The 69,076-nt window shown below is 36.6% G+C and overlaps 8 protein-coding genes and 1 pseudogene across 17 annotated transcripts; 5 read left to right on the forward strand and 4 right to left on the reverse strand.

The window, feature by feature from the left end:
* The first annotated feature begins 438 nt into the window (after positions 1-438).
* On the forward strand, positions 439-1,248 carry LOC141838419 (RING-H2 finger protein ATL1-like). The gene has a single exon (XM_074725894.1). The coding sequence runs from the start codon at positions 439-441 to the stop codon at positions 1,246-1,248; it is 810 nt and encodes a 269-aa protein (XP_074581995.1).
* Positions 1,249-2,370: 1,122 nt separating this feature from the next.
* Positions 2,371-6,321, forward strand: LOC141838576 (uncharacterized). The gene is made up of 5 exons (XM_074726088.1): positions 2,371-2,493; positions 4,981-5,095; positions 5,194-5,283; positions 5,872-5,970; positions 6,053-6,321. The coding sequence occupies exons 1-5, from the start codon at positions 2,426-2,428 to the stop codon at positions 6,152-6,154; spliced, it is 474 nt and encodes a 157-aa protein (XP_074582189.1). The 5' UTR covers positions 2,371-2,425; the 3' UTR covers positions 6,155-6,321.
* A 676-nt stretch (positions 6,322-6,997) lies between these two features.
* On the forward strand, positions 6,998-11,452 carry LOC141838575 (uncharacterized). Its single transcript, XM_074726087.1, has 5 exons — positions 6,998-7,733; positions 7,829-8,014; positions 9,453-10,196; positions 10,272-10,410; positions 10,580-11,452. The coding sequence occupies exons 1-5, from the start codon at positions 7,248-7,250 to the stop codon at positions 11,011-11,013; spliced, it is 1,989 nt and encodes a 662-aa protein (XP_074582188.1). The 5' UTR covers positions 6,998-7,247; the 3' UTR covers positions 11,014-11,452.
* A 1,478-nt stretch (positions 11,453-12,930) lies between these two features.
* On the reverse strand, positions 12,931-16,260 carry LOC141838646 (superoxide dismutase [Cu-Zn], chloroplastic-like). Its single transcript, XM_074726183.1, has 8 exons — positions 15,971-16,260; positions 15,056-15,117; positions 14,939-14,978; positions 14,619-14,714; positions 14,491-14,522; positions 14,259-14,334; positions 14,110-14,163; positions 12,931-13,132 (listed from the first exon to the last, which is right to left on the reverse strand). Exons 1-8 carry the CDS (start codon positions 16,200-16,202, stop codon positions 13,083-13,085), a joined length of 642 nt encoding a protein of 213 aa, XP_074582284.1. The 5' UTR covers positions 16,203-16,260; the 3' UTR covers positions 12,931-13,082.
* Positions 16,261-18,155: 1,895 nt separating this feature from the next.
* On the forward strand, positions 18,156-21,705 carry LOC141839868 (protein SOSEKI 3-like; annotated as a pseudogene).
* Positions 21,706-23,514: 1,809 nt separating this feature from the next.
* LOC141841669 (uncharacterized) lies at positions 23,515-27,024 on the reverse strand. Of its 4 annotated transcripts, none has more exons than XM_074729849.1 (6): positions 26,884-27,024; positions 25,643-25,747; positions 25,211-25,455; positions 24,633-24,720; positions 23,883-23,949; positions 23,515-23,801 (listed from the first exon to the last, which is right to left on the reverse strand). In XM_074729849.1, the coding sequence occupies exons 2-6, from the start codon at positions 25,696-25,698 to the stop codon at positions 23,748-23,750; spliced, it is 510 nt and encodes a 169-aa protein (XP_074585950.1). In that variant the 5' UTR covers positions 25,699-25,747; positions 26,884-27,024; the 3' UTR covers positions 23,515-23,747. The 4 variants fall into 4 exon arrangements, with proteins under 4 accessions (XP_074585950.1, XP_074585953.1, XP_074585952.1 ...); XM_074729852.1 differs by having other exon boundaries at positions 25,211-25,460; XM_074729851.1 differs by having other exon boundaries at positions 25,211-25,469.
* A 501-nt stretch (positions 27,025-27,525) lies between these two features.
* On the reverse strand, positions 27,526-30,580 carry LOC141837506 (U-box domain-containing protein 70-like). The gene is made up of 8 exons (XM_074724889.1): positions 30,376-30,580; positions 29,947-30,068; positions 29,682-29,776; positions 29,416-29,489; positions 29,144-29,283; positions 28,910-29,032; positions 28,428-28,571; positions 27,526-28,324 (listed from the first exon to the last, which is right to left on the reverse strand). Exons 1-8 carry the CDS (start codon positions 30,578-30,580, stop codon positions 27,623-27,625), a joined length of 1,605 nt encoding a protein of 534 aa, XP_074580990.1. The 3' UTR covers positions 27,526-27,622.
* A 1,327-nt stretch (positions 30,581-31,907) lies between these two features.
* Positions 31,908-56,926, forward strand: LOC141838603 (lysine-specific demethylase JMJ17). 7 transcript variants are annotated; one of them, XM_074726121.1, is made up of 35 exons: positions 31,908-33,263; positions 36,217-36,274; positions 37,453-37,575; positions 37,849-37,906; positions 38,010-38,146; positions 38,903-39,061; positions 39,165-39,251; positions 39,373-39,573; positions 40,561-40,713; positions 40,796-40,987; positions 41,100-41,165; positions 41,482-41,577; positions 43,361-43,447; positions 43,575-43,691; positions 43,811-44,018; positions 44,103-44,167; positions 44,918-44,976; positions 45,085-45,216; positions 45,291-45,447; positions 45,530-45,865; positions 46,474-46,656; positions 46,748-46,809; positions 48,011-48,086; positions 48,481-48,630; positions 48,702-48,835; positions 49,637-49,757; positions 49,861-49,934; positions 50,779-50,923; positions 51,064-51,213; positions 52,336-52,431; positions 52,504-52,602; positions 52,682-52,890; positions 53,529-53,716; positions 54,887-54,999; positions 56,210-56,926. In XM_074726121.1, exons 1-34 carry the CDS (start codon positions 31,918-31,920, stop codon positions 54,943-54,945), a joined length of 5,583 nt encoding a protein of 1,860 aa, XP_074582222.1. In that variant the 5' UTR covers positions 31,908-31,917; the 3' UTR covers positions 54,946-54,999; positions 56,210-56,926. The 7 variants fall into 7 exon arrangements, with proteins under 7 accessions (XP_074582222.1, XP_074582223.1, XP_074582224.1 ...); XM_074726122.1 differs by having other exon boundaries at positions 56,213-56,926; XM_074726123.1 differs by having other exon boundaries at positions 56,250-56,926.
* Positions 56,927-62,530: 5,604 nt separating this feature from the next.
* On the reverse strand, positions 62,531-67,056 carry LOC141839218 (FT-interacting protein 7-like). The gene is made up of 2 exons (XM_074726911.1): positions 66,873-67,056; positions 62,531-65,760 (listed from the first exon to the last, which is right to left on the reverse strand). Exon 2 carries the CDS (start codon positions 65,725-65,727, stop codon positions 62,719-62,721), a length of 3,009 nt encoding a protein of 1,002 aa, XP_074583012.1. The 5' UTR covers positions 65,728-65,760; positions 66,873-67,056; the 3' UTR covers positions 62,531-62,718.
* Between the last annotated feature and the right edge of the window lie 2,020 nt (positions 67,057-69,076).

Genomic DNA, 69,076 nt, shown 5'->3' on the forward strand with positions numbered 1-69,076 from the left:
CACAAACATTCTTGACTTTCTTAGATCCGGATAAAACCAGCCATGACGTACGGGTTAATCCAGTCAGATCGTGATACTGCGAAGTTTTTTCCAGTTTTTGTTTTTTACTACGCAATAGATCTATAAATTACACCAAAAAAAAAAAGAAGGAATAGATCTACAGATCAAGAGCAGTCTGAAAGTGTGTAATCCAACCATCCAACTTTCTTTTTCTTTTAATTCAACACTCTTCATTTGAAGTCTGCACTCGAGGTGTAATCCTGCTTCATCCTCCCCACCTTTCACTTCTTCAAGAATCCGCTTGAACTCTGACACCGTCTCTCCCATCGATTTCAATTCGGAATTCTTCTTTGTTATCGATATTAATTTGCAAGTTATTTTTTTTCATACTAATCTATTAAGTTTTAGTTCTAGGTAGCTCAATTGGAGCACTTCCAAATGAGCTCTCAAATATTCCACACGTCCCCGGTGAAGTTTGCTCCGTCGGCGTCGCCATCGCCACCGCCGCTGCCCATCGCCAGCCTCCCCATCGTCGCCATATCCATCGCCGGAATCCTCGCCGCCTCCTTCCTCCTCCTCAGCTACTACGTCTTCGTGATGAAATGCTGCCTCAACACACACCACTCCTCCCGCCGCCGGCAGTCGCCCTCCCTCTCATCCGCCTCCGAGCAACGCGGGCTCGCCGAGTCCACTATTCGGGCAATTCCGACGTTTCGTTACCGACAGCTAAGCGTCGGTGCCGCAGAGTGCGCCGTCTGCCTCAGCGAGTTCCAAGAACAAGAGAGGATCAGGCTGCTGCCGAGCTGCCTCCATGTCTTCCACATAGACTGCATCGACACATGGCTTCAGTTCAACGCCAATTGCCCGCTCTGCAGGGCCAGCATCACTGCTCCTCCGGTTCCATTCAATCCTCTCGCCATGGCATTGGCTCCGCAATTCAGTCATCCTCGTGATGCATTTCTAGAAATAAGAGACGAAGAAAGAAAGATGGAGCTTTTCGGGAGCAGAGGAGACGAGTGCATCTATGCGAGGAAGAAGGAGGAGGAGAAGCTGTGTTTGCAACCCATGAGGAGGTCCTTCTCGGTGGATTCTTCAGGGGATATGCAACTCCACGTGGCACTGCAAAGGATCTTGCAGCAGAGCTCGCACGAGGGGAGCAGCAGCGGCGGCGGAAGATTCCGGCGATCTTTGTTGTCGTTTGGTTGGAACTCGCGCAATTCTGTTCTTCCTCTGCAAATGGAATTGTGATCATTGGCGCAGATTGCTCTGTTCTGTTTCCTCGTTGCAGGTTTACGTAGTTTTTGTGAATTAAATTCAGAAATTAGAATGCAGAATGATTTAATTAATGAGAAAATGATCGATCTACCGAAAAATTCAGATCATAGTTTCTACTTTTTCTTCTTTTTTTGGTGGAAGGAAAAAATGGATTTTGATTACAGTACTTGAGAAAAAAATAATGCATCAGTACAACTCTTGAAAGAGAAGAGACTTGGCGCATTAATAAAAAAAATTAATTAACCTATTGAGTCATCCTTAATGCAAGTGACCATGCTTACCTCTCGACCATTAGTTGAATTATAAACTAATACAAGAACATTTCTTCTTGTAATTCCTTTAATTTCCTGATTAATTTAACCAGCAGCAGTTTCTGAAAATGTTGAAACAGAGACGCAAATTTCGACACTCTCAATGCAAGTGGCAGCAAAATTTTTGCGGAAACTGAAAGGTTCATCTCCACAACATGCCGCAATGTCTCTGTCCCTGCTTATGGTCCTCCACCTCATGACTTTCTTGTCAATTCTCAAACATATCCATCTCTAACACTATTCTGCGATCAAAGCCTTGATAGTGATACGAGGAAGAAACAGAACAAGCTTCTAGGACACTTAAAGGCCATCGAAAGTAAGTTTTTCCTCATCCAGAAAGACAGCTCGCACAGTGTCCTTTTAAAGCCATGGAAGCCTTTCGACACTTTTCCTTGGTTAGCATCGAGAAGAGAGAGAAGAGAGAGAGTTGACGGGTCGGATTTGAGCTCCATGTGTGCAGATTATGAACCGAATCCGATTTGACGGTTGTATTAGAGTCATTCGGCCCATGTCAGCCAGCCCACTTGGGCTTTGACAACGACGCAGTCCATAAGTTCATGGTTAACGGGTCGGATTCCATTCGATATGGTGTGACCGGATCCATAACGCGTGCAGTGATATAACGACGCCGGCGTTGTGGCCGTTAGATCGAGGCACGGTGTGTGGCTCACTGAGTTGCGAATCTCGACCGTTGAACGCGTCCAGTGGCAATTCCGTGATTCGATGGCCTTCGATTCAATAAAGCGGAGGACGCAACGGGAGAGGGATTGATCTCCTCGTCGACCATCTGCTCTTCCTCCCCCAAGCCGGCGATCGATCTTCCAGCCGCTGACGCACCGATGGGGTTCGTTTCGTTCGCGGGGAGAGTCCTCTTCGCCTCTGTCTTTCTCTTATCCGTCTACCAGGAGTAAGCTTCTGCCTTCTCTCACTCTTTGGCCCTTTCTTTTGACTTCAGATCTGCTCGTTTTTGGTGCTTGTAGCTACTTCTGCTCTCAGAGATAGATATTGCACGTTTACTAGTGATAAATTTTCTTCTAGGGTCGGAGTTCCATAACCTCGCGGTCGATCTGTTTGTTGGATCTCTCTATAATTATTCTCGGAATCAAGTTTCCGATTTGATTAATGCCTGCCTTGTTGTTTGCTCTGATATGAAATTGATTTCTGTTAAGGAGATTCTGTTTGTGATTATGCCAGTCGGTGCCACATACTGGGCAGACGAAACTTTGCATTTTAAAGGTTATTGTTACATGAGATATGTTTCAGCGAAAAATCGAGTCGCCCATTGTGCGTGATATATTTGAATGCCTTACATAAAATTTATTTATTCTTGTAATTCTTTTGATTCTAGTTTGTGGTCCTAAATTTGGATGTTATTGTCATTGATCTTTGTACAGCGGAGGTAAATAGTCATTATCATTTTCCGTATCTGGGTCAGATTTAAATGATGACAGATAGGTTATTGTCATAGTACAATGTAATTGATGCGCTGAGTGAATCTTATATTATTATTTTTTAAAAAATGGTCTTGTATAAGAAATGTTGTATATGACCGTACAACCAATCTTGAGTCATTTTGTATCCTAAATAATAACAAATTTCTTAACATCCCGTTGCAATGGGCGGGGTGTGAATCTCTCATAGGTGAATCTCTCATTTTGTGTCAGTTTTAGTAGATTTGTCACTTCTGATCTTCCATTGGAGAGGAACCACCTTTAGAGAGAGCTACCAAATCACCTTGCTTGTAACCTTGTAGATAGTTTACCTTTCTTCTTACTCCAAATTTGATCAAAAACTAAGATTATAGTCTATCTTGTTCTCTGATTCATTAAGATACAAGACCAATGTCTAAAAGGTTAACTAGTAAGAGTCAAATGAAGGTCGAGATCAATTTTGAATCCCAATCATAGTCAATTCTTGAGGATTCAATCCAAACCAAAGTCAAAACCAAATCCTGTGGTAAATATCTTGGGCATAAGAGTAAATTTTCTAGACCTAAAAAATCGAAACTAAAACTAATCCCTAGATGAGTTCTCTTAATTTGTTTGAATGCCTAAGGAGAATAAGACAGTGAAGCATCATCGCTTCAGCTATTCATGTCAGTCCAGCAACCATCTTGCTTCTTCAGATGGTTCAACTAGAGAAAATTTTCCAAAATTTCAAATCCCAAATTAAGAGGACACATGTCAACCTTCATCTAGAAAATCTACAGCCACCTCACTGTTATGCAGTGGTTGGATATTTAATGTATTATTTTAATGTCTGTAAATAACGTTGTACATCTTTAAGACCATTTAATGTTTTTGCACTTACTACGTTCGCTAGTTATATACATGCTCACCCGTCTGTCATGCTTTATAAAGAGAATAAACTGATATTAGTATGAAACTTGTGTTTGATCTACAAAGAGATTATGTTATACCTTGAAAAATAGTAGTGTGCTAACTTGATTGAGCTATGTAAGGGCAAAATTCATCTTATATTTTTTTATGAAGTTATATAACAAGATCTATGAATCTAATTATTTCTTTGGTGTTGCTTTTTCAGTACTTGATGGAATTAATATTTACTATCTATATACAATGTGAGATACATTGTTCTTTGCATACATCCACGTGGGTTTAAGTCAGATTTGCTAAGATGGATTGGGCATGTCAATAAAACTAGTGATCGATGAAATTCCATTATCAAATTTTTAATGCCCATGTATTGCCATCAAAGACCAACTTGTCCATTAGGCTCTAGTTTTCATCTTGGAAAAGTGTTGGACTTTAGTTTATAAGGGCAGCTCGGTGCACGAAGCTCCCGCCATGCGGGGTCCGGGGAAATGATCCATTGTACGCAGCCTTACCTTGCCTTTGGCAAGAGGCTGTTGGATTTTAGTTTATTTCATTATTTTATTCTTCAGTTTTCATAGATTCTGTGTTCTTTTTTTCATATTATTTGTTTAAAGATATGGTGGTGATTAAGCACACCGAAGGTTGCAAAACAAATCTCATCATGTTTATAGTTTGTAGGATTTCTTAGTTTTTGTACATGGAGCATAAAAAATGGCTTGTACTGATACTATTGATTTTACAAACATTGTCTACTGCTAAAATTTAAATGGTTGTGCATACTTAATTTATTGTGTCTCGATTCCTTATATAGTAGTCATTTATCTACATGTTGGTTTCATTTCTTAGAATTTCTTAGTTATTTGATTTGATTAATTTGAGTATTACACTTTGATTCTAGTTCAAAAATACATATCATAGTCTAATCGCTGCATTTCCATCTGGTAACTACTTGGTAGGTGATTAACTTTCTGATGAAACTTATTTACAAAGGATACTCTTCCTTTGTAGCAGTTTTTTTTTAATCCTTGAATTGGTAGGTATTGATATTTTGTTTTCAGGGTTATTGAATTTGGAGTTGATGGTGGGCCAGCAGCAAAGCTTCTTGCTCCAAAATATAATACTTTTGCGAATCATATCACCTCACATCTAGGAATAAAACTCCCGGAAGTTGATGTAAGAATTCTCTCCTTTACATGTTTGTATTCGGTATTTAGGGATCAAGTGATAGTTGATTAATATTCAGGAAATTGCACCTTTTCTCCTTGCTTCAGATGAAACATGTAGTTTCTGCTGCCATAGCTCTTAAAGGCCTTGGTGGTCTTCTATTCATCTTCAGCAGTTCCTTCGGAGCGTATCTTCTGGTTAGTAATGTTTCTCTTCGTTTGCCAGTATTATAGCCTTTGGTTCTTGTTTCCCATTGCCAGAACAAGGACCAGATTGATAGCAAGGATTTGAAGATAACTTTAGAATTTAGATACTGCATAATTCTATCAGCAACTCATTGAGGCTGTACTAGTTCAATGGTGGAATATTATTTATATAGTTTTTTTCCTTAAAAGACATGATTAATATAATTGAGCCCAAATAGATGAGATTAACACAATTTGTTGATGACGTGATGTAATCTAAAAAATATAGGTCTAATTTGATGCGATCTAAAATTGGGATTACAATATGATTAAACTTTGAAAGTTTTAAATTTTACAAGTTGTTTTAATTAAGATGTAGTGTTTAATTGTTCTATGAGAAAGACCTCAAACCCCAATTATAAGTTATCTTTCAAGTTAATAAAATTACTAATCTTCATGAGAGTCTTCTCCTTGTGGGAGTTTTAATTTCTCTATTAGATGTTTCTCTGTGCTGTATCAATTTAATTAGTATCATAGCTCTGTGTGAGGTTTTTAGATTTTGTTGCTGTGATAACCACCGACTCATTGTCTCTCTTGCAGCTGCTTTACTTGACTCTTGTGACTCCAATATTGTTCGACTTCTACAACTATGATATTCAAAAGCCAGAGTTCGTAGAACTTTTTACCAAGTTCACACAGGTTCAATCATATCATGTGTGTGTGTTTGTGTGTGAGGTTGTTCACATCTGCCAAATAATCGAGCTTCCATTTTTTGCTGCAGAATTTGGCTCTTGCCGGTGCATTACTCTTCTTCCTCGGCATGAAGAACTCGACTCCCAGGCGGCAGCCCAAGAAGAAGGTCCCTAAATCGAAGACCCTCTGACGGAATCTGGTTTTGGTGGAACCTAAAACAGAAGTGCACCAGGTGTGTGAACTTCACGTCCTTGTAAAACACTCTCCTAGATTTTTTTCAACAACAACATTTTGTATTCGTACCAGTTTCCCTTCTCCTTTTCTCTCGTTTAGTTTATCTCAAGTGTTGACCCTTTAGATGATATCGACCATTTAATTTACTCTCATGTATTGCTTTGTTCTTGCACTTCTCATTGACTCACAATCAAAATGTTGAAACATTAGCATGGAGCTTCCTTCTGGGCTTTTGATGATTTTGATATATTATAATTCCTCTATAAGTGCACTTTTCATTCAACTACTAATCGCAATCGTTTCTTCGTCGACAAGCATAATTTAAAAGAATTGTACCGGACTAATCGGTTCCGTTGAGTGCCCCTCTGTTAGAGATCCCTTCCGCAGATCGCATCGAAAATCTACGGTTCCTTATCCACTTTGATTGCGTTAAAGCAACTCACTTTTGCAAGTATGTCTTCTTTCTCAGGTCTCGTGTATCGACATATCCAAGTCATAACCAATGCTTTCTTTTCCCATTGTCAGGAGTTTGTCAAAGAAGGAAGAAATATTCCAGCTCCTTTATGCAAAATCCTTACTTTTCAAATCTTTCTCTCTCTCTCTCTCTCTTTTTTTTTTGGCATCTTCCGTCCAAGTAAATAGAGCGGCAGGAAAGTTACTGATTTTACCTCAATTGTTGTATACTTCCGTGGAAGGTACTCTCCCCCCAAGTAAACACGCCCTAGTGCCGTCGCATAAAAATTTAAATGCGAAAAAGTCTGCACTGCTCCGATCTGACCGATCATCAAATGGATCACGACTCCTAAAGCCAACTCTTACGTGGCATCTGAAAGAACCTTAGATGGTACGCGTACAATTTCGCGTAAGAAATTAAGTGACAACAGGTTTCGTAGCCTCACAGGAATCAAGGATCAAAGATAATTAATGAGAAATTTCTAGAAGCTGTGTCTCTAATCCTTTATTTCTTTCCTTTTTGATCGAGACGGAACCCTCGACTTTTTTTTTTTTCCTCATCCATTCCCCAAATCGATCCGGCTTCCTTCCGATTCATGAACGCTGACGTCGCGTCTTCCTCCGATCTCCCGCCGCAGCCTCCGCCGGCTGCCGCGTCCCGCCTCGCCCCTGGCTTCCGTTTCCACCCCACCGACGACGAGCTCGTCTCCTACTACCTCAAGCGCAAGGTTCGCGGGCTGCCGCTCCGCGTCGATGCCGTCGCGGAGGTCGACCTCTACAGGTGCGAGCCCTGGGAGCTCCCAGGGCTCTCTCGGATCCGCAGCCGCGACAAGGAGTGGTACTTCTTCAGTTCCCTTGGCCGCAAGTATTCCAACCAATCGAGGACCAACCGCGCCACCCCTCAAGGGTACTGGAAGACCACCGGCAAGGACCGACCCGTCTGCCGCGGCACTCGCGTGATCGGCATGAAGAAGACGCTTGTTTTCCACGGCGGCCGGGCGCCCCGAGGCACCAGGACCAACTGGGTTATGCACGAGTACCGTCTCGATGACGAGGAGTTGATCAAGACTGGAATTTCTCAGGTAAGCAATCGATCCCTTTTTTTCCTTTTTCCAGAATTGGAATCAAACTGTTTTGATTGAACCAAGTATTGAAACAAGAGTCATGGGTGGGGAAGGACGCTTATGTTATTTGCAGGATCTTTGAAAAGAGTGGCTCCGGGCCAATGAACGGGGCTCAATATGGAGCACCGTTTCTTGAAGAAGAATGGGAAGAGGAGGCAGACGGTGTCGTTTTGTTGCCAGATAATGGGGATTGTGTGGCCACAGAACAGGAATTTTTTGAGCTCAGCGATTTCATGCAGGTTCGAGTACTAGTTACTTCGTTTTCATTTGGATATTTATCTTTCGCTGTAGAATTATAACATAAATTGTAGTACTGTTAATCATGTAGTCTGGTACATGCGTTTGTTGATTAATTTCATCTTGTTCGATAACATATTTTTCTACATATATGTAAAGATTTTAATCGAGACAAATTCTCAATTTTTAGCCCCCTTCCCTCTAACTCTCTCTCTCTCTCTCTCTCTCTCTCTCTCTCTCTTTATGTTTTTAGATTATTTATGTTGCTGTTATGCAATCATTTTTTTAGATTATTTATCTAATGCATTGTCTGTTAGTTCAACAATCATGAGTTAACTTCTTGTCCTACATTCTATTGCTTTGTCTCATCTGTTGCAAGCTGATTCCAGCGAGAAACAGCATGCTGTTTTAGTTCCATGCTGTAACAGCATGCTGTTACATAATAGCTCCATGCTTCTAGGCCTGATTGGACAAAGATCACTGTTGGCTTCAGAATCTATCTAACATTCCTTTTTCAAATTGTTGATTTATATGAGTCTGTGGGATACTCCAAAAGCAGCACTTTTCTGAATTAAGTTATTAGTTTCAAGATTGACTCTCATAGATGCTTTGGCAATTCTCTGATGCTAAACATTTACTTATGTCTGCCTATATGCTTGTAACCACAAATTGGAAACTTTAAGAAGAAGCCTGTGTCGGTTTATTTCAAATTAAGCCCCACATTCAAGTATCTGTCAAGCTTTGCACTGTTATATCTTACAATGATAGAAGTATTAAGTTTTGAGTTCATTTTTTTTTCTTGTACATTTTATAAAGTGAAAAATCAGCTAGATGTCTTGAAATGTTGATATTCTGAAACCAAACACTACTAGGGACTGTTTATGGGAAAAAAACATTACTTTGACTTTCTTCCATTATATATTTGTTACAAATCCGTTGGGGTTAAAAGGGTGACGGCTGGAGAGACCAAAAATACAGTTATTTAAAGAGTTCTAAATGAGTTGGTGCCACTGCTGAAATGCCCTTAGATATATAAATAAATGGCTAGAAAAGTAATGTAGCACCGAAAATAGTTAGTACCGTCTTACTGGTGTGCAGACAATAACTCACTTTGTGGGATCAAGGGATGAGTTGCTTGTCTACACGTGTTGTTGCTTCAGCATTATTCATGTGGAAGTGCCTACATCAGCATAACATGGGGCCACATCTTTCTAATACCATTGCAATTGGTATGAATGATGCATGTAGCGGTTTGTTCTAATAATTTATTTGTGGATATGACTGGTTGCCATGTTGATTGTTATCCACAAAATTATTCTGACAAAAGTTCCCTCACAGGAGCTTGTCTAAAATAGTCTCAATGAGGTGTCAATCTCAATTTCCAAATGGGTTTGATAATGAATTGTTACTAAATAGCTTGCACTTTTCAATTGTTTTCAGAGTGAAGACTCAAAGAATCAACAGGAGAATGCTTCCAACTTTACAGCAGATTTAGACAGGAAGGAGTGTGGTAGCCTTGCAGAAGATGCAGCCAATTTCCCGGATGAAATAATTGAAGATGATAATTTTACCAACTTGGCTGATGAGCCTAGGCAGCAGAGTGTACCTGCTGTTGCTCATGAAATGGAGAAGCATCCTCCTGCTGATGATTGTATTCATAACCAAGATAATCAAAATATCAAGGAAGAATATGTGGAGTTGAGTGATCTTGCAGATACCATAAATGTCACAAATATTGCGTATCCGGAATATGATAATTATCCTATGAAGACTTGCCATGCACAGGACATGGATGCGATTCATGAGAATATCAATTTACGGAAAATGCTTGAAGTTGAGGAATACTTTGACTTTATCAGTGAAGATGCTGAGCAATCAGAACAACAACAAATCTTCCCAGAGGATAATATCTATGTTCAACCAAATAATTTGAATTCTGCAGATGATGGTTCCCCTTCCAGTCAAGACACAATGGCATTATGTAATGCACCTAGTGATAACCTTTTCCTGCATGAAAATACAGAAATCAATGGACTTGTCTACTCACCCACCTTGGGACCATCTGATTTTGAGATGGTTGACAATTTATTAGCATACTTTGAGGCAACCAACGATAATTTGCACTGTTGCAGTACTGGCTCACAGTGCATCAGTCCACCAGACACATTTGACTTTGTTGAAGAGGTAAGATCCTGTACATATCTGATATAGTTGTCTGAATAAGACTCAGACCATAATTTATTCTTTTTTACTCTACAGGTTGGTTGGTCAACTAGTAAGGCAACAACTATGGTGCCACATACAACTATTATTGATGGAGCCTCATCCTCGGGTTCTTCTGTTGCTCGTGTTGAGTCTGGGGATGAATATAAGGAAATCGTCATAAAGTCAAAACCAGGTACCATAGTGTTCTTTCTTAATGACAACACTTTTCAAACAAATATACTAACTGTACCTATACAATTGATTATCTACTTTGCCAATGGTTTGTCGGATCAGTTAAACTATCAATACGTTAAGTGAATATTAGGTTATTTGGTGTTTGATTGTTAAACTTTTTGATCCAGATGACCATGCGGAAGAACCTAGCAACAAAACTGCAAAGAAGCATCTCATGAGCGTGCTAGGTGCAATTTCTCCACCGGCACCATTTTCTGAGTTCCCTTCTCTGCCTGGAAAGCTGTCTGCTGCTCACTCTGCTAGCCCGGTCCATGTCACGGCAGGCATTATCCAAATCTATGGTTCAATCATGCCTGAAGATGCTGCCAACTGGCCCTTGCAGAAGGACGGGCGTGTGCATTTCATCCTTTCCTACAGCGCAGCTGACGATATGGTTTCAAAAACTGCAGGCCGTGATCTTACATCAAAATACCAGATTAATCCCATTTCAATGGCACTCCGAGGGGGTCTATACTGGATCTTCATTTCATGGCTAATTCTATTAATCGCCTATGGTGTGGGAATGAGATACATGGCAAGGAAGTTGGTTCTATACAACTGATTCATAGTTGACCGTAAGGGAATTGAAGAAACGCAAATGCCACCGATTCTTTAATCTGCAAATGCCACGGATAAACAATAGTAATTGTTTCATCGCTTGAAACGCCAATTCAAGAACTCAAGAGTAGCTGACGCACTACATATCGTTGTTGTGGCTGCTTGAGCGTTTGTTTTAGTTTGTCAAACCCTGATGTGTAGTTATAGCTTAAACTATCAGTGGTTTAAAACCCAAGTGGACCGGCAGTCCTATCGGTTGAATCCAAAAAACTAATTGTGATGAAAACTGATATGAAAAGAAGAAGAAACCAATAGTTGACGCTTTGCCTAGACTATGTATTATTTTTCTAGTCGGCATTTTGCTCAGGGGAAGCAATTATACGTTAATAATTTTACTGGTTAGCTCTTTAATTTGGTTATCAAAACATTGACCGTTGTAAGTGCCATGGTGGTGCCCTTCTGAGATTTGTTGCAAAATTCTTGTGCTACAGCAGGGAAAGAGTTTCTACTAATACTCATTGTCGCTATCATTTTTCTTCTTAAAAGTCTACTTTTTCTGGTACACGAAAGGGAATCATCGTTAAGGCATTTTCGATCAAGAGTGCTGCAGCACTATTTTGCTCGAGAATGATTTATTGAATTGTAATCGTAATTTGATAGCATGTTCATTGCCGTCGTATATATTTTTCCTTTTTTTTTGTTTGTTTTTTATTTTTGCTACCTGAGCAAAGCATCACGGATCAATGTGCAAACATGGAACATAACACGAAGTATTATTCATGGGCTTGGATACATTGGCGGAGCGATCGGATTGTAAATATAGTACGAAGTACAATTATTCGTGAGTCTGAGTCTATTAGTGGAGTAGTTGTGGTTAAATACTCAGGTGGAGTATAATTTTCATCAGTGAAGTAGTTGTGGTTAAGTACTCAGGTGGAGTATAATTTTCATCAGTGAAGTAGTTGTGGTTAAGTACTTAGGTGGAGTATACTTTTCATCAGTGAAGAATGACCTGTAAAAGTTATCCAACAAAGCACTTTCTAAATTTAGTCTGGTGGTTGATAAGAAATTTTCGTAGAATTGAATTAGTTACTTGTAGGATTTCTAAATTTATTCTGATGGTTGATAAGAAATTTTTATGGGATTGAATCAGTCACCTGCAGGATTAATCAATTTAAAAAATTAAATATCTAAATTATTAAAAAAAAATTATTATTATTTTATGAAATGGACAAATCTTCTGTAATCCCTGAGTTATCTACTCTGCTAAACTCTTTTTATTATAAAAACAATTTTAATTTTCGTATTGTCTATTTTTATTCATTTCATTTCTTTTAAAATTCTATCAGATTGCATTTGAATGTTAATAATTTATGTCTTATCAAATTCTTATAACACGTATCAATCATTAGGGCTAATTATGTGTGAAGAAAAACAATTGTGAATAGGAAAAGAAAAAAAAATTGACGATAATAAATTAAACAATTGTAAATATTTAAATTAAATGTTTAAAACGGTTCCCGAAAATGGATTAATTTAGTATACTTCAAAAAATATTCTGCACAATCACTTTTAGACAAAAGTAAAAGCAATGTGTTAAAACAATCTCCTTTCGAGAAACAGTGACGACAGAGCATCTAAAGAAACTTTTCTACACAATTCCCCTTACGCCGTAGGGATCTCGGCAACTATTTCAAATTGTTTGTGTTATTTACAATCCAACTCCCCAATCCAAAACAAATCACGAGCCATTTTATTTCAATCCTATAAAAAAAAACCTTAGGTTTAGTCTAAGGAGAACAGGGGTCTTATTTCGCTTATAAAATCTACATGATGCAGCGTTAATCTGGAGTAGCAGGCACACCAATGTTGTCACCAGAAGACTGCAACTGGACGTGCAGCCCCACGTAACTCAGTCAAATGATCAAACATATACATTCGGTGCCTCGTTATGTGCAACGTCAAGACAAGACAGGATTTATTTATTTCCAATCCACATGCCTGAAAATTGTGAAACTTCATCCAATGTATTTGACATGAAAACAAGATTCGATTTCTGATATCACGAAGCCTCTAAGAAAGCCTCTCGAGTACTGACTCCAGTAGAGTCAAACCAACAACACCTACATAAAAAAATTTACAAACTTAAATCAGGAAGTCCATATGGATAAGCAAGAGCTAGTCAATCAATCCACTTAATGATTAATATCAACAGCAGCGCTTCAATGCGCACTCCGTCCAAATCTCACTGGTTCCTGGTAAAAATTGTTTGATAAAGAAAAAAAAAACTGAATTCTTGAAGAATGTATACCTTCCCTTAATGGAGAGAACATGGCCATGAGTCAAGTTGAGCGAAATTTGATCAGGAACAGGAGTCGTCCGAATTAGAACTAGTCTCTCCAAAGTTGATGGGTGAGGTTGAGACATTTGTTAATTTGACCGAATTACTTGCGGGTTCAGTGGAAGTGTTTATGGATAAGGAAGTTTGGGATGAGGTAGATAGTTGTGATGGTAGGTGGAGTTTGGTTTCAATGAGTTTGGTCTTGTGGGTTGAAGTAGTGTTAAAGACAGACTTGAAGTGAAGTCAAAGAGTGTTTCTGCTGGAAAAAATTAAGTTGCCTTGGATGCATCCCAAGATGTCACAAACGGAAGAAATTTCTTGCCTTCAATAGGTTCTACAAGTGAGTGCACATCCAATATCCTTCAACAATGTGTTGTCTAACTATGGGTCGGTCTAGTTGCTTTCTGTTATTTTAATTAACTAGCCCTCTATTACTTTACACATGTTCTCCGTCTAGCAATCCATTTCACTGAGTAGGTATTTAATCTACATTAAAGGGCATTATACACTTGTGCTTGTGTTCAACATTCAATGTATCATTATATCTATCAATGCGTAGAAGATGCTCTTGACTTATGGCATTGCCTCTTCTTAGACTAAGACTACTCCAAATCCTAATTTTTGTAGTGATAGATATGTTTCAAAAGCATAAAATTATCACTCAATTCAACTATTAAAACTAATTCTCCTTGCACTTTTTGCTACTTAAAAAAAACAACAAAATCATTCTTGCAAGAAACTGCAATGTGTATTACATACCGCATGCCAATCTTCCCCCAGCATTTCCAGTGGTCAGGCTAAGTTCATGACCACCTAGAATAATTAAAAGAAAGAGTGACCAAATTCAATAGAGATCATGAACTGATAAATTTGACAGCGATAGATCATCAAAAAGAAATATCCAATACCTTTACCAAGATCATCCTCAAGTTCATGAACCACGAAGGCACGACCAACTACAGAATTCGGGCCAGATAATGGTATCTACACATTCATTGAAATGGAAAAATGGGAAAAGATGCAAAAATTAAAAAACATGAAGTCAGGAATCTACAAGGATTTGGCTGAGTAGAGAGTAAAAATGGAAACTACAATAATGCATGGTAGAGAACCAAACAACATTGGAATCAAGAGTGTTACCTGCTTATCCACAATTGTAGCCTCAGCCACTCCTGTATTACCGGAAGAACAATCACAATGCAACTCAATCAGCTCTCAATTAGTTCATCAAAAATATATATGTAAAGGAAAAATAGATGGATGTCTACCTTCAAAGTCAGCAACAATATTTCCTAGGTCACCTGCATGACGTATTTCATCTTCAGGAGCACCATGTGTCATTTTGTTAGGGTTGAAGTGAGCCCCTATTAAAGTGGATTTGTGTTCAAAAACAAAAATGAGAAATGAGAATGAGATGGTAACAAATGAGCAAAAAGACATATAACCACTAACTAAGAAACCATATTAAGTATACGGAAGCTAAACTATAAATCATAAGAGAATCAAAACCACAAGAACTCAGTGACCAGAGAGAAACGAGAAATCTATTACACAGGCAATAAGAGTCCAAGGAGTAGCTAAGCAAGACCTGTTGATATGCAACCATTAGTTGTATCACCATACTCATGCTGCAAAAGAAAAAACACATTGGAAATTATTGTTTACTTTTTGAAGTGAAGTGTAAGTATCTATGCATAGAACTCACTAGATGGAAACCATGAAGTCCAGGGGTGAGTCCAGTGACACGAACATTCACAATTGTAGGACCTAACACAGAATTACAAGCAGTCAACTAAAAAATTAATATGTATCTTACTTAAAAGATAATAACAAATTCTGTACAAGTTGCATTAATATGGTACGACAACTTTATATTTGAAACTCTTTCTATCATTAGAGGACATGTCCTGATTCACAATCTAAGAGATGCACAAGAAACTCAACTCTTCTCATTTTGCCAACTGAATAGGTGCCCGATAGAACAGTTTTTCCATTATTAAGCTAATTGAGCATTGGAAAACACATGCATATCTAATTTATAAAACAGTTAATTTTTCTGCCTTAAGCTGGACTGAACTTTGAGAAAATATAATTTGTTGTATCGAGGTAGAAAATTTCGGGCACCATCTCTATCAAACAAAAATCTAAATATCTAATAAACAAGTATAATTCTTGCTACTACTAAACAAAACACGGAGCATACAAAGGATTTCAATCTATGACTTTTTCATGATATAGAACTTTAAATTCAGCTCTGACTTGAAGCGCAACTAACTTGTATGGTCCTGGCTATAAATCGTCGACCCTTTTTAGAACAAATATGAAGAAACATTTTTTCTGATCCGATAATAAATTGGCATACATTAAAAGTCTCCTAGAGATAGTGAGTCCTGCAGACAACAGGGATTTATTATGTTTGACTTCATTTCATTATCTAACAAATCAAAAACTTTCTGCAAATAGCTAATTTCAAGCCAGCATGAATCCAAATCAGCATCCAAAAGCAAATACATTTCACTCAAAACGACTCAAAATCACTCTCCAGCCTTTCCCTAAGCCCCAAAACCAAAAAGAAACATAAGAACAAGGGAGCGAGCTCCGAGCTAAATAATTAACTGACCATCATCTTCCTGGACGAGGGTGACGACCCCCTCGACGTTGGAGGTACCCTTGAGGACGGCGACGGCCTTCTTGACGGCAGCGACGACCACGAGGCGCCTAGCAGCGACAGCTCCGGGGGCGAGCGAGGAGGTCGAAAGGGAGAGGCCGAGCGGCCGGGCGAGGAAGGCGGCGCAGAAAGGGCGAGCAGAGGAGGAAGAAGAGAGGATGAGGGTTTGGTATTGCGCTGCCATGGCTGGAGCAAGTGTCAGCGAAGCGTCGAAGAGATAAGGAAGAAGAAGCGGAGAGCTTCTCTCCTTCTTCGCTAGAAGCGGCGTGGCAACTGCCGAAGGCCCAATAAGGCAGTTCGTGAAGCTTCATTTGATTAATGGGCTTAGTTATGGGCCCTTAAATGGGCTGTCTTATTGGATTTCTCAAGTTTGTTAAACCAAAGCCCGTTTGTTTCCCATGGAAAAGGTAAAGAATATATGAGAACAAATATTTTAATTTTATCCATAAGAAAATCATCGAAAAATATTAAAAGAGACAGTATTTCACACACACAAAAAAAAAGAACCTTAATATTTTTTGAAAAATATTATTTTATTCCAAGTTAAATAATCAAGTTTCTTCTTGACAAATATCAACTCCACTGGTTCATTAGATAATGAATGGGAAAGAGAGAGATTGCCGTTGGTGAGGAAGCAAAAGGACAATGATTCATGAGTTGTTGCCTGGTCAGTTGCATTTCTAAAATCATCAAAATTATCTTGTTCAATTATTGCAAGAGACTCATGGCCCATGGCATCACAAACTGTAAAAATAAGGATGACATCCCTAGGTACGATGCCATGATTAGGCCCATCAACAATAAGACTCAGTTACAGTTACAGTGAATTTATAGAGATTTTTTCTCGTAAGATAATAGATCTAAGAATACTGATTATCTATATTCTTTTTATTTATCTTGATGATTTATGGAAAATTTATGTAGGTATGAATCAGCCACCCTCAATATGAGTCGACTTAAAAGATTGTATGTCTAATGTCAGCTAAAAAAATAAAAATAGAAATGACACCTCGAACATAATGTAGTAGTAAGGATGTCCATTACAGCACTATAGTTCAATCTTCTACTGGGGCATGCACTAGTGCTAAATGTGTTAGAAAACTCGAGTTGGGCGAGCATGGGTCAAGTACCAAATGGAGGAATAGTTCACAAATTTATCTTCGTGGAGAGTATTCGATTTAATATTGGAACAATCTTACATGGATGATGAAAATTGCAAAGGTCAGTTGCCATGACACTTTTAGAATTTACCTTTGAGGACCGATGAAAAATTCTCATTTGACTAGTTCAATCATTCCGTAAAACGGCATATTACATTAAAAAAATAAAAAATAAAAATAAAATTAGGAATGACATCACTATAAGACAACCATGACATCACAAACAGTATCATATTTAATTTTAAATTTTCTCCGTAAATTATGTTTCAGATCAATTGTATTATGTTGTCGGGTTGTGCATCACCTAATTTGATTAATAGATTTCCATGTTAGAATGAATACAAATCTCGTGTTAGAAATTGTTTTGAATTATTATATTTATTTCTCTGTTTGAAAGAGCTTCGATCTTGGTTCGAAATCGAAATACTTAATATTGGTTTGAATTTTAAATCTTTAAAAAGCAATTTAACAATATACTAAATCTCAAAAAAAACAGCAGTAAAAATAATCAAGGCTAATTTTTTTATGATGAGATAGAGACAAAACTTTTTTAAAAAGTATTTATTTTTTCAAATAAATTAACCAAACATGACAGTACCAATCGCTTTCATGAATCTTATTAGTTATCTGTTTTTTGTCTTCATCTAATTTATAATTTAAAAGCTTAATTAGCCCCACAAATCCCTTCTAATTCCTTTTAGTTTTTAAAATTAGTTTTAATAACAAAATAAAAACGTTAGAAGCATTTTAATATTAAAAAATTAATAATTTTTTGATAATTTTCGTTATATTATCCTATTTGTCGATTTAACAAACTCCTAAAAACTACATATATATAAATAATTAAATTGCATGTGTATAAATGAAGAATTACATCGTCCCCTCCCATAATAATAAATCACATTTCATCTCACTCTTCCCTCGTCGTGTTAGAAGAAGGCGACAGCGAGCAGCTGCCCACCACCACCAGTCCACTTCCTCCTCATCCTCCTCCGCCACTCCTCCGCCTCACCTCCACTATTTTATACTTCCTCTCCTCTTTCTGCTTCATCCTCCTCTCCTCGATCCCTCTTAATTCGCAGCCATTGTCGATTTCTCCGTCCAATTCCACCAATTGGCAGCTCCTGAAGCATGGCGTGAGGGAAACGACGAGAAAGGGGTTTGAAGCGAGGAGCGTGTCAATGGACAGCAGGATGAGGAGGTACGCGCCGCAGGTCAGCCCGGACCGGAACAGAGTGTGGGCGGAGCCGCCGCCGAAGCACCACCTCCACGCGCAGGAGCGCCAGCAAGGGGGGAAGATTCCGGTTGTCTATTACCTCTGTCGGAATCGACACCTCGAGCACCCTCACTTCATTGAAGTCCCCCCTGCTCCCCCGAGGGACTCTACCTAAAAGGTAAAAATTGGAACTTTCTTTTCTGTTGAGCGGATGAGGAAATGCTCTTTTTTTATTTTTCTTAGGAAAAAAAGGCAATTTTCATTCGATTTTGTGTTTGATTTTGCAGATGTGATCGAGAGGCTTAATGTGCTGAGGGGGAAGGGGATGGCCGCCATGTATTCGTGGTCTTGCAAGAGGTAAGCTATCGAAATTTGAGATTGTGAGAACCCTAGTCTGCTCGAATTTAACTGGCTGATTGGGTTTTGGTGCAGGAGCTACAAGAATGGCTTCGTGTGGCATGATCTTTCCGTGGACGATCTGATTCTGCCGGCACAGGGAAATGAGTACGTGCTCAAGGGTTCCGAGCTCATGGATCAAACCCCTCCAGGTACATTGCAGACTTGTATCCTTCTCTAAATTTGACAGTTCTATGGCCGGATATAATAATGCGTTTGTTTGATTCAGATCGGAACAATCATGGAATGGGCAATGCTAAAATTCAGAATCTGAAGCAACCTCCTGAGGATCCATCACCAAGCAGTTATAAGGTCCAAGAAGCTTCTTGTTCTCCATCCTCGGTCGGGTTGGTAACTAAGGACACAAAGTTTCCCCCACCATCACCTAAACATCCACCACCTCTCCCTGCTATGCAAGAGGCTGAGCTATTCCCCTCAACTCATCGATTGGCTTCCTTGGGGAACTTTTCGCCAGAGCCTGGTGGTCGAAGTGCCCCGCATTCGACTGTGGGTTCCCCGAACCTAGACGAGTACAAAATCTGCAAGCCCGCGGCTGGATCTCAGGATGCTTCAACCCAAACTGAGGATGGAGATGTACATAGAACCAAAAATAAACTGCGAAATGTTAGTGTCTCTTTCAGTGATGGTTCTCCACATAATGGCTACAATGAGAGCCAAAATGAGCAGACTCTACGTTTTAAGTTGGAACCTGAGATTGCTATAGTTGGGAGATCACCAGCAACAACAATTTCAAGTGATATTTCTTCTAGGAGGATGAATACGTTAGAATCCTTGATACGAGATGAAGTGAACAGGAGGAATAATCTTAGTGTTCTGGAAGGCGAGGAAGATTTCCACCTGAGTGGACCGAAACTTAAAACCACAAGTATGCTTATGCACCTGATCACTTGTGGGTCAACCACTGTTAAAAACCACTATGGCTTTGGATTTGTGCCAACTTATAGACCAAGGATGACCAATATGAACTTCACCTCGCCATTATCTACCAATTCACTTGTTATGGGTGAGATAAACTGCCTTGCAGAGAGCCAAAGAGAAATAGGTAAGGGGCTAAAGCCGAACGAAAGTTTTGGAAGGAGCATGATTGAAACCAAATACAATGAAGAAATTGACGGACTTCCTGGTATAAAACAATCCTCATCAATCGATGAGGACAGGTAGTGCAGAATTGAACTCAAGATTGTTTTTTTTTTTTTTGAGTGAGATATTTCTAGTGTTGATTTTTCATTTTGAATAAGAAAGCCACTAAGTATGTTTACTTTGGAGTTTACTTGAGTTTGAATCTCACATGGAAATGTTGTTGCCAATTAGCTTGTTCCTCTTTGCTTAGGCTATGATTATTTACTTGTTGCAAACAATACCTTCATAGCTTAGGAGCTTAATAGGTTGCCAACTGTCCCATAGAGTCATTTTTAGCTGAGAAGATGGTAATTGAAATTTTTTCTTGCTATACCAGGAAGAGCAACATCTCCTGATTTTGTAGAACAAGACTAGGACTCTTTTCAACTTGTAGTTCTTATTCTGTCAAATTGATCCCTTTGTTATTGTAGCGATTGGTAACCCCAAATTCTGATCTGTCTATTAGATACCCATCTCACAATCATCTGTTACCCAACTGTGTAGATTTAGTACATTTAGATCATGATTTTTGTTCAAATTTGTGTTGCATTCATCTCTGATCTCTTTTAGCATCTACAATGTCAAAGCTACTCGTGTTTGACAAATTCACAGAATCACAATCTCATATGTATCATTCTGTGCAGTAGCAAGAAATGGTGGCACAAAGGCTTGACATTTAATACCAACCCTTGTTTTTCTAATTTAACATGTTGTTCTTGTACCATCCTACGTTAATGATGTATAACACCCTTGTTATTTAATTTGAGATGTATATAAAAGAAGTAAACAAACTTCCAATGCAGAATTCTTGACATGCCTTATAATTCCAGAAGAGATGGTAAAAAGGCTGTTGATTTATCTCAGTCTAAGTATCTCCTTAGGACTATCAAACTTGCAACCTCCAAGCATTCAAGGAACAATCAGAATGAATTAGCAGTGAGCCCAGTTTTATATACAAGGACATCTCCTGCCATGCCAGATATTTCCAAATCCTCACCACTCAGTTCATCAAACGGGGGAAGCAAACGGATTATAGATAGTTCCTCAATAAATGGAACATCTGCTAGGTTAGAGTCATTTAGAAACAGGACTCCTTGCCAAGAAACGGTTATTCAAATTGAAGAAAGGTTGAATTGTATTGCCCTCATTCCCTGCCACTTGACATTTATGATTATCATGCCCTCATTCTTCTTGTTTTGTTCCTTCAGGCTAACTTCAGGAGCTCGAGTTATCATTCAATCTGGATCTCGGAGTGACGATAGTGAAGGTAGTCCTGATTGACAACAGGATCTACTAATGTCTCTCTCATTTCGCAATCAGTTGTTTTCTTACCAGCTGTAGTTGGAGGGAAGACAGTCTGTGGCATTTATTAAAGTTAAATTCTTTTTCCATTGAATTCTAGTTGTTTTGAGTTGCCTTCACTTGAACAACACTTGAAAGGAACTTTATAGTTCCCTACGTGAAAAGGAACCTCCTTTTTCCATAAATGTCATCTGAACTTCTAAGCCATCTCGAAACAATTGCACAGGAAGAATAGTCCATGCGTCGCACATCAGCAAACTGAGTTTCCACTCAGTTATGTTGCTTCCAGAATGAAGAACAAGCAGCACAAGCTACAAGACTGTTTTGAGATTTTGTACAGTGTAAAACACTAGAAAGATTGTTGCAATCTTTTAGAATTTGTATCCAAGAGTAATTCTAGAGCCTATTTGTGATAGTTTGTAGTTTCTATAGGCTGTATGATATCTATGAAGCAATTCTTTCAGTAAATTATATCGTGGTGATTGATCTAAATCCCTATTTTCTTAGTCCTTCTGCAAAATCTAGAAGACTGTATTACTATCACTTTGATAGGTTATGAATCAAGTGCAATTCTCTTCTGCAGGTTGTTCACCTGAAACAAGCTGTGAATTTAACTGACACTTCAGATTGTTGGAAAAAGGTTAGAAATTATCATATTTAATATGAGGAGGTCCAAAGCATGGCCCTGGCCATGTAGATAGATGCCAAAGTAGACAATGTTACAGCATCATTAGCATCTTTTTTAGTTGTTTAGAGACCTCTAAAGACATCAACCAACTAAATTTCTCCTCATAGCTCAGTACCTCAACTGTCCTCATTTTGGCTATATGCTCATTTTTTTTTACTGAGGGTCTAATCAATAAATTACATTTAACAATTTAGTGTGTTTTTCTTATTTATTGCATGCTCTTTTTTTCTGTACTTGCATTGTGAATTCATGATATGTCCCTATATTGGTGAGGCCACCAGCCACAAACAGTTCAAACTTAAAAGGACATTTGTTATTGTGGAAAATATAGAAAGAAGATATGGATAATTAATCTTAATCTGCCTTAAAGACTTTGGGCATTAATTAAACCTGTCTTTTTATGATGCATAATAATAATTATTACAATCTGATTAATCCTTAAGATAACTGATTATTCACTAAAGAGCCGAACTATTACACCGTGGCCCCGGGCTACTATTTGTCTTTTGATATGCTGGCACAGGGAAAAGACAACGATCATGTGACGGAGCACATCAATCTTCTTCCAAATTATATTTAATAAATGCCCTCTTTTGCATAATTTCTTAATTTCTCGTTTTTAGGGCCATATAAATAGCTTCTCTGCTCGAATCAAACTGGTCCTGCTAAACAAAGATTTTCGAGGCAGCTTTTTTCCTTTTTAAAATTTTCAATTCAGATCCTCTCTTATCGATTATACGGATTTTTTTCTGTCATCGAAATGGTCCTCCCCAAACACTGTAATAGACAAAAGACAGATACTGGGGGACAAAAAAGCCAAAGTTGGTATTTAAAAATTATAGACCAATTTTTTCTTAGTTCATTTTGTAACTTAAAAAATTATGAAAAATTATAGACAAAGTTGGTATTTAAAAAAAATCAAATCAAATCAAACCAAACTCCCAAGTTACAAAATTTTATTTATTTGTGTTCTTTTTTAGTTTATGCCAAATAATCAAAACCTCTAATTTGCATAGTGACATTTGGATTATTAAACATTTATATAAGATAATAAAATAATTATATATTTTTCAAAAACTTACAATATGTAATATTAAGTAAACTTTTTAAAGAACATAAAACTAATATTTAAAACATAATTTATTTTTATAAATAGATTAATTCAGTTATAGTATAATATATAATACATCTTTTTTTCACATCAAAGCAATGTCATGGATCATACCTTCCAAAATGCTGCAACTTGCTTTTTCCTTCTTAAATTATCCATTCCTTTTTCACTCTATAAATTTGATCGTCAAATAAATGTTGCATTGTGTGAAAAATTATGAGTCAATTAATGTCTTTCCTATACATGTAGGGCCTTATACCAGAGCAGTGGACCTTATACTACAATAGTTGGTAGGGCATACAATTTATTATAGCATGTTAAGTCATTGCAAGTATATATAATTTATGAATTTACATATTTTTTTAGTAATAATTGCATAAAATATAAGATTCATAATTTAAAATAGGAACAGTAAATAGATTCCAGTACCCACCAATTGGCATACAAAAAGGAACAATAAAACTATGAAACAATCAAGCACAATTAAATTGTCTAACCTACTAGTCCATTGTTTTAAACTTCTCCCATCCTTCCACAAGCAAATCTTATTAGCAGACCTTTTTTCAGTATAGTAATGAGTGACTTGAAACATATTTAACGTTGTACTATTTGGAAATCGAAATGTAAATATATATAAGTTCCATGAGCAAGTGACAAACCAGATACAACTACATGAAAATGATCATTAGATCAGACTGAAGATATTAAATCATCAGCTACTCATAGAGACCTTCGTCCTGCCAAATGTCAACTAAAAAATCAACCATTTCCTGCAAAATAAAGTATGGTGTTCAAGTATATAGCAAGATATAAAACAATGCATGGAGTGAGTTAAAAAGAATTTGACTCACAGATAATGGAATTGCCTGTGGGAAGGGTCGACTAGTGGATAGCAAGTCATCGTATGTTGAAAACCAGCTGAAAAGAAAATAAAAGAAACGAAGGTTAACAAGTCAATAGGGGGGGGGGGGGGGGGGGGGGGGGGGGGGGGGGGGGGGGGGGGGGGGGGGGGGGAATTACCAGAAAATTTTGGCAAAAAAATATAACACATCATTGCAAGATTTTCCATATTGCATGGATCAAAATGTAGCACACTTAAAAAATAACACAAAAATTAATGAAATAGAGTGATTTCTAAGATGGAGAAACAATGTAATTAGAAGTGATTTAAGACATATAAATTACTAGCGATATAGTCTTTCTTTGTAGTTGATCTCAAATGGTTGCAACAATTATGACTTCACAACATTTATCAAATTATAAAAATTCTGAGACGAATTCATTTGTATTGTGTCCTACGCATCAAATTTCTTTAGTTACTCTAGCATGGATTTAACTCCAAGTCAAACTTACTTTGGTTCTAAGATGACCATAGCTGATGGTAATTATTTAAGAAAAACTAATGTCTAGATTATTCTAACAACCATAATAAAGTAGGAATACTATAAATATCAAAATGCCTTTAAAACTATTGGAAAGCTAAAAAGGAAATTATTATCACAAAGAGAAAATGCCAGATATCAAAGAATGCAAATGGTTCTATACAATACACAACAATGCTCAAAGTGACTCTTACAACTAGAATAACACATATGTCTTACGTTATTGATGGTTCACTTGGTATTCTGCGGCATTTTTTTGAATTGTCTCCTAACCATTTTCGTCTCATCTCATTCCAAGCTATAGTGCCTAAAAGAGATGAAATACATTTTTGCATAAAGACAGGTTTATTGCAAAATTTTTACACAAAGCCAAAAATAAACCATGAAACAAGAAAGGATGTTGAACAACATAATTTTATTGAAAATTTTGTCATATAGATATAACACTAAGGCCATATGCTGAAATGATAATAAATCACTGAATCACCGAATAAGAAAGTTATCATAAGATGTAAAAACGAGGTCTTTTCAATTGATTGAATAGTCATCTCTGTTGATCACATTCTTTTCTTTGCAAAATGTTAATGAACATCAAATTTCTAGGTGAGTTGGTTATGAGAACTAATTGTTGGTTATGAGAACAAAGGTAACATATGTAGGAACAAAGTAGACAAATAAAGACCATGAGCATAACCAAAAGCTAATAGTAATATAATGGGCAAAGATGAATTTTTGTCCTAAATTTTGCAAAGATAATGAACAGATATGGATATTCCATTCAACTATTTGAGACGAACCTTGGTTAACAACGGAGTCATTTTTTGTATTCTCTACTGCAACTTTTGTGTCCTCACAAACAGATGTGAGACTTAAAGGTTGGTGTGCATCAAGCAAGCTAAGGCTGTTGACATCATTCTCCATATCTATAAGGCTTGATGAGGAGTGCCTTCTCCAACCTCTTGAAGGCTGATCCCTTTTGAAGGGTGACTTTAGTGTCCTTTCTAAACTTGATCTGGCATCACCTAGGAGTCCCAAACAACAGCTGCTCTGCACAAACTTGAAAGAAACTAACTTGTGTCCATGCTACGCTTTTATGATTCGGAAATGCAAAATTACACTCAAAGATAATTTCAAGATTACAATTTTAAGATTATCCAAAAGAGACAAATCCATACTTAACAGAATTAGAAAGAATAGTCCTTCTTGTTTTGAGAAACAGAAATGCTTACCCCATGAAAGCTAAAAGTAGGCGTCTTTCGAAGCAGCATCCATCCGTCAAAATCATGCCTAAATGACAACTCAACTAGTGATGCAGGACATAGCTTCCAAATTTCCTATTCAGTGAAAAGTAAAAAACTGGATAAGTTTCAAATAGAAAGTAGCTGATGAAGCATTTTATTGTGGTAATTAAGCCCATACTTAACAGGTTATGATTTTAATGCTGAATTAGCACAATCTAGTCAATTGAGCACAAATCCCGATTCAGTGGTAGACAATGTCTTGGTCACATATGGATGCTAATATATGAAGAAAATAAATCTTACATGGATTTAATATGCTTCCATAATAATAGAAATAAAATTCAATCCTACAATTCAATGTGTTTGTTAGATCATCAGAATAGTAGATTGGGGCAAAAGGTAAAGAAGATGGGAAATAGATCTACTAGAAAATGGTTAGCCAACCACTTATTGGAATATTTCAATCTACTAATATGCATGCCATCATATCCTGCAGTGTCGGACTAAAGAAACCCATCAACCCACCAAACTAGCTCATCATCTTTGCATTGTTCGACGAGTCTGATGGTATCCAACGATGATGTTTGGTAAGGATCCTGGTGATTGTATGTTATCCTGTTAGTAATCCTGGTTAGCTAGGAACGTGAGTACACTGCGTACAGGCAACCACCCACATCATTTTGCTCTAATTCAACCAAAATTCCATCTCGAGCTGGGCTTAGTATAAGGTCCTAAGTCTAAGCATGACCAAAGGAAAAAGGGCTCATCGCCCAATGCAGACCTTCATTAACCATCAAACAAATGTAGATTGTACAGAACCCTAATCCAAAATTATGAGCCAAACACCTAGAGAGATCTTTCGACCTATTCATATACATATCAACAGATCTTGCATTTGGCAAGAATTAAATAGCCGTCAAACCAAACTAACCAACTTCATCCCCTCTGCCTCGTTCATCAAATCTAAAAGTGCCCAATTTGATGTCTGCCATAGAACAGAAGAATGCTTGGTTTTTAGAGAGAAAAACAAAGGATCACAAAAAAAAAAACACATCGTAACAAAAAGAAGCCTACTGAGCAATCCAAAAGAACATTTTGATATGATGAACAGGCAAGCCTCGAACCGAATCTAGATTTCAGGGAGAAACCCAACACCTTTCTGCATCAATTCCCGTATTTCAATACAACACGCGGGGAAGAAGGGCGAGTCGAGGAGCAGAATTGCATACCTTCGGCGAGATCGGTGGAATTCTTCAAACGGATCGTTTGGGGTTGAACGCAGGGATTGGATTGCTGCTTGCCTAGATTCCGGTCGCTCACCCGCGGTATTGCGGCAACGAGCAGCATTAATCGAGGTGCGACACGCTGCTTCTTCTCGATCGTCCGCATCTGAACCTTCCCTTCCTTTCGACGGTGTCAAAGAGAAGAATCTGAGCCGTTCATTGAGCTTGAAAAACTTCACCCGTAATCTTTATTTTTTATTTTCTAAAATCGATTGGCGCCTTTGATAGTTTTATGATAAAATATTATTTTTTAACAAAGATTTACAGAATAATATAAAAATCACGAATTGTCTATTAAAGAATTAACAGCAATATCGAGGAGTAAAATATTATTTAAAATTTAGAAACTTTCTATATAATTAAAACTAATGCATATGTTAAACTAATTATTATAAATGAAAAAATGTTAAATCAAATAAAATGCATCCCTACGTTAAGGGAGATAAAATTTTCGCGTTGTAATCTAACCAAGGCAATGGGCGATTTGGTGGAAGAAGAAAATTAAATACCAGAGAGCTCAGAATGATAACAATTTAATCTTTACTCCGATCTAATGATTGAGAAACTATACAAAGATACAAACTCTTTGCTTGTACTTTAATCTGCAACTTCAAGATAAAAGAAACAAACCATGATCCTTCCAATATAATCCATGCATGCAATTTCCAAATCCTGAATTTGATGGTTAAATGGAGCTTCCGAAGGAATTAGCAGCCATCGCTTGCAGTCTATCGAGTGCTCTCCATTCTGCCGACCTGAGGCTGGGCCTTCTCTTCCTATCGATATTACAGCACCTCAACGCCAATTGCAACAGCTGCTTGGCGTTCGCCGCTGGCCAGTCTCCAGCAGACGCATCGAGGATGCAGTTCACAGCTCCTTTCCTGATCGCCTCCTCCTCGACTCGCCTTGCAATGTTCAGCTCTGGCAAACCCGTCAGCAGCCGCAGAATTACGATACCAAATGAATATACATCAGACTGCGGAGTCAGCTCTCCGCTCATTGCGAATGCAGGGTCCATGTATCCGGGCGTGCCCATCGGGTTGGTGTTGTGGCAGAAGGTTGTCTTCTTTGATAAACCCCGATGCATTAACCTCGCAGTGCCAAAGTCACTAAGCCGACTGATATCGTCCTCGTCGAGGAGTATGTTGGAGAATTTTAAGTCTGCATGCACAATCGGCTGCCCTTTATTGGGGCTCGAGTGTAGATAGACGAGAGCAGAGCGCTGCTCGCTGATAATTCGAATTCGATCCTGCCACTTCAGACCTCGGGCAAGCCTTTGGCTCAGGCTGTGATGGGGCAAGTACTCGTAGACAAGAGCTGACAGTTCTGAGCAAACTCCGATGAGTTTGACAATGTGAGGGTGCTCGATCATACTCAATACTTTCACCTACGAGAAGCAACAAAATCTTCATACACATGTGTATTCAATATGTAAAATTGAATCGAAATTCAACAAGAGACTAGAAGCATTTGCAGCTACGATTATTTACCTCTTGATGGTATTCCTTTTGGCTCTGATTACTCTTGGGGCTTAGCATTTTAATGGCTACGTCATTTCCTAGGAGCCTTGCTTTGTAGACTGGTCCGTATCCACCTTCTCCTATTCTTTTCCGTTCGCTGAAGTTGTCAGTTGCCTTGAGTCTCAGTGAACTGTCTAATGTGTGATGGAGTTGCTGGGTCATCGTTATCTTTTCTTCTCCTATTGAAACTACCGCTGGTCAAGTTCAACTGGGCGTCCTGCCCGAGCCAGGCTTCTCTTGTTCAGTTTGACAAAGTGACTTCTTGAAGTAGCATTTCAATTCTCTCTAACTGCAATCAGTAACCTTTAGCTGGTTCTCAGAAAACTAAAACTAAATCATATCAGCGCTGCACTTATCATTGTTATCATTTATGTGCATGAACAAGTCACACACACTGATACCTATAATCTACGCATGCATAAACCTGGTGTGTTCTTTATTTTAACGAAAACCTCGAGTGAGATTGAACTCGTGGTGTCTCTTTCATTGTTGTATTGTCTGAACAAGTAGTTCAGAGCCTCTTGCCTCATGTTTACAACTTCTCCAAAATCCTGATCGGTATCATCTCTCTCTTCCTATACACAACCACAGAAAGGCATTTACCAACAGAGCACAAATCGACAAAACTAAACGAGGAAGAAGGTTTTTTTTGCTTGCATAATTTCATGGGGGCTTTTCTTACATACCAGTTCATTTGCTGGTGTTGCATCAAGTTGACCATAATTGACATCCGAAATGCTGGCTGGATGCAGGAACCTGATGAGTTCCAGATTCTCGCTGTGCATGCACATTAATTTTCTCAGAAATAGCTTCGCTGCAAGGAAATCTGATTACCAGTGTAAGAAGGTAAAGTAGCAGTTTTCATATCTACATGCATGGTCCAAAAAAACAGGGACCTTGCTAGTAAGATAATCTAAACAAGTGATTATGATGAAATTCTAGGATTAAACGTACCTACTGGATATCAGCTTTCCTTTTCGAACATGCCAGATCTGACAATCCTGGAGGAGAGAGATTTGATTTGCCATGGACCTGCATTTTGAGCTATTGAATCAACTGGAAATTCATAAAAAGGAAAAAATATAATTGTATACTTAGTTAACAATTAACAAAGTTGAACCATAGCTTAAGATGCTTAAGTCTAAATTACTCACAAAGATACTCAAACTAGCATAAATTGGATCGTATTTGAAGAATATGACAGATAATCATACGAGCGCATACCTTGAACCGATGACAAGCCGCTTAATTTGGTATTTTTCAACAAGACATTTAATTCCTTCAACTACATCTTCGCGTTCAGTGTGACGTTCTGTGACCTTGATGCCAAGAGATTTTAAGATGAACATTATACACAAATCTGAGTGCATCAAGAAAAGTGTAAAATTTCTTCACATTTTAAACAGTAGCATGTGCAAAGAAGAGATAATAAATGAAAAATAAAAAAATGTAAATCTGAGTACATAGAGAAAAGTTGATTGAGTGCTACCTTCCTTTTAGCACACAAATCTTTGTAATCATCTATCAGTTCTTGCATCTTTCTTCTCTCGTCATCTCTGTGTATTGCTTGAGATTGTTCATTCCCGTACTCGTATTTAAACTTAACTCCGACTGCAAGCATGCATGTAAACAACTTTGTAATCATAACAACTAATTTAGGTTGACAATTTGAAGTTTAACCTCAAAGATAAAGTTTATCAATTACTGTCTACAAATTGCATACTAACATTACTCGTTTTTAGTAAATGAGGAAAGAGTATGCATGGATATGCCAACAATCTTAGATCCCACAAGGAATAGAGTTCATCAAGTACCAAAAACAAAATCGGTAAAAAAAAAAAAAGACAAGGAAAGATGAATCTTACATCTCTGTAAACGATAGCTACTGTACAATAAGTGAAAGGTTCAGAGATCTTACAATCAGTGAGTATCCATTTTGAATGCCAGTGCACATGAACAAGGCCTATGGTGTCTCGTGGAAAATTCCTCATCACCCAGAGCAGGTTTTGCTTTTCTTTCTTATATTCCTTTCCGACTGCTACATGAATGGTTTCACAGCTATTGAACTTCCCAATTGCTCCTTCGGCTACAGGTTCTAAACCAAGGTCTGGAATTGGATCCATCATTAGCCAACACTCATCCACTCACATGTTATTTTCCTCTCGATTTAAAAGACGAATGTAGAACCATAAGAAGTAACCGACAACCGTCAGAAACAAGGAAGTTGAAAGGCACTGAATGGTTTTTTGATTAAACAATGGCAGTTGCAGGGGAAAATTAAACCTTGAAGTGACTTAAACGCGTTTGTTTCTATCCAACTGATTGCTCTAGGTGATGTTGTTCCCTATTCATACTGTCGTATCGTTTGGCAGTAGTTATGAATGCTTGAATCCAGGTGCAAAATGATCTCAATACAAACTGAATGGTTTGCCTCTATGCACACCAGGATTTGTTCAAAAGAATATATAAAAAATTCTTTTTTTTTTCTCACCAGCAGATGCTTCGTTTTTATCAGCAGATGCTGTTAAGTGCTAACGGATTTGGTTAGAAGATGGAGTCTCAATTATGAATGCTGAGTGCATCATTGGGAAAGAGGTTCTTTAGTTCGTTTGATTGTTTAATTTCACACAAACAAACATCCAACGAACTGAGGAAATAGTATTCATCAGCCGGCCAAACAATTGACTGCTTGTCAGTTTTGCAATTTGGAACTCCTCATCCGATAATAATTATAAATAAATAAATAAAGGCCTAGCTAGAAGATGAAACTCATCTCATACATTTTCTCTGGGGCGAAGGAAAGCTAATCCAGGTAGAAGAGGAATCAATTGCTCACAGTTGGCCTTCAAATAATTAATTAATCTTATACTTATAATAGCCTTTGAAAATATATCATTATTAATTTTTATATATTTATCTCATATATTAATTATTTGCCAATCCTAAATAATAAAATCTATTACAATTTAATAATAAAATACGACACTAATGGCCACCACTGGAACTTAGTATAAATGAAGCCTTTTATTTTATTAAAAGTTGAAATAACTATAAAATTATTATTATTATTATTTTAAAATTAAAATTTCTTATTAGGGACCGAGAGTATTTTTTTTTAAAAAGGCTAGAACATAATTGCCCAACGTCCACCAGACACTCAAAACACTCAAATCAATAATATCTCTGCACAAATCGTAAAGCAAATCTCCATCCGGATCTAACTTGCACAAAGGTTCCGGTACTCTCTCATTCCACAAAAAAGTCGACCAGTTTCCTGCTTGGACGTAGTTTCGTGGGGACCAGAGAGCAGACCAGTGAAAATGCATTAACCGTTGGATAGAAATCGGTGGACCCATCATCGTGATCTTTTGCCTTCGTTCTTGTCAATGATAACTCATCGGCTTGGTTGATTCGCACTTTATGCTGAACCCTACTCGGTCGAACCACTGCCCCACTCACGATGGGGAAAGGACGACCCCGGGCCGTCGAGAAGGGCGCCCTAGGGCACGCCCCCGGCGGCGGCGCCACCGCTTCCTCCGTCTCTACCTATTCTTCCGGCGTCGTCGAGGCACCTGTCTACTACCCCACCGAGGAGGAATTCGTCGACCCCTTGGCGTTCATCTACAAAATCCGCCCCCAGGCCGAACCCTTCGGCATCTGTCGTATCGTCCCTCCTCGGTCCTGGAATCCCCCGTTCGCCCTCGACCGCTCCGCCTTCACCTTCCCCACCAAGTCGCAGGACATCCATCTCCTCCAGGCCCGGCCTCCTTCTTGCGACCCCGACACATTCCGCCTCGAGTACGGACGCTTCCTCGAGTCCCACCTCGGCAAACGGTCAACCCGTCGGGTCGTATTCGAGGGAGAGGATCTCGATCTCTGCCGTCTTTTTAACGCCGTTAAGCGCTATGGTGGCTACGATAAAGTCTGCGCGGGTAAGCTCTGGGCTGACGTCGCACGCTTCATTCGTTCGGCATCTAAGATTTCCGAGTGCGCTAAGCACGTCCTCTGTCAGATCTATCGTGAACACCTGTACGACTTCGAGGAATACAACAGCCGATTGAATCGGGGAATTAGGAAGAACAGGAGTTCTAAGCCGTCCATGGTGCGGAAGACTTTAGCCCAGCAGGAGGCCGCTGGTCGGAAGAGGAGAAAGAGAGGTGTGGGTTGTGATAGATTGAAGGAGGTAGTCAAAGAAGAGGAATTGGATCAGATCTGCGAGCAATGCAAGAGTGGTTTGCATGGCGAATTCATGCTTCTATGTGATCGGTGTGATAAAGGCTGGCATTTGTACTGTTTGTCCCCGCCTCTACAAAGCATTCCCCCGGGTAATTGGTACTGCTTGGAGTGTGTAAATTCTGATAAGGACATCTTTGGTTTTGTTCCTGGGAAGCTGTACACAGTCGATGCTTTCAGACTGATAGATGATCGAATGAAGAGGAAGTGGTTTGGGCAGACAATTGTCAGTCGTGTTCAGATGGAAAAACAATTTTGGGAGATCGTTGAAGGTAGAGCAGGGGAATTAGAGGTCATGTATGGCAATGACTTGGATACTTCACTATATGGGAGTGGATTTCCTCGACCAAATGACCCCATTCCATCATCAGCAGATCCAAGTACCTGGAACCAATATATATCCAGCCCATGGAACCTCAATAACCTACCAAAGTTGCCAGGTTCTATGCTTCGCTCTGTCCGTGAGAATATTGCTGGCGTTATGGTTCCTTGGCTCTACATTGGGATGCTTTTTTCATCCTTTTGTTGGCATGTTGAAGATCATTGTTTTTACTCAATTAATTACCTTCATTGGTATGCATCTATTTCATCACATGTCATTTTCAACTTGATACCAATGTGCTTTAGTTAGGTTCACTGATGTTGTGTGTTTATGGTGAAAATAAATGTTAAGAATAGAAAGATATCACGAGTCATGACCACTCAGTACTTCTAATCTGATTTACTCAACCTATTACATAACAAAATTTATATTATCTATTGTTTGTTTTGCTAGAGCACTTATGAAATCTCTTTTTTCATTAAGGTTATGTTTTTTCAAGATATTGGTAAGTAGGGTTTTTAAAATTTTGGAAGGTAGTAAAGATGGATGAGGTGTAATTTTTATACCGGAATGATGGAAGGTAGTAAAGATGGATGAGGTGTAATTTTTTCCATAATTTTTTTCCTTGGGAGAATATTTCTTCCTATATTTACTTGTGGTAAAAATTACAATTTAGGCAAATGACATGAGTACCCTTAGGTTTGCATGTTTGTAGGTGATTTGATAGGGGCATGTTGTTGTAGGTGATGCTACCATGCAATGCGTTACAGAAGTATATAATGTAGTTTGGGCCTGATAGGTGTTTGCATCAACTAGGATTTTGAGGAACTTGGTTTATTGTGTAAATAAAATGGGTAGTTTAGTCATTCAACACATAAACTTTATTGTTCATTTCCATCCATTGTTTATATAGAACAGAAAAGGGGGTGGTAGATAAACAAGAAAAAGCTACACCATCATGCTGATTCCCTTTGGATTCTTTTTTCCCAAACTAGACTACACTGGAAAGAGAATGCAATGCATTTGGTTTGTATTTTGTAGGAGGTTTTCTCTCTCTCTCTCTCTTCCATTTGCTTTTTTTTTTCTTTTTCTTCATATCTAAATAAACAAAATCAAAAGTGAATGAGGGGTTTTTTAATATCTGTTTATCATCATCATCAAGCAGCAGTTTTTTCAACTAGTTAGGGTGGCTAAATAGATCTTAGAACTCAATTTAGTTCCATGAAGCACTATATCATTAGTAATATGCAAATTAATTAAATCGATTCTTTTTATTATATTAACCTGAGTTATGTTTAGTTTTGTTTTATGAGTTACACATTTCACTCTTCTCTGATCTGTTTGTTGTCTTTGAACATGTTATTTGTTGAATTGCATCTAAATTTTTCTACATAATTGCATTTTTTTGCCTATCTTTTGTTGTAATCTTATTCATCCATATTTTAACTTCTTATTTTTGCTACATTAACTTTGATACTTGTTTAGCTTGCAAGTCGTACTACAATCTTTTAGAGTTTCTCCTCAGTCTGCTGAGATATCAATTGCACATTAATGGGCGATTTTTCTCAGTTTTTAATCAGTTTCTCAATAATGATGGTCTTTATATGTTATTTATGATCGTTATCTTGATATTGTACTGGTTCTATTGCTTAAGAAAACTTCACAAAGATAACAATTTTTTACACATATTGTTCTCTTCTGCTTGTGGTTGAGATTTTTGCCTATTTTGATTGATTTATACTAAGGTGATAGTTTTCCTTATCCCAATCAAATTATGAAGCCATAATAATTCGAATGCAATTTGCTTGATGTGCTTGGATACCAAATGGTAAACCTTTAAAGAACATCTTTATGGTTAATATTTTACTTTGTAAATAACTTGGGTGCTCCTACGGATTTAGTGTCACTTAGAGCTCAATGGCAGGAGAAGGTCAATGTCAGGATACACGCCTCACTGTTGTTGCATCTTCATTTCGTGAATCCTTTGTTAAATGTTTCTTTCTAATCCACTTGTTGTACAAGTTGCAGCCTTCAAACACTCTGTTTCTGGAGTACTGAGGAAGCAGCATAGACCTGAGAATTGAGTTTTGTCTAATTCAGAATTAATGTTTAGTGCATACTAAAAGATATTGTTATTGGAAATGACAACTTTATTTATGTACATCTTCCTGTTAAAATTGGGCATTTTAACTTTGGTTAGTCTTGGACAGAACTGAACCATTTTCTTGTGACCCAGTTTTTCCTTGTTTTTTGAAGCACTGTTTCCCATTTTTTTCCTAATGGGACTGTTGATTCAGGTTAGGTTTTATAGCTACTCTGATACAGATAGCAACTTTTGTCTTCTCTATACATTTTATTTTAAAAAATTGCCCCTTACACCAGGATTCTTACAAATGATACTATTAATTGTAATTACTGTTGGATTGAAGTGGAAGAAGTGGAATTGTTAGCTATACCAAGAATTTTTGATTATGCATATAAATATTTTTTGCATGCTGTAATTAGGTGGTTCTGTGCCTGCCTGTTATTTAGCAACGTGCAATCTAGATTTGCATTTGGTTACATTATACGATGTTATGTATGGTGCAGGTAGTTAAAAATGTCCATTTAGCTGGTGTGTTGCTTTATCCTGGTGCTAATGAAACAAAACCTAGGTGGTTGGCTGATCCACATAAGTGGACGGTGGTACATATGCATGAGATAGTTAATTAAGCTTCAGAGGCAATCATGGCTCTCCATATGCATGTTGATTTGTGTTGGACATTTAATAGAGGTGGGCCAAAATATACTTTGTTTGAAATTTTGACAGACTATCAGCCAACAATTGCTTGCAAACATGGGTGGGAAAAATTACTTAATTGAAAATTTTATTGTAAGAATCCTTCACTTTCAAATTGTGGGTAGGACATATTGCTAGAATTTCTTTTATTGGATATACTTGGATTTCTTTTCCTTGTTCCATTTTTAATATAAAATTTTTGTTGATTGTGGTAGGTAAAAGTGGCCATTATTGTCTTACATAGAGTTTAGTAGTGGAGGGATAAGATTCATGTTACTATTAATAACATACATGTTTTTTGTTCAACAGTCCATTAGAAAGTCTAAATATTTATATATGCATGGATATTGTGATAAAACTTTAAGACATGTTCATGTGGCAAGTATGAACAAGTATCAATATCATTTTACATTCTGTAATTTCAGGGGAGAACCAAAGTGTTGGTATGGTGTACCTGGTAATAAAGCAAATGCTTTTGAAGAGGTATTTTATTTTATTATTTTAACTTTTCCTTAGCCTTCTGAAACTAAGTGTATCTTTATTTCTAATTTGCTCACCTTTCAATCATTGAGCTGGAGTTAAGAGTCTATAAGGTAGAATAGTTAGATGTGACAATGAAGTGGTTTTATAACTGAGCTCTCCTAGTTCATGGATGTGTAATGTTGATTTGCATTTTGTTATAGATCAGACATGGGTTATCTAGGTGAAGTACATGTAAGTCAAATTAAAAGAAGTTACTGTTTTAATGCCATTCAATATTCATTCTGAAAGAACTATGATAGTATGACTTTACACATAGTGATAATTTTCGATACTTATTTTCTCAGTCTTGAAACTCAATTAAGTTTAGAGAAACATAAGCTTGCAAAGTTTTTTGGTTCCTGATATTTACATACTATGTAATAATAAGTCACTTGCTGCTGTATGCATTCTACCTATTCAGTCTTTGGGAAGATCATTGTGTTTGATCTGTAAGGATGAAAATGGTCAGGTACTGTTAAAGCCATGTCTAAAGTTCAAACATAGATCCCAATTAACTACTGCATACCTGAATTTGTCCTACACTCTTTCATATTCTTATATTGTTTTAAACACTATTTGGTTTAGTGTGCAAGTTATTTTCTAAATCAAGCTTGGCCAACTTGGTTTGAGCATCCTTATCACCATTCCAAAGGTTCTCTTCTAGTTGTATTATGTTTTTGTAAATTTTAAGCAACTAGAACCCACTCTGTGATATTTCCATCATGGTGACTTGGACATACCAAAAACATGTGATCTTCATTTTGGTTTAAGTGACTACAGATGTGCAACTTTCATAAATAAGTAAACTTCTCAGTATTTGCACAACAACCTCTATGCCTCTGTCTGATATTTACTCATTCACTATCTTTCGTTTTCAAGAGACATCTAAAGTGCAACAGAGATAAACAATCTGTTGCATGCTGATGTGCAAGTACGTTTTATGTTTTTTCATTGGACTGCATCAGTACTTGTTCATTAATTCTTCACATTGCGTTACTACATTTCCTTGGAGATCCTCTTTTTATGCATGCTCAGGAACACTATCATTCTGATTGCAGTCTGGCTGCAGACTGTCCCTTTCATCTCTTTTATGGTTCTCAAGGTTTATGCAAACCAACTTATTATATTTCCATTTATAGGTAATGCGTAAAGCTCTTCCAGATCTCTTTGAGGCTCAGCCAGATTTGCTTTTCCAGCTTGTCACTATGCTTAACCCTTCCATATTGCTAGAAAATGGTGTACAAGTTTATGGTGTTTTGCAGGTAAGTGAAATGAAAATGATGTATCAAAAGTATATGTTGTGTATATTAAATATATTAACTTGAGATATTTTTCCATTGCCTATTAGGATTATTGGGTATTTTATTTAATAGTTCATATTGTTTGGGTTTTATTTTAATGAGGTCATTCTTTCTCTCTGTTGAGGGATAGCATGAAAGCAGATGGTTGCATCTTCTAGAAATATATTTCTCACTAGCAGTAATAGTACTTCATATTTAAACTTTTTCAATGAAACCTGTTGTACTCTGTTCCAGGAGCCTGGAAACTTTGTCATTACTTTCCCGAGATCTTTTCATGGTGGTTTCAATTTTGGTAGGTGGCGATTTAATTAACTGATGTGATAATTGATTGTGTTTCAACTTCTGGTACATGTTATATACACTCCATGGTATAAAGCTTAACAGCTGCCTTTCAGGTTTAAATTGTGCTGAGGCTGTCAATTTTGCTCCTGCTGATTGGCTGCCTCATGGCGGTATTGGATCAGAATTATATCGGTTGTATCACAAGGCTGCTGTTTTATCCCATGAAGAACTTCTTTGTGTAGCCATTAAGGTTCAATTTGTTAGTTTCTTCTGATGTGCATTGTGTCATTTATATTTTGGTTAATATCTATGTAAATTAAATTTTTTTGCAAGTTGTTTATAGATTTATTATTAACATCTGTTGACTTGTCTTTCATTTATATAATTTCAGTTTAATTATTCTGAAGCAATTTGTATGTTTTTGAAGTCTATAAATTCTTTAAATGAAATGACTACTTTTATGTATTGCAATCATATATAAGTGCACAAATTATTCACATCTCAGCTGGAAAGTTTGACGTTTCTTGATATTTGTTGCTGAATCAATTAAATCCATCGAGTTGTTTGGATGATTTAGGCACACAAGGTGTATTTTGTGACTCGATGTGCCCATATCCTATACTGACTTCTCTGATCATTCTTTAATATGGGACAGGGTTTCTATATTTCTAGAGCTTTATATCAAATGGTAACATAGACAACACTCCTACCTTAGCTGAGAATTAAACCTGTGGCCTACAAACTCCACTAACCTATCTGGGAAACAGGCCTTGTGGCACTTCTGAATGAATTCAATTCCAGTCCTATTATATGTTTTCATTTCAGCAATCACCCTATATTTGACCATGTAAAGTTCACATGCATATGAAGCTATGGCCTCTGAATACTTGGTTTGCATTTTCTCTAAATCATTGGTTCCTGTTACAAACTGGTGTTGAAATCAGCAGTTTTGCTTCTTAAGGCATTTGTGTCTTTCTAAATCTTCTATACTCGCTAACAATGGCAGAATGGTTGTGATGCCAAAGCTTTTTCCTATCTGAAGGAAGAAATGCAGAGGGTGTTTGATAGAGAAAAGAAATGTAGGGAGGAACTATGGGTTAATGGCATTGTCAGGTCATTGCAGATGCATCCAAAGAAACATCCCCATTACGTGGGTACTGAGGAGGTAGGCTTTTTTTTTTCCTGTTCTTCATTTCTACATTGATGTCTTATATGTTTATTATCTCTATTTTCATAATGGTTCAATGAAAATTGGATTAATTTTTTAGGACCCTACATGCGTTATTTGTCGGCAGTATTTGTATCTATCGGCCGTTTCATGCAGCTGTAGGTCATCTACCTTTGTCTGTCTTGAGGTATGACATTTATTGACTATAATAGCTATTATAACTTTTAGCTTTATTTTGGGTTTTTGGTGCATTGTATTAGTATTTTAAATAAAAAGTGTACACTTATTTTTCTATTTTGATCTGCTAGCACTGGGAACATCTTTGTGAATGCAAATCCAACAAACTTCGTCTCCTTTATCGTCATACTCTTGCGGAACTTGGTGACTTGATTGATATGGTGTCTCCTAACTCTAAAATCTCAAATGTGGTTGAGATGTTACCGTTATCGGATGATTTTTCTCAAGGAAGTAAATCTTATCCTGGCAGATCAAGTGCCATGACAAAGAAGGTTCATTTATGTTTTTATTCGTATTTGGAAGAGTAGATACTGTTTTCTATTTGATTTTTCTCTTATGAATGAGTTGTTTCATTTGGGAGAACTGCTTTTATATAAGCAGTTCAGTTTCCATGCTTAATATTTTTAATTCATGGGAATATAACATGCTTAATTTCTAGTTCTAATTCTCATGCCCAATCTTATGCTTTGATTTTAACTGATTCACTACAAAGTTTAACTTGGAAAAAAAATTCTATCATATACATGTGGATGCCACCATAGTGGGTTTTCCAGTGTCAATGTTTTTTTTTTCTCTTGAACTTTGAACCTTGCAAGTGAAGAATTGGCTTCGATCTATGATTTGTACCCGCTTTCTTTAATACTCGAAAGAGTAACCTAGAATGAGCTCTAGTACCTATTTCTCTTATAGCATTTAGTATACTAAGGTTCTAATAATTCACAACATTTGTAAACTTTTGCTGTATTAGAAAAAGGTAAATGGTCTGGTCAGTTTCATAGGCTACAGCTATAATTTCACCATTAATGTTGGTCTAGTCTAGCGAATCATTTCATGGCAACACACTGTCATTTGTCCTGATTACAGAGTCCAACATCAGCCATCATAAGCATTCTTATAAGTTTATGATCTTTGCTGACACTTATGTCCTGCTTGATCACACTTTATCATCACTTCCTTTAGCCTTTGTTAGTGTTTCCATTTCACTTTCATAAAAAAAAAAGATACCAAAAATTAAACTAATATTTTCCTTTTCTTTAGAACCAGACTAGAGTTTATACATATTTGGTACTTGGTGTCATATTTTTTTGTTAAATTTTTAATGTTAATTTGGAATTGTTATAAGCATTGACATGAGACTGATCTCCCTTTGAATAGTCAATGAATTCCTGGAAGAATTAACATTTTTTTATTTTGAATTATTATATTTCATCTTCCCCCAAGGAGTAATTAAAAAGTTACAATATACTTTATCTAATCAGGTGAAAGGCTGTGAAATTTCCTATTTACAACTCGCTGAAGATTGGTTTTCTCGTTCTTGCCATATTTTGGAGAGTCCATTTTCAGATTCCAATTATAATAGTTCTCTAACTGAAGCTGAACAATTTCTTTGGGCTGATCATGACATGGATCCTGTAAGATGTATTCCATTTGTTTGAGTCATACTTATGCATAGTGAATGTAGCAACTCTAACCATTTTAGATTGCATTTGATAGGTGCGTGATATGACATTTAAGCTAATTGAGGCTCAAAGATGGGCGCTTAATGTAAATAGTTGTCTGTTTAAAGTAGAGAGCTTGGAACAATCTCCACAAAATCATAAGGAGAAAGTAACATTGTCTGAGTTAGAGAATCTGCTAAGCGTTCAAATCCTGCCTTGCTGCCTGCCTGATTTGCATAAATTGAAGGTTGTAAGCTTGCTTTGTTTTATCACCTTAAGTCACAAAAACAGTTGGTGTAACTGATATCACACTTGCTGAGTTGCTGGTGAAATTTTATCTGTCTTTTTTTGTTGTGCAGGCAGTTGTAGGGGATGCACAGACTTTAGTTACTGAAATACAACATGCCCTTTCATCTTCCTCAAGTGTAAGCAAAAATATAAGCATGAATCATTAACATGATAAAGTTTGCTTATGTACCAAGTTGCTAGGACTTATGATATGTGCAATATTTTTTACTGATTTCTTCTCATGAAATCCACAGTAAATTACAATTTTATATTCTAGTAAAAAACTAATATAGCATTGCTGGTGCCTAATTATTTTTAGCACATTTACTCCATCCTATGACTTTGTTTCCATTGCTAGTACCTGTTACTCTTTTTGGATTAATTGGATCCTATTGTAAAAGACACTGAATTTGTCCTAATTCTAAATTTCCTTCTTAACATCTGAACTTGCAGATTGGCACATTACAAATGCTATACTCTAAAGCCACCAATTTTCCAGTTAGTCTCCAAATTGTTGACAGATTATCCCTTGAAATTTCATCTGCAAAGGTCTAGTTCAGTTCTTTATCTATATTGTTCAATGGATAATAAATTCACAGGCCAGCTTGCAATGCAATCTGTTATTCTGCTCCCTCCCTTATTTTAGCTTCCCTAGGCTGATTTGAGAGAAAGTAAACGTCATGCAGTACCAAAAGTGTAGATATATGATTGTTAGATCATTGGATTTATTTTGTGGTCCCGTGGTCCCCTTATAATGTTAGGACAAGAAGTATGGCATAGAATTTATTAGATGCTTAAGCTCTTGATAATTTTTTAAACTAGATTCTTGAACAAGGTTGCAACAATTCTAAGAGACAAATATATTCCTGCTAATTTATTACTTTGTTCCACTTTTTAATTGAAATCTACCTTATACATCAAGATACCAGCTCAAGACTAGGGCTGTGAAAATTTTCTGGACCAAATGTGTGTAGAATAATTTAGATACAGTGTGTAATAATTTAGACAAGAAGAAATACTATGGTACGAGTTTGTTGGTCTAAGCATCAAACATGAGATATGATATTCAACATGATTCATATATATGATGCTCTTCATAAGAAGTTAGAAAAATAATATATTTGATTCTTGAATTTGCATGTCTTAAGTGTCTGTACGTATGTGCTAACTACTATTTTTACAATTTCTGGTGGCTCTTTTAAATGAAACTGGTTCTTCTAATATATTGATAAACCATAATGATTACAATTTGATCAGGAGTTTTACTGTTTTAACGCCTCTTTTTCATTTTCATTCATTAGGTGAGAATGGGTTCAGGGAACCTGGCCCTCTCACTTAGTCATCTAATCCTATCTATAATTGCATTTGAGATAGCAGATATGTTCCTGAGAGCTTTTACCTGATTTGAATTTCTTGGTACTTAATAATTCACTCTTAGTTTGTTGATTGCTATCGGAAATGAGTTTGCTTACTCGATGTTTTTCTTTTTGCTGAGTGATTTAATACCAAGCAAGATTTAAGATTGGTTCAATACTGACCAGTATGGTGCATATCGTACTGAGTTTAATCGTACTGAGTTTATTGGCACAGATAATCTCCCCTTCACTTTGCGTGCATGCTCCATTTTGTACCTTTTACTACCATTGCCATTTTGCTTCCTTTTTCATTAGTTAATTACTTGGTTGGTGCTATGCTACTTGGTATTTCAGAGTTAATGAATCAACTGCATCTGCATCTTCCCAGCCATCAAAATCAGCTTTGTTTTTTTTGCATCCCCCTACTTTCGATAGTATTGCCTTTCTTTTTTTCCCCCATCAACTTCTAATGAACTCTTCTATTTTACCCAAAGTTTTTTTTTTTGCTAAAATGGGCCCACCATTTTAAAGGGTTATCACTTAAAGAGGAATTGACCAAAATCACTTGAAACTCGATAAGTTTCTTGAACCGGGCACATCTAATTTTAGCTTGCAAAGAGGCAGTTTGCATATGAGATATCAAGTTTGATTTGGAGTAGCATTTGTTTTGTTGCAAACAAAATCTTGTAACTGGTACTGATTTCTTCCAATCATTGATGAGTTGTGCAAGTTAAAACTTAAGAAAATGAGATTGTGGCTTAGCAGATTTGAAAGCCCAAAGCTCGGTTTCATGTGTATTTTTTCTGCATTGTAACTGATTGTTGGTAAAAGTTGTAACCTGGAGTGAAGCTTGCCGAGTTGTATTTAGTGATATCTATTGCCACACAATAATTGGTGCTCATCTTCTTAACTTTACTATTTTCATATATTCTGAATTTCCACTGACCACCTTGATCACAATTTTCATGATGCTTCAGAATTGGTTGGAAAATGCTCATTTGTGCCTCAAGGAGAAAAGGTCTGATGTTATCAATATTGATATCCTAAACAAGATAAAGTTGGAGGTCTGTTGTTTGTGATAAAAAAGCATTTTCACAGTTTTCTGTAGATTAATTTATTTTTATTTTTGGTTATCTGCATAAACATAAACAAGGTGATCTTGTTTGATGAAAATTTCCTTACTTTTAACAGATGTTAGATCTTCATGTTAACTTTCCAGAAATGGATATGCTTTCAAGATTGTGTGAAGAGGTTGAATCATGGAGAATCAGATGTAAATATATGTTGAGAGGTTACATTAGAATGAAGGTAGTGAGCATCATACTACCATATGAGTTTTGTGTATCATATAGTTAGCTTTCTTTTTGTACCCTATGCAATATCCATCTTAAATAGTACAGATCAAAATACTCCAGCTGATTGTACAGGAACTCAAAGATTTCCTTATGTCTTCTGATCATCTGACGGTCAGCATTCCAGAATTGGATCTGCTAAGGAAATACAGCTCTGATGCTCGATCTTGGGTTTGCCATCTCCAAGGTGTTCTGCAAAATCTTGATAAGCGAGAGGACTATGGAAACATTGTTATAGAACTTTCATGCATTTTGAAGTCTGGTTACTTGTTACATGTGCAAGGTATAAATTTGTAAATTTTTTCTATGTCAAGTATTTTGGTTAGAAAAAATCTCACTCTTTTATCTCAACTTATATTTGGACCAGTTGATGAGTTGCCTCTTGTTGTTGCTGAGCTAAAAAGGTCCATATGTAGAAAAAATGCTTCAAAGGTATTAATTCATTTCTGACAGACCTTGAATTCTTCTCTTTCTCATCCTTTCAGAAAAAGACACGCATAACGAATAAGTTGTATTTTGTTAATTAGTTTTGTATCGTTCATACTTATGGTCAATTTCAGTGAACACGTCTCTGAACATATTAGCTGACTGTCTAGGCAGCAGCAACAGACTTTTTCAGTTCGATCATTTTGATTTCGCATTGGAAGGAGTATGTAAAAAACCAATAGATCATTAAAGAATCTTGGTGGTGTGCAGGCATGTCTTAGTCAAACAAATAAGGGGAACTATTTCTTATGGAATACTAAATAAGGGTAGCTCATTCATGATTTCCATGCATCGACATTACACAACTTTTGTAATAGAGTTCAATATAGTCTCTTTGGTAGCCGTCTGATGGCATCTTTTTTTGTTGTATCTGTTTTTGGTTGGTTCAAATGGAACTTTACATTACTAGTGTTTGTCAATGCTGAAGTTTCTACACCATTAAACCCTTGGGCTATATGCTCTGAGCACCAGGCTGCTGGCATTAGTAGATCAATCTCCTCTTTGCCTCTAATTCTTTCTGGAGAGTCAAAGCACTCTCTTACAATCTTCTACCTAGTATAACGTTGGCTTAAATCTTTTTCTCTTAGATCAATTTTTTCCTCTTCTATATGTCCCTTAATTGTGATTGATGCTACAATAGTGATCTAATCTGGCAGTTACTATTGATTACTTGTCTCTTATTCTTTGCTTCTACAGGCACTTTCTGCTCCTATGCCTTTGGGTTTCCTTCAGCATATTTTATATGAAGCTTCTAAGTAGGTTCAAGTTTTTGTTTTAGTGTTGCTTAATTTACTTTGAATTGACCTCGTTATATTATGTCATAGGTTTCAGTCATGTGTAATCTCTTGAATTTTCTTTTCCAGGTTAGAAATTGAGAATGAACAAGTGTTTGTGAATGTTTCCAAGATGCTCACGAAAGCCATTGCTTGGGAAGAAGGAGCTAAATCTGCCCTTGAACATGTAGCACATATCTCTGTGTTTGAAAAAATTTTAAGGTAAGAACAAGCTATTATGCCATTTTGATCTGCTTTTTGCTAGTGTGCTTATGATGCGTCATTGTATGCTTCAGGGATTCTGATTCTATATTAGTTGGTCTTCCATCGTTTCCGAACATTAGAGATGCAGTGTCAATGGCTAAGATGTGGATAAGTAGATCGCAATTATTTTTAAAACATGCTCCAAATGTGAATACATCAGAACCGTTGCTTAGAGTTGATGATTTGAAGGTTCACATCTTATCATGAATTATCTTCTTTTACTCATTAATCTGTTCTTTACACATATTTTCAAGTGGTGATGGTTTTGCAGGATTTGGTTACTCAAACTAAACATCTGAAAGTCACCGTAGATGCTACTGACAAACTTCAGAGTATTGTTGCAGAAGTTGAAGGATGGGAGCAAGATAGTTGTTGTTTATTAGGAAATGTCAAATCCCTGTTTGATACATACCATTCTACTTCAACTATTGACAATCACCTTTCGACAAAGATCGAGCAACTACTCAGAAAAATTGAATCTTCCATAGAAGTTGGGGACTACTTGTGTTATAATTTTAAGGAGTTACCTAATCTGAAAACTGCAGCCATGTCTTTGCAATGGTGCTTGACAGCAATCTCTTTCTGCTATAGGATCCCATTATTAGAGGTAATTCTTCCAACTCTATTTTGCTTATGGTTTGCTTTTAACTGTACCAGAAGTCTATCTTATTATTTCTTAGTAATACAGTTGCTGGTGTGCAATTGTATGGTTGCTAGTTTGTTTCTTATTCATGCATATCTGCAATTAGTTTGTTCCAATTTTGAATGTTCAAATCCAATGGATCTGCACCATGCTGACAATATTTAGTGTGATACTATTTCAAGCTCTCATGCAAGATTGCAAGCCAATTATATCTGTTTCTGTATGTCAACACTTCCACCACCGCATCTGCGATCTGCAACTTTAAAATAATTTCTGTCTCCGCTTCCTTTATTTCAGGGTTACCAAGAATATGGTTTTCTGCTCCATGCTATATTGTTCTATTTTCACTCAATAGATTTGCTGTTAATTGAACACTTTCACAGAAGTACCTTTTACTTTGTTCCAATTTCTAACAAGTCAACTTCTATTCATTTAAGTCTTGTATTTTCCTCATGTTGAACTTGATTATCTTTTTTGCCCAAGCAATATTAAAGTTCTAGATATATAGAGTTGTTATATTTTGATGCATGTAGTGCCTCAAATGAGATACTAAGTGAATTTTGGGAAGACAGGATGTTGATAGATTACTTGATGAAGCAAACCATCTTCCTATAATCTTCTTGGATAGCCATCTTGTGCAACTGTTGAATGTGGGAGTTAACTGGCTTAGGAAGACACTTTGCACACTCCCAGAACTTAACAGCACTAAAAGGTGCAAGTTGAAGGATGTTGAACTTGTTTTAGATGAATTTCAGGTCAGTCATTTTTCTTATTTTGTCACCTGAACTTTCAGATTATTTGTTTTTGTATCGTTGGTAACATGATCATGATTCCTAATTAATACAGGAAGTTATTGTTCCATATCCAATGATGGTTACTCAGATTCAAGATGCCATCCAAAAGCATGAGTTAGTCTTCAGACTGTATATTTCACTTTTTTTTATTTCAATCATATATTTATGTGTATTCACATGCCTGTTGATGTTTATTGACCTGAAAAGCTAGTAAGGTTTCAATTGTTTCAAAAACAGAAATGTATCATTGGTAAAAAAATTTAAAATAAATTATTTTCAACTGGTTAGAAAATTTTGTTTCTGTTTATATGAAAATGATTTGGTATTTGTTTTCCATTGTGTTTTTTGACTTTCTGATGGCATTTAATTCCACAACACTCAAGTCCACTGTATTTATATGAACTTACGTTATGTAACAATGTGTCCTTAGGTTAAAAGAAACAACTACAAGATAATTAATCAACTAGTTATCATGCTTTATATGTCAAAGTGTTGCATAGTTAAGAAATAATAAATTAAAAGAACTTTGTGCAACTGATACAGGCAGTACATATCTTGAGGTATGCCTTCTTGTAGCCGCAGTATAGGGTACTTGAGCCTTAGTTTCAAAATAAAATTGGATTAAGTTTGTTCTTTTTTGTTTTATTTTCTTCTGTTGATGCAAACTGCAAACAATATGTTACGGGTGCGGCTTGAGTGAAGACTATCAGAGTTGGCATTGTATCTATTTTCTAACACTGCTATTATGAAGTACCTATGAAGAGTTCAATTGCCAACTCCAAATAGCTGGTTCTTGCGTCCTATGTTTTGCACTATAATTGTTTAGATTATTATTTCTTTCTATTATCGTATTTCCAACTTAGTTTTTCTTATTTCGTCTTCTTTTAAAAAAAAATCATTGTGGCCGTGGTTTATTTTTTATTTTCTATTTTACATTTGCATTTAGTTTCTACATATTCAAATATAGAAAAAGGGTCAGATGAGGATGCCACAATTAATCCTACTGATTGAACCAAACTCAGATGGGAAAGGAAATGAAACAGTAGTTGAACATGTTTTTCCGGTAAAGGAAAGTGTCATTCTACCTAAGTTTAATCTTTCAGTTTTGCCCAGGTTTTCATTAGATTTATCTTTGCTATCTGGAAAACATTATATATATTGTAAAATATTTTCCATGAAACAAAAATATCCGACATGGTAATGTACCATATAGTTTGCAACCATTATGTTGTTTTTTATTGCTTCTAATAACCTGGAAAATGTAGGTATTTCTTTTACTTTTGTTTGACATCTCCTGTCCAATGTCATGGTGCAGGTCCTGGGTGGGGCAAGTTCATGCTTATTTTTCACTTCCAAAAGGACAGCCATGGCTTTCATTATTGAAGCTGAAAGTAATGCTCTACAACAAATTCAACAATATTATGGGAATTTTGATTTACTAAAATATTTCTTCTAAAATCTACTTTTGTTTGTTGTATGTAATCGTATATACAATAATCTGTATGAGTAATTTGATGCAGGTTTAAAATTATTTAGATTATTATTGGTAATATTTTATTTATTCAAAATAGTTCAAATGTTTATATTTTTCTGGAGTAATATTGTTTAAAAATTTTAGAAGTTCTCAGCTTCCTTTTATTGGATAGCGTCATTGTTTGACTACAAACTAGATTTTTTCAGCTTGTCCAACAAATGATTGAAAGATGTTTATTTTTCAAATTAGGTGATCTTATCCAAATCCTCATTTGTTTTGTTTCATTAGCTCTCCATATTATATTGTTGCAGGAGGATGGGGAAGCTGCTGCTTTTATGTGTTATGAGCTTGATAAAGTAGCTTCTGAAGTAGAAAAAGTCGAGAATTGGTTGTCCCAATGCCATGCTATTTTGGAGCCACTATTTGGTAACTTGGGCTCCTTGACTTCTGGGCTAGTGCAAGTATGTTTTGTTAGCAATTTCTGATGTGATTAAGAATACTGGAATATATCTCATATTATTATAATTTACAGATCAAAGATTCACTTGATAGGGCTTTGCGTATATATCGTGATTCAAAGGGACAAGGAGCCAGAGGGTTCTGTGTCTGCTGCCCCAATTATGGAGGGAATGAAGAAGTCTATACTTGCCTCATATGCAATGATCGGTAAGATGACTGAGTTAACATTTGAACTTAGGTTAAAAGTCTAAACTAAGATGACAAATTGCAAGTATGTTGCTTATGTCTGGTGATGAAACTGATCCACCCACTCAGGAACAACTCTGTTCCTTTCGCTTTCAAGCTTTATCAAGCTCATCAAATAATTGGAGTAAGAAATCAATTTAAATGCAAGATCATACAGACAGGCTTAATTTAACTCAATTTGTTGAAATATGTATAACTTTTTTTTTCGAGCTATTGGATTTTATCTTATTGGATGGATAGCAGTAAACTAACAGAATATTAAATTTTTGTCATGGAAAGATCCAGAAACCTGCTTGAAAAGCTTGGGTTTAATAAACTCACCTCATTTTAAGATACAATGACAACCTGAGACGGAGTTCTCAATCTCTCATCATATCTAATGTTACTTAACTTTTGGACTCAGCTTAACCTTGTCATTAAAAATTTTGGAATGGATATTTCTATTCATTCTGTCATTAGGAAATTGCTCAGTAGTTTTGGTTCAAGTTGACTCAGTGCTGATGCATGTGGACCAATTACCTCTCCTTCACAAATGGGTGTGTGCATGTGCACAAAACTTTTATGGTTGATTTGCTGTGATTATATATCTATTAGGGTGATAGTTAGAAGTCTTAGTAAACTTTGATTGAGGTTGTACCATCAACTCTTTTTTCTGTTGTGGTTGTTATTTCCATGTGATCATAAGCAATGGTACATCAGGTAGAGTTGATTCTCGTGGTTCATTTTTCTTGGTGCTTAGGAATGTCATAATTGAATTGGCAGGTACCATTTTTCATGTGTTGGACCACCACTTGCTAATGCTTCTATGACAAACGAGTATGCATGTCCCCTGTGTGTTTATGTTGAAAATGGAGCTCTACCAAGAAATGAAAGCCAATTGTTGGTATGCAAAGTGCTGTATAATTTCACATTTGACGAAATTTTTCACATTTAATATAAGTACAAGAGCTCTTTCGTTCATGTGATGTTGGTATTGTTTTGTGCAGTTCTCCAAAGGAAATCGACCTGAAGTCAAATCATTTTTTGAATTGGTTTCAGCTGCTTCAGATATATTTGCTAGGTATGAAGAATTGATGTGTTAATATAAATGAATGCTTCATATCTTATATTAACTATTGAATATACTTCATTTATTTTTGTTTGGATGCAATCACATGTGAATTTAATGTACTAGATTTTGGACATTCTGTTGTCCTTTCTCCTCTTCCTCTCCTCCTCCTGCTCCTCTTCTTGAGTCCTGGCAGATCTACAGCATCTTGTGTCAATACACCATAAGTTGGCTGGCATTGGAATCACCTTGTTTCAATCAGACACCAAAATCCCTACAAAACTTTGTAGCTATTATTGTAGAAAGTTTGCTCCTTTTTATTTCTACCATTTTTGTACAAGTGGGTGGCCATGGTCCCTTGGTTCCAACTAGTGACCGAAGATACTTAAATTCAATATCATTTTTTTTTTTGTATTAAGTGACTATTGACCCTTAGGTCCAACTTGCGACTCAAAGATGGAGATGGTCATTGATGGAAGCTTAAAGATTTGTTGTGCATAAGGGAATTCTGATAATTATGACTTTTACAAACAATGCTGGATAAAGTGGTTAACTATTGTGCCCAACATGCCAAGTATTAAATCATATGAAATTTTTGGTATGTATGTTAACTTTGTTTTGTTAATGACTGAATAACGGATTAAATATGACTGTACTATCAATTTTAACATTAAAGGATAGTAATAAGTTTTTATTGATTTTGTTGTTAATCTATTTTGATAATTATAGGTTCCAAATTTTTATTTTTGTAGCATCAGTTTATGTGATGTGGTTCATTGAAATTCCCTTGCCTAATATTGAAGAATTATTTATGTTATAGGTATCTTATTTTTCAAACTTTTGTTTGTTTTTGTAGGATTGAAGAATTGAATTTAGTGGAAAGAATTGTCGAACGGGCATGCGAGTGCAAGTCCTTTGTGTCTGAAATAGTGAAATCTATTACTTCTCACTATGAAAAAGATCTGAGCTCTATCTCTGAGAGTATTCTGATTGCTCTGAAGGTTGTTTTTGTTAATCCAGTTTGACACTAATATTGTTTTTTCTGCTTATTTATTTGCTATTATTTTAGTTGTATTGATTTACTTTGTTTCTTTGATTCTTCCTATGCATGATAGCCTTGAAATTGTTACAACTGTACCAGGCAATATCTGTGACTGGGATATATGATCACCAAGGTTGCTGCGATCTTGAGTCAGTATTGACAAGATATTCTTGGAAAGTTAGAGTCAGGAAGCTTTTAACAGGATCAAAGAAACCTGTCCTTTCACAACTTCAGAGGGTTATGAAAGAGGTAAAGAACTTTGTTATTTTGATCATTGACAGATCTTTTTAAACACCATTCTATGGAAAAATTTCTGCCCATTTGGCCTTCTGACATTAAACATATTTACATATTACTAGTTTACCATAATATTGCTTAGCTTTCTATTGATATTTGCTCTTTGTTTATTTTAATCAAATAATAAATTTTAGATTGTCGCCAGCAGTTAGTTAGTGCTCATATTCAATGAATTATAGATAGAAACAAACAGTTAATGCTTATATTCAATGAGTTGTAGATGGAAATAAGTAGTTATTGCTCATGTTCAGTGACTTATAGATAGAAACCAACAGTTATTGCTCATATTGAATGAGTTATAGATAGAAATGGATATGCTTAAAAATACTTAGTGAAGTGGTAAATTTTTTGAGTAAGAAAGTTATTCTTCACCTACATTATCAGTGCCAAGAGTTTGAATTTGCAAGAACATTTCCAAAAGGAATAAGACAAGGATGGAATGCTTGATTATGTGTGTTCACTCATCCATCGCTGCATCAACAGTCAAAGTTTTTCAAGGATTAGAGAACCTGCATAGACTTGGCGTAGCATCATGCAGTATCTCTACAAGAAACAAAAACTACATATCATGTTGAGTGATGTGCAATATTATACTATATTCCAGCTTAAATCTTAGGCTGCTCACTGGAGATGAGACCAACTTCATTTTATTCCATGGGTAGTAGCATTCATATATTGAGGATTCATAGTAAATGTTTAGTCTAACTTAGATTTTGTGATTTGCTCACACATTCATTTGAAAGCAAAATGTTATATCTTAAGTATCTGGCAGGCAGTTCATCAGTTAAAGCAAGGGAACTTATATATTTTTATAGATTCAATATAGCCTTCGTATGCTTCTCTTTGCCTTTTTTGAACTATGACTCTTATCAAACCCAATTTAACCATGGTATTCTCATTGGAACGTATGCTCTGATGCTCAAATAATTCTTGTTAATGACTACAGAAATTAGGGGTTGTTATGGTAACATTTCACATATTTTAAATTGGCCACAGTTCAGAGTTCATATATTAGAGTTCCTAAGTCCTAACTGCCTGATGGTTTAGATGTATCTTCTATTCTTAATATTGCAGGGTACAGCTATGGGCATAACATCTAAGGATCATCTCATGAGGGAAATTACAGATATGAAACAGATAAGCCTGCAGTGGGTAGATATTGCCAGAAAGGTAAAAGACGATATTGGAATCTCCTTATCATACTTGATTTAAATAGAGATAAACCAAGGCATCCATGTATAGCAGGTGGCTTCAGATTCAGGGAAACTTGCACTTAGTGAGGTCTACAAGCTTATAATTGAAGGCGAACATTTGCCACTTCATTTTGAAAAAGAATTGAAGGTATACATTATCTCTAGAATATTATGAAAATTAGATCATATTTTCATCCATCTTGTAACTTTGTTTAAAATGTTTGCAGTTATTGAGAGAAAGAACTTTGCTTTATTGCATCTGTCGGATGCCTAATGATCAGAGAGCAATGATTGCCTGTGACCAATGTGATGAGTGGTACCATTTTGAATGCATTAATTTGCACGAACCTCCTCCAAAGACCTTTTACTGTCCTGCATGTCAACCAACTAATGGAGTAGCTGTATCTCTTCCGTATGTGATATGCAGTGAAGAGAGGTAAGAAATAGGAGATTGTTTTGGATTATTGTGTGATATCTAGCTAATGGGTTTCTTGATTTAGTATTCTCAGTTAAATACATTCAATTTGATTCTATCCTGGATTATATATGAGGTATCATACAGGACACCTGGTATGTTACAATTTTATGCTATTTGACATTAGGATAACTCACTTTGCGGATGATTGTTAGTGGAGACTTAGAAAGGCAGTAAGAACCTGAAAATTCTGCTCTCATATCACTTAACTAAATGTCAAAAACATGGTTTTGCACAGGTCTGGTGCTGGTTTCTAGAGCATGCTATTTTGATCTCTCAGAACTTGAATCATGTTGTTCTTTGAGCTGACTGCTTTACAATGGACAATACATACTAGTTCAATTAGTGGTCAGAACTGTATTTGAAGACTTGATAAAATGCAGCTTTATATGTTAAGGATGTTCAATGTGCTATGGTAGTTTAAAACATGCTTTCATGCTTGAACGTAATCTGGATAACTTGAGTATATTAATGAGGAATCAAATTAATTATGTTGCATAGCACCTATTTAAACTGGAGCTTCATATTTGAGCTTAATATTATGGAAGCTTAGCCATTTCTTTCAGACATATGTCGATTGATTAACACATACTTTACAGATCAAACAACGAAGGGGGCCCTAATACACCTGCCTGTCATAGGGAATCTAAACATATAGGTTCAAGAACTAATTATGGACACTCACAGGATGCTGTTGAGTTACTTGATGTTTTAAGATCTCATAATGGTGTTCATCAGCTATGGAGAGAAAATAGAAGGCCTCTTCACAGAACAACTAGGAGACGTGGTAAGATAGAATATCTTGATAATTTGATGCTCACTTTTGAATTAACAGTTCAACTTTTTGTCCTCTCTGTTCATTCTTATGGGTAATGGTTTAAAAGCAAAAAAGGTTGTGGCATCTCTCTCATTGTAGTTAAGTATTTTGGTATGTTTACTTGTACATTAATGTGCTGTGTCAGGTGCCTATTCCTTAAATTATGAAACTAGTTATTGGGCCTTTGCCCTTCTTTTAATTAGTTTATCACTATGACACAAACAATTAGTAAACAATGTAACAATTTGATTTATCATTTTCAAATAAAATAGCAAGTATGATGATCAATTAGCATGTCAACCAAACAATTAGGTATGAACACATGACATGTTGGTGGAATTCTTATATCTCAATCGATTGTCATGGGGTTAAAAATTAATTGCTAAAAAAGCTATTTACTACAACATTTGCTATTTTAGCAATTAATTTGTATTATGTGTGCCATTTTGATTGTAAAGTCAAGCTCTGTGAGCATGTCATGTGCCAAATTCATGTGAAGTTACAAAGTAATGCTAAGTTTACTTATTATAAATCTCAAATCTTAGGATTTTTAGCAATTAATCTACAACCCATGTGCAATATTGATTTCATGCATGGCATTCTGACTGTAAAAAAAATTGAGCCATGAGGACATGCCATGTGTCAATTGTATTGTGGGCTACAGATTATTCACTAAAACAGTTTACTTGTTACAAACATTAAACCTTATGCTATTTTAGCAATTGATCTACAATCCTTTGGGTCATTTTGATTGTAAAATAGAGCCACGTGGACATGTCATTTATACTGATTATTTAGTTTGTGATAGGTCAGTGCATATGATTGTAATTGGTTTGTTCACTGCAAACTATTAAGTCATGTCATATGTGACTATTACTCTTTTATGTTTTCTTTATCTTGTCTTTTGTTTAAAAAATGGCCTCTCCTATGACGGCATATCACAGCATTGCAACCTTTTTTGGATGTGCATCTGCAATATTCACATGCAAATCAAGCTGTTATCATACACTGGACAATTATCCTGTATTTTCTATTTATTGGCATCTGTTTCATTGAAGTATCTCCATTCTTTGCTTTATTTTTTAATGCATGATAGCCATAAATGTGATTGTGATGCCTAAAGCTCTGTTTACTTCGTAGGAATGCAATTGGAGAGGGAGGAGGCACAGAAGGGAAGGGAAGGAGGAGCAATAGGATGAGGGAGGGTGGAGGGGGTGAGAAGTCAAAGCTGTTTACTTGATAGGAGGGACAAGGTAGAATGAAATAAAGTGTCAAAATATCCTTATCTATTGTCATTGCAGGGCTATTATAGTCTCTCTATCTCTCTTCTTTTTCTCATCTATTTACTTTTTGTCTGCCCACTTTTGGGCAGATGTGTTTCAAAAGATAGGAGCAGAAGTTTGGTCATTTTTCTGCTCTGCTTCCAAATTGTTGGAAGACATATGCTTCTACTCCATTCCTTTTTGCTTCCTCTCCATTCATGGAAGTAAACAAGGCTAATTGTTGCTTCAAGTCTGTAACCGGCAAGCTTCTGCCAGGTTTCTTTTTTTGCTTAGTGATAATCTTCATCTTAGCAAAGCAGAGAAGCATTTTGCTAGAAGATGGCAAATGGACATGATTTATGTAGTTTCATTAGCTTACACCTTGATTTTGGCTTACTACATAAAATATTATTATTGTTTATCTATATAATGGCTGCCATTGCTAATAACATAACATCAGTGAGACTCTGAGATAAATTGATTATGTCGAGTAATGTTAACATGGTAATCTTTTGTATATAATTTATTTGGCATAAAAAGAATGTGGTCATTTGACTGCCTTGATATTATACTTTTTCTTGTGTCATGTTCATATGTTTTAGAAACATATCAACCTGGTACCTAGGCAAACTTAGTAATTTTAAAAAATTCTAGTTTCTCCTAATTTCTTGATCTGTAGTTTGTTGCTTAGTTAAGGGCTGATGACTTGTTCTAACTGTGTGATTTATATGGATAAAGTGAAAAGATTTGTAGCTGGTCTTAGCTTGAGATATTGATTATTGGAAAAGAATCTTTCCCTTTTTATCTGTTCCACCTATCTAGTCTCTTGGTTAAGATTTAATGCTCACAGCAATTGAATGCTTGGTATTCTTACCTCTGTAACCTTTGAGATGACAACAATCGTAGATTATTTCTTCTTCTCTTAGATCAACTATTGATACTTCCTAAAATAATGCAAATGGTTGGATAAGTTCCTTATAGACGAATTTGTATAAAATTGTGATTTATTGTTTACTATATTGGGGTGTAATTTTAGGATCAAACTGGTGTGTCTTAGTCCATATATGCCTTTAATCTAGGGATTCCATATGGAATAACACTTTTTTTGTTTCTGATTATTTAGTTTTTTCCCTAAGAGATTGTTCTATCTAATAAAGAAACTAAAATTATGCAACTTACCTATTTTGTGGCCTTCTTGCAGTAGAGCCTTAATTTGCCACTGGTCAGCCTCTTCTACGCAGCTTGCTGAGTAGTCGTTCCTGGCAAACCTGGCCACAATGCTCGTATGATGCAAGAAAAAGACAGTGCAGGATCATGAGTGTATCTACAAAACTTGGCCACTGTCAAACAGGTCTCCATTTGGCTGTGCCGTTATGTCAAGTTTCAAATGAAAACTTTTCTAGATAACTGTTCAGGCTCCATTATTGTAAGAAAGGGACGGGACTAAAGGCACACTGTGAGTAGTCCTTTCTGTAGTGGTGCATGCTGGAATTGCTGGGGTGGCAGGTCCACTTGCACTTGGCTACGGAAACACGGTGACATCAGATTGATGTGAGCTTGTGGGGGGTTTCAACCCTGTGGGATATTGAACGCTACTTTGTAGTGCCCTTTGCTCCTAGCACTTCACATGCCCCTGTCTGCCGAGAAGAAGACTGCGACTCCCAAGTGCATGCAATTTCCACATGATTTGCGAGATGTTTCCGTTGCATGCGAACCATGTAGGTCCCGTAGCTTTTTTTAACCTTCAAGTTCCTTTTTGACCACTACTTTAAGTTTCATTATATTTATTGTTATAAATTTGTGATGTGCTCCGATTGTCTTGAAGCTATGGGAAGGCAATGTAATTTATTTATTCAATTTGATGTAATTCACAGTTCAAGATTTTCTCAATAAAGATCTTTTCTGTTCCTTTTTAAAAGGATAATCTGCATCTCTTCTCCCTGCCGATATCATTGCAAAATCCAGATTATCAGATTTGGAGGAGGAAGTGGCGGTTGCTATTTGTTCTTTGCCTCTGGGGAATATGTAAGTCCATCGTATATCTTGAATGCTTTCTAGTAGTTACAGCCAAAAAGGATAGGTTATCTGCAACAACCGGATCGATCCTTTGTCACATATCACATATTAGTCTGCACATGAAAGGTATTCGTACTTGGAAACCACGCTATTATATCTGTTGTGTCAATAAAAACATGCTGGCAAAGCTTGCTACTGCACTTATCTACACTATTTTTTCTATCAGAATGTGGGCTTCAAATATTGCTTAATTTTCAGAGATTTATAAGTATGTTCCTTACCTGTGAATTATATTCCCTCTAGTTCGAGGGAGGGAAGAGGTAATCATATAAATAGATATGGATATATTACATAGCAAAATAGATGGTTAAATCAAGGGTTTGTTGGCACTGTGTGTGCCATTAATGCTGCCCACGTTCTTCCTTGGAACGTCGGCATTCGATGTCAACCGGTGCTGGGCATTGACAGTGTGGGTTACATTACATTACCCTTCTTTGTCTGGCATTCGTACTCACCATGACCTACGTGTCTATCTCCGTGACTCTTGACAGAATCTCTAACTCATACGCAAAATGGACACAAGTCTTTTGTATTCTAAGTATATTGTCGTCTTCTCTCTGATGTTACTTCCATTGTCCCTCCTTTGTCTCCCCTGTGCCATTCTTAGCGCTAAACGACGAGGAGTGTCTTGATGCCGATTACTCTTGGCTTCCTCCTACTCAACGTGAAGTTTACTCCATGGATTTCCAACAACAACAGAACTGCCTAATTCTTTAAGTCGATAGCTCGAGCAAACTCTTGAGCTGCCTCTGATCTAGGGTCCACACTGTCATCTGGTTTCGTTTGTCGTTCTCGCATGCAAAGATCGCCTCTACCCAACCCTACCCTCGAAGAAGGCGAGAGAGCGAGAGCATGAAGAATGGTCATGGAGAAACTCTAACATGGGTGCAAACTAATTAAGGAGTACTTTAGGTTGTGCAAGCAACAGGGGACGTACGATAAGAGGGAGATGGCAAGCAGCAGCGATAGCGATTAACATCCCAAGGAAATAGAAGCGACAACAACGGGGAGCTTGCAGATGCGATAGTGATGAGTATATATCTGAAGGAAATAGGGAGCGACAACATCGGTGCGCTTGCAGACGCGATAGTGATGAACATCTGACGGAACGGAAATAGGGAGTGACAACAATGGTGAGCTTGCAGAGGCAATGGAGAGCAGTGGCAACGGTAAAGCTTGCGAGGAGAAGGGAATCGATGTCGATGGTGAGGGAGGGAGATGGGAACCAACGACGACGATGAGTATGTGGTGGTGGACTGGTGGGGGGAGGGGGAGGCCACGGTGAGTTTGCTAGGAAGATGGACATCACATCAAATGGTGGCATGAATCATAAATGTAATAGGAGAATATTTTTTTTCATGGCCAAATCATTTTTTAACAGTCAATAGATAAAATTTAATGGATGTTATATTTTTAGCATAAAATATGAACACTGTGCTACATTGTATAATTTTCTTTTATTTTTTTAAAAAACTGTCATACTAAATTTAAGAAAAGTTGTGTCATATGGATATATTAATCGTTTTTTCCGTGTGTGAATTAGTGTTGACGAATCAGTTTCCTCAATTTCTCAACAGAATGGACAGATTTTATCCAAAATCTAGCATATTGAACGAACGAATCGGATGATCTGGCACCACATCTTGCTGGACGAGGACCAGTCGAATTTAAAGATTCAAGGCCTTCCCTGTTTTTGTATAATAATTCATATATATTGAGGAATTCAAAACAAAGGTGCATTGCATAGGCTGATAGGCTGATAGGCATAGGCATAGGCACAGGCATAGGCTGGAAAGAATCCAACTGTGAGAAAGTGAGAGGCTCTGCTACTCGATCGGGCTTTAGAAGTTTGGTCTGCTTGCGACAGCGACAACCTGCATGTCGTCCTGTTAGTTGTTGTTACCACGCACCTTACACTCCTCGCTCGCTTGATAGTAATTAAGTAAATTGTACTTTTGCTGCTAACTTTATTTATAGGGAGGGGAGAGGAAGAAGAGAGTAGCTAGCGTGCAGGAGCAACCACTTACTTTGAATAGTATAGTAAAGTATAGTATAGTAAGATCTAGTAATAGTTAGACAAATGGTGTTGGTATCTAAAGCAACAATCAATAGTGAGGAGAGCACCATGCAAAAAGGCAAAAGGGGGACAAGTGAAAAGTAAGTAAGTTGGTGTTCTCCAATTCTGGTCGATCGATCACTTTTATTTCATTTTAGAGGACTTTGCCCATGCAGTTTTTTTCTTTCTTTTCTTTTTTTGTTGTAAATGACGACAAAACTACAAAAGTTGTCTGGCATCTTCAGTCCGATCATGTGCCATTTCGCCCCATTCGCAATAGAAGTCATCTAGGCTTGTAGTTGGCTGTCATGTCTAACCCATCCACAAGGAGAAAAATTGTCTACCCAGATGAAGATGAAGATGAAGATGAAGAGAAAATTACTCCTCATCGTTCACCTTCTAGCTAGCTCGTGTAGCTTTCTACACATCCATCTTTTACTGATCATATTGGCACTGGCTAGGTCCGTTTCTGCCATTTGCTCACCATCCTCCACTCGCTTGCCTTTGTCATAATTAATGTTTCCTCAATTTATTTTGAATTAAGCAAGCGCCTTCATTTCACCTAGCTCATTTTGTCATCCCTTTGCCAATCTTAATGTATATGCCGACTAATTCCTTAATTCTATTCGCATCGAGCTTCTTGCTTGGTTATATATAGTTGATCTCGATTGATTGATCAGCCTTCTATACCATATTTAGCTGCAAAGCAAGTATTTTATCTAGCTGCTTTTCATTATATTGCTCAATTTAAAGAGTAGAGTAGTTTAGGTCAAAATTGTTTGTTTAATTTATTCACAAGTATATCAATTCCACTCTCATAAAATTATATTGTTTGTCCTCTTATGATTGTTTCATCATCTTCATCTTCATCTTCATGTCCATAACACTGGCTTTCACTTTGTGGCCACTTTTGTGCTGTTTCGATTCATATAGTAAACTTTAAATGAGCTAGTGCGAAAACAGATACCGAATAATTCCAAATTAAATAGTATGGGTTTCAAAACTTATTTCTTTAATAATATATATACACTAACTAAAATTAAAGTTTTTTATTGGGTTAATTAATTGACTATTTGACTCCGCATATATCTATCTATCTATCTATCTTCCGATGTGCTGAAAGTCACCACCTTGACTTGAAGCAATGCAACACCAACAGCTACAGAAGAAGCACCAACACCAACTGCTGCATGCCCCACAACTTTTTACCCTCTCTCTCTCTCTTTCTCTCTCTCTCTCTAATTAATTAGAGACCCAACCCTCTCATGCGAGCATAAAGGAGAGCACAAGAATGAACCAAAGATGAAGGAGCTCGAGAACCGGCGTGGGCAGCTGAAGGAGGATTCCAAAGGGATCGCATTGATCTCTTCTTCTTCATCATATTTCTTTTTCTTCTTCTTCTTCTTCTTCTTTAATTTTAAATTCTTTTTTAAATTCTTGTGGTTTGATTTGAGAGAGATCATGCGGTTCCTTTGGAATTTTCCATCTGTTGCCGAGTAATTCTTCATCACGTATACATCTTTCAGGTTCCTTCTTCAAACGCTTTTCTTTTTCTTTTATTTTCTACTTTTAAGATGATGTCTTAAAATTGGAGTATAATGATGATCATGTGTTAATTGTACAATGCATTGGTATCTCTCTCTCTCTGTTTTTTTTGAAAAAAAAAAGAAAAAGAAAAAGAAAAAAGGTTTCATTAAATCTACGTCTTTCCTTTCCTGATAAAAGTACTTATTGTGCTATTTCCCCCTAATATTTTCTTTGATCCATGTAAACCTAATTAACTAGGTTTAGATCATGTCATTAAATTATTTTTCCAGGACTCTTTTAATCTTAATTTCTCAGAAACTATTTGTTCTACTTTACACGTACGTACGCAAGGTGTAATACAACAAAATAGGTAGAGGTTCAATTTCTTTAGTTCACTTAGGAAGGGAAATGTTAGTTTAAATTGTCTTTTCTTTGTTCACTTGGAGAAAATTAAAGTACTAGGATGAGAAAGAACTTAAATTTATTCAAAAGATCATCAAAGAAAATTTCTTCATTTCGATATAACTTATCCAAAAAATTAAGACTACAATGGTCTTGTTAATTAGTATAGTATTTTATTTTCTTCAAAAAAACCAAAAAAAAAAAAAAAAAGAAGAAGACTCCATTTTCTACATCAATCAACATGAATTGCAAATCTTTGTGATGACCTTAATTTTCTCTTCAGGCTCTAATTCTTGGGCAAATGTGGCAGTGCCAATCAAGCCCAGCAAAGGCCCAACTGCATGTTAATGGGCATGTTTATGAAATACTTGAAATTTTGATAATTTATTAAACATGTTCTAGTTTTAGATTTACAAAGTCACACACTGAAATTAAATGAGAGTACGTAAGATCATAAATGAATCTGATAAATTTAATAGTGATCTTATTTTATCAAAATTTACTTTTAAAATATCATCAAACATTACTTTTATGATGATGATGATTTTAGTGGTCAAAATATAAAAAATATTTAGTTTAAGATGCTTCTAGAAGTTCATTGATAATTTATTTTATTTTAACCACTAAAATGTGATCAACCTGTTTTGGTTAAATAAATAACATGTTGGTCTATGTTCATTACCTAAGTTGACTTGTTTATTTTGGTGTTTGAGTTTGAAATAATTTATATTATAAATACATGCATCGACTCATTTATAATAAATTAGTCATCCCATTTTATATTTTGTTTATAAAGATATAAATATTTAGTTAGGTATTTAATAAGGAGCTATATAAGCTATAAATATATAGTATAAGAACATATATATAAATATAATTATATATGTGGATTCTAGTTTCAATTTATATATCATTAATATATTTTATTTTTAAAGTTTATTTGAGTTCCATTTAATAGCCATCTATCTTGTTTAGTTAAATAAATTATAAACGACGTCCAATAGCTCTACTTAATTTAGTCATCTTAGTTTAATCTATCGTGTTCTAATATCTATATTAATTTTGTTAATTAAATTTTTAATGGCATGGACATTTTTAGAATGAAATTAAAAGAGTCCTTGTGAAATAGGTCATATATATAATTGAAAATTGATTTTTAATTAATGCATCTTAGATTTAATTAAATTCTTTTATTTTAAAATTAAAATAAAATTTAAAATTTTACTTCAATTACAAATTAACCCAAACGATTCCAGTTTAAACTTTTCAAATACTAATTAATTGATTTTAATTTTTCTCAGTAAACTGTTAAATAAATTCAACAGACGTTGTTGGATAGGCCTTCGTGCTATTTCCAGTTTTTTCTTACCTTCCTACTTAAACTAGGATTATCATAAAAGACGATTCAAAGAGTAAGCAGATCGATACCAAATTAAGATTTTCAAGTAAATACATCAAAATTTAATTTGTTTCAAAGCTAGAGAAGAAAACGCCTAATGATATTCACAAATTGCTACATCGATCATGTCAGACATTTTCGAACAAAATCTAACCTACAAGTTATAACTCCTAGCTACAAGGAGCAATAAGAACAAATTAAAAACAAGGGCAAGAATTAAGAAATATTTTGCTATATCATCCGATCCTATTTAAAGCAAACTGTCTGTCTTTGCCGGCAGACGACGGAAGAAATTTAGCGGCGCGGAAGGCATTGGGTTTCGGAACCTCGGGTGCCTCATGATATAGAAGCCAACTAGAGCAACCAAGACTTGCAACGGGGTGGTGTAAAGCACAATCGCTGCCATCATGCTGAAGAGTAGGAAGATTGCAGTGGCCCGTGGATCCCTCCAGCTAAGCAATGCCTGCAGCCTCTCCCCTTGAGTCGCCAAATCTCCGACCACAGTTTGTATCCTCCCGGCCACACTCCTCAATCGATCATACCTCATGCGCACTATCTCAGAGCTTCGGCTGGTGGGGAATGTGTCAAACTCTTCGTCGAGCTCATCAGGATGCACGGCCTCCGCGTGTGAAAGCTTTATGTTCATGTGAGGAGGATACCGTGGGCGCAAGCGGTAATTCCAAAGGCCGATCAGGAACATGTATAGAAATACAGTAGGAAGAATCAGTTCCGGAAAGCACACCAGCAGGGTGAATAGAATGTGCACCAGTACTACGGTGATGATAGGCTTCTTCCACATGCACACACTTCCAAACCATTTGCTCGCTGCAAACAAGCCTGAGAAAACTGACATGAGCCTGAAGAAATTCGCTTTGCTTCGACGCATGCTCCACATGTGGGAGTCGACATCAGACATATACTCGACGACTTCCTTTCTGAGGGGTGGCTCCATTCTGCTAAGACGCGCAGCTATTATTTGAACTGCTTGGTGCCGGAGCATATCTTGTTGCATCATGTTCAGTGGCTGTATGTAATGCATCTTAGGAAGCAGGGGCCGCGAGTACATGGACATCATATTGATAAGAGATGTAGAAGAGAACCGCACGGCGAGATGGAGTTCACCCATCTTCTTGACACCTGAGGAGTGTAAAACTAGTAGTGGATACGAGTGTGTATACACCCGGCCAGCTTCAAGAGTTGAAAGACGTATACGAACCTTGCCTATCTTTGAATCCCTGTTGCCATTAGCACCCTTTTCGAGTTGCCAATTGTCAAAGACACCAACCGTCAAAACTGTAGCTGGATCATAAACCTCCCATGTATACTGCTCATTGAATTTTGGAGAAAGATTGTCGATAATGGTGCGTGTGCGTACCCATTTTCGCCCGTACTTGGCCACACAGTAGGTATCGCATGTCCCCTTTCCTTCTCGTGTTTTCATAGGATGAAGGCCTTCTGCATTAAGGATGCCAAGCTCAAGCAACCCAATGGATGGTTTCCATAGCTGTTTTGCTGTTGGTCTGAGGTCACTACTGTAGTGGGTTGACTCATCGAGTACATGATACCCGCCTTCCAAACAGACACGAAGATGAATTTTACCTGAAAACTTATTTTTCTTCAGTTGGTCGACATCAATCACAACGGGGTTCTCAAGACTGAACCACCGAGCATTGATCATGTTGTGATCGTCAAGTCGCTTTTCAATCGAACCCAAAGGGATAGCAACATGGCCTATCACCTCATCTTTGTTTGGCGCCACACGGTCTTGTACAGAAATTATGAGTTGATCCTCAAACGGTTCAGCTGTCACAAACATGAGGTCTTCGTTCCAAAGAGGGTTGAAAGTCCGTATCTGAACTGGTCTTGTCTTTAGGATCTGATTTCCTAGTTGCACCTTAGCATAAACATCCGGGATGCGGGTTTTGTTAGCTATAAAAATATCTTGTGCCTCGATAACATTGACTCGAACATACCACAGCCTGGGCGCATGGTAGACTTTTGATTTTGTGAGAGAGCTAACCACCGTGGCATCTATAGCTGCAGCTGCATCCAAGTGCCATGCATCAGCAAACGATTCATCAGCTTGGGTACCAATCCAAATTGCAACCATCAGTTCGCCCTTTGTTTTGTCCCCATTCTTGTCCTCAAGCCGGTACCACTCAGGAGCTAACGAACTATCGGGCGGGACACGCGTTGGAACATCATTCAAGTCAAAGCGAACAATCCCAACAAAGTCGTCCTTGATCAGATCTTTGTCTTTCACCATAACTTCAATAACTGATGACTGAACCCGTTCTCTAGGAAATGCAAACACTTCATTCCACTCTGGGTTCTGATTCTTGTCAAAATGCCTGGTCTTCCCCTTGTAGTTACCCACCCTTAATTCAACGTAAGGGTCAAGGCTTCCTGTAATATCCATCATAGGCAAATCTCGTGCCTTGACGACACGTACAAAAAGATGTTGCATTTGTTCCACCAGATCATATGTACTAGCAGGCTTCTGAGCAGGAATTACTCGACCTGCGACAATCTGGCCACCTCCAAGAAGAGGACTGGTTTCTTTTAGTGCATAGTCCATTGGTTGCTGAGAAAACGACGATGAAAACATCCTGACAACTTTGGGAGGCTGAGACTCATATTTCATGGGATCAGCCACATAACTCACCGGCTTGATAACTGGAGCAGAGTATTGTTGCTGCTGGGTTTCATTTGGAATGCTGTGAAATCCACGTTTAGGCACTTTCTTGGGCAAACTTTTATGTCCTTCTGAAACATGGTCAAGCCCTTGATGAAATTGGCTGGGAAGGAGATTATTTGGGCGACGGTCAATAGCTGGAAGTGGGTTGGAAGGTTTGATGGAAGGGTCATCTGTAAGAAATACTTTCAGGCCTAATTCTCCCTTCACACGTGAAAACATTCCACGTTTCTCCAAAGGGTAGTGCATGACTAAAGCAACTGAAAAGGGAACGAAAGAGGTTCCAGCAATCTGAACTTTGCCAAGGAATGACCTCGGATTCATGCCTTTGTTCATGCTGTAAACATAAGCTTCTAGTGTGAGTTCAGGGAGGGAAGTGGGATCTGCAATGTTGAAGTAGAAGAGCTCATTCCAGACAGGATTAAGGTCTTTTTCTTTGATGGAAGTACGGAATTTCTGGCCATCAAAGTGAAATTCCACAAAGGGACTAGAAGATCCTTGCTTATCCTTAGGCATAAGCTCATGAGCACTTACAACTTCCACTCCCAATTTTAAATTGCTCATCTCTGTCAAAGCTTTATCCCCAGTGTGAGACCCCTACATAATTGAAAGATACAAGACAGCCCAAAATCTCAAAATAAGCAATAGAATAGAAAAGGAAAATTTTCATGGTTCAACAAGAGCCAACATAAAATTAACAATATTAAAAATAAAAATAAAAAGTAATTGTTTATCTGAATGCCAATAAGAAAATTTAGTTTCAGGAAACAGATTGTGTATCAGATTTAAAAGGAACAAAATTTATGCTAAAAGCTTTTACCAACATAAAGGTTTCTGTATCTTGATGTTTTGACAAGTTTATAAACAGATAAAATTGGCAAAGCATTTCAAAGAGAACGGTTATTATGTAAATTGTGTGAGTTCATCGGATTCAATGGTTATAGAAAACAAAACAGAGTTGTTAAAGAGAATAGGATGTAAGGAGAAAATAAAACTCCACCTCATAGGGCCAGTTACCTAGAGTGGAGGGAAAGCAAGGAAAAGGTGGACTGATAGAAATGCAAATGGAAATTGCTTCCACTCATATTAAGCAGAAAAGAGGCAGAAGAGTTAGGCCCGAAACCTTGCTTTGCCTATATACCTTCCTAACCGTAACACCCTTTTATCATTCACAAACTTCTAGATGCAGCAAAATAAATTACTCCTGCTCACCTGAAGCTTACTGCTTATGCATTTCTCAGCAATGGACAATATTTATCCGATATAGGAAAACGAGAAAGGAATAATTCACATATAAAATTCAATAGTTACAAGAACAACGGCTTTTTTATAGAGCCAGAAGCCAATTTATAGGAAAAGACAGAATGCTGAAATATGTATGCAGGACGAAGCCTACTTGCACAAGCAAACAAAAGATATGTAACAAAAGACCGGCTTTTTTAATTTAAGAACCACGAAGATTCAATAGAAAGAAATCTCCAGTTTCCGAGGCCTCCCTCAAATCCACCAACTACTTTCCCTCAATCCAATCGATGGTTTTCTACTCCTGTACCAACCCTAATCCACCACCACAAAGAAGCTTTCTCCTCCCGACTTCCAAACCAACTCTCCGTCCGAAACCACAATTAACGATTCAATAAGATGGCAGTGAAATCGGCGTGAGCATCGGCAAATATAGACGATTGAAATCAAATGCAAAAGTTGCTCACTTATCAAGCTGAAGCCCTTCGATCCTTCTCCTGGAATCCGCGATTTGGTAGAGCCGGAAAGCGCTCGACAATGGGCACGATTGGCAAATCGGAGATCGATTCTCGCAGGGAAGGGGAGCACGTCGTCGTCTCTCGAGGCTTCTTCACGTCCGACGCCGCCCTGCTTCTCTCTCTTCCCGTTGTTTCAAAGTGAGACGGTCAAAACACTGGTTTTCAAAACCATGAACGGTTGAAGGAAATAAACTAATTCTTAAATTTATTTACCATCAAATCCGTGAGCTTGTTCCGTACAGGTAGTAATTATGCTATAAAAATTTGCATGGAAGAATTATTTATATATTTAATTTTTTTAAAAAAAATAAGAGAATGTTTTATTTATTTATTATTGCTTTTATAATCTATTATCTTTTCAAAATATGTTTTTAAATTCCTATTTCACTCTCAATAATTTTAATTATTATTATTATTTTTTGTTTATAACAGACTTCGTGCTCAAGTAAACGGTTGCGTGCATGAGCACGCGGGAGTTGTTGAACCAACTATTATGACTAATTGGCCACGTTATTAAATAATACCATTAATTACTAATTTAAGGCGGTTTTTCATTTTTTAGAAAAACAAAATTTCCTTAATTATTTACAACAAATCCAATGCATTTTCATCTAAATTTTTTTGGTGAGTATTATATCAAAATATATATTGATTCATTATTTTTAATTATTAATTTATTATTTTCATAAATAACAGTGCCATTTTTAATTGTTTGGTGGGATGAGCACGCGGAGTCAATTGAGATGGATGGAAAGGGAGAAAAAATCATCCAAAATGCCGTCAGCAACCTATTTTCAATTGTCCACCAGAACTTCAATTATAATTATGATTAAAAGAATATTAAATGACAAAAAAAATAGAGAGGGCAATTGTTCTAAACCGATCAAAGCCCAACAATCAAATTACTTGGGTCTCCTCATCATCCACCGGCCCAATTAAATCAAACCTATCGAACAAGCTCATTGCAAAAGTAAATTGACAAGACAAATACTTATCAATTTATTCAACAGGTCTCTCAAGAAGGATTTATTTGTTGATAAGGGAACATGCTTACTACTTTATACCTCAACCCAATCTAATTTTAAAATTAATCATATATCAAAATATAAATTTTATGGGGTGCTCATAGTACTTGAAACCTCGAATAATTAGTATGATGCATGTAGATTCCATGAAACACTAAATGATGCCGTGGAATGACATAATCGATCCTCATATTTATTTTTAAAATTGAATTAAATTAGATGGTGGAATTGAAGTCTAAATATAATTAATAGTGACTTGTGACTTGTGTGCCTCAAATACGGTTGCTTATAGGACTTCTTGGCTTTTGGCCCGCCAACCTTTATTTATTTATTTATTACTATTATTATTATTGTAGTTGTTGTAGTTTTCGAAATGTTGGATTTACCACGCAACAAATTTTTTATACATAAAACAAAAACATGTAATTTATTCATATATACCCATTCAATTGCTTATAGTAACATAATGATTCTTAATTAACATCCTATATGCACTTAGTCAACTAATTATGTAGCAAATTTCGCAAAATATTACAACTAGCAATGATTCTTAATTCATACTTTTTAAAAAAAAATCGTAAACATGTGAATTTAATTTTTTGGGAACATTTTAATAATTAAAAAAATCTTGGACATTTAAAAGCAATGAAAAATCTGGCCAACATGAAATTGGCGTGATTAAATGAATTTATTAGCTACTTTTCTAAAGTAGTCGTTTCTTGTAAATCTACCAATCATTTTAATTCGATCGAAAGCAACTTTAGTTTTTGTACTGATTCGATAGTGCAAATGAAGATTATATTATGTGTAGCTTTATATATCAAAAGGATATTGGAGAAGGAACCATGTAATGGGAGGCAATAAAGTTGAGTCGGCAATAATTTAGTGGTAAAAATTAAGACTAATCATCTCTTTCTTCTTCATGCGAAGTGTAAGGTAACAATATAATTAGGGAACAATTAGGGAAAAGAAAGGGAGTATATATATAATTATTTAGTTGCATGACCTTATCTCTTAGTCATCAAGCAAAAGATTTCACAACAAATAATACATTGATGGAAGCTTACTGATAAGATTCCCCCTAAGGATAAAGAAAAGCTAGAACTATCGATAAAAACACATATTAGG

Source organism: Curcuma longa, chromosome 11 (assembly GCF_044706935.1).
Source record: "Curcuma longa cultivar G26 ecotype Majalengka, Jawa Barat chromosome 11, ITB_CL_G26_1.1, whole genome shotgun sequence".
In the NCBI taxonomy this organism is placed as follows: Eukaryota; Viridiplantae; Streptophyta; class Magnoliopsida; order Zingiberales; family Zingiberaceae; genus Curcuma; species Curcuma longa.

Bases quoted from the DNA above. Each gene is read 5' to 3' on its own strand.
- LOC141838419 (XM_074725894.1), top strand. From the start codon at position 439: ATGAGCTCTCAAATATTCCACACGTCCCCGGTGAAGTTTGCTCCGTCG.
- LOC141838576 (XM_074726088.1), top strand. From the start codon at position 2,426: ATGGGGTTCGTTTCGTTCGCGGGGAGAGTCCTCTTCGCCTCTGTCTTT. The intron at 5,096-5,193 runs GTAAGAATTCTC...TCCTTGCTTCAG, and splicing joins TAAAACTCCCGGAAGTTGAT to ATGAAACATGTAGTTTCTGC. The intron at 5,971-6,052 runs GTTCAATCATAT...TTTTTGCTGCAG, and splicing joins TTTTTACCAAGTTCACACAG to AATTTGGCTCTTGCCGGTGC.
- LOC141838575 (XM_074726087.1), top strand. From the start codon at position 7,248: ATGAACGCTGACGTCGCGTCTTCCTCCGATCTCCCGCCGCAGCCTCCG. The intron at 10,197-10,271 runs GTAAGATCCTGT...TTTACTCTACAG, and splicing joins CATTTGACTTTGTTGAAGAG to GTTGGTTGGTCAACTAGTAA. The intron at 10,411-10,579 runs GTACCATAGTGT...TTTTTGATCCAG, and splicing joins CGTCATAAAGTCAAAACCAG to ATGACCATGCGGAAGAACCT.
- LOC141838646 (XM_074726183.1), bottom strand. From the start codon at position 16,202: ATGGCAGCGCAATACCAAACCCTCATCCTCTCTTCTTCCTCCTCTGCT. The intron at 14,335-14,490 runs GTAACACTCTTG...ATGAATGTGTAG, and splicing joins CTACAATTGTGGATAAGCAG to ATACCATTATCTGGCCCGAA. The intron at 14,164-14,258 runs GTATTGGATATT...TAATTATTCTAG, and splicing joins TGAGGATGATCTTGGTAAAG to GTGGTCATGAACTTAGCCTG.
- LOC141841669 (XM_074729849.1), bottom strand. From the start codon at position 25,698: ATGATTTTGACGGATGGATGCTGCTTCGAAAGACGCCTACTTTTAGCT. The intron at 24,721-25,210 runs GTTCGTCTCAAA...CATCTCTTTTAG, and splicing joins TGACTCCGTTGTTAACCAAG to GCACTATAGCTTGGAATGAG. The intron at 23,802-23,882 runs GTGAGTCAAATT...TTTATTTTGCAG, and splicing joins CACAGGCAATTCCATTATCT to GAAATGGTTGATTTTTTAGT.
- LOC141837506 (XM_074724889.1), bottom strand. From the start codon at position 30,580: ATGGATCCAATTCCAGACCTTGGTTTAGAACCTGTAGCCGAAGGAGCA. The intron at 30,069-30,375 runs GTAAGATCTCTG...GCATGCTTGCAG, and splicing joins AAAATGGATACTCACTGATT to TCGGAGTTAAGTTTAAATAC. The intron at 28,572-28,909 runs GTTTTCGTTAAA...CTGAGACTCAAG, and splicing joins CGAGTTCAATCTCACTCGAG to GCAACTGACAACTTCAGCGA.
- LOC141838603 (XM_074726121.1), top strand. From the start codon at position 31,918: ATGGGGAAAGGACGACCCCGGGCCGTCGAGAAGGGCGCCCTAGGGCAC. The intron at 44,168-44,917 runs GTATTAATTCAT...TTGCTTCTACAG, and splicing joins GTAGAAAAAATGCTTCAAAG to GCACTTTCTGCTCCTATGCC. The intron at 53,717-54,886 runs GTAAGATAGAAT...TTTACTTCGTAG, and splicing joins CAGAACAACTAGGAGACGTG to GAATGCAATTGGAGAGGGAG.
- LOC141839218 (XM_074726911.1), bottom strand. From the start codon at position 65,727: ATGAGCAATTTAAAATTGGGAGTGGAAGTTGTAAGTGCTCATGAGCTT.